Below are 72,089 nucleotides of genomic sequence, written 5' to 3'. Positions count from 1 at the left end.
TCAGTGCTTTGTTTTTGAATCCTATTGTAGAATCCCTACAATGAAGAAGAGACTATTTGGTTCATCGAGTCTGCACCGGCTATCCGAAAGAGCATCCCACCCAGACCCTATCCTCTGCCTTAAAGATGACCATGAGAGTGCAAGTGTTTGTGTGTCTGGCTCACTTCCAGCCTCAGAGTATTCACTCACTCACCCACACCCTCAGCATTTTGTGGGAGTTAAGGTGTGTGAGATCCCTGAGACTGTGAGCGAACCAGATACACACACATTCACTATCCCCCCCGCCACACACACATGCAGACTCTCACTCTTTCACACACACACACACAAACACACACAAACAATACCATTCAATCACACATGCACACAGACAAAAGCACACTCTCTCACTCATACACGCACATTCACTCAAACATATAAACACAAACATTTGCTCACACGTACACACGCAAACATTCACATGCACACAAACATTTACTCACACACATACACAAACATTCACTTACAAACACATGCACAAAAGCACACTCACTCACACTCTCACTCACACAATGCCACTCTGTCTCATACAAATACACACACACACACTCTCGCTCACAAACACACAAACAAATATTCGCTGACACACACACGCACTAGAGCACACTCTCTCTCACGCATACAGACACTCACTCACGCACATAGCCATGCACACACACACATGCACACGCACACACATGCACGCGCGCGCACACACACACACACACACACACACACAGTCTCTTCATCACCACCCTCCCCGTTCCTCACTCCCAGCCCAGCAACCAGACATTCTCTGTCTGCCTCCCCACCTGAAAAAATCTCTCTCCCCTGCACACTTAATGCCACTAATGTACATTGCTTGTGCAATTACAGACTGCTTCTCTCCCACGTTTGTTGCTGGAAGGTTGACTAGCAAACACAGGAGACGAATAGGGTAACTCTGAGCAGAACCTTCAACTAAGATCTTAACGGCATCTTAGTGGCCTCCCCCTCGATTCTCCACCCCCGCTACCATCCCTGCCTGCCAAAAACAGGAGTGCAAAATTCCACCCCCACGCCCTGTGGCTTTCATATCACCAAGCCACCGTCAAGTGCCTTACAGTCAATGAAATATCTTTTGGAATGTAATCATTGTTGTAATGCTGCAAATGCAACAGCCAATTTATGCACATCAAGGCCCCATAAACAGCGATGTGAAAGTAACCAGGCAATCTGTTTTAGTGATGCTGGCTGAGATAAATAATATTGGCCAGAACACCAGGCGCAATTCTCCTACTCTATTCTTAAACAGTACCACGAGATTTATTACACCAACACAAGATGGGGTTTTCAGTTTACATTTTGGACATTGCAACATTCCCTTAGCACTTCAGTGGAATGCCAATCTAGATTTTCCACTCAAAAATATGGAGCAGGGTTTGACCGTACAACCTTCTGACTCTGTGGTGAGAGTGCTCCCTCTGAGATAAGTTTCAAGTTGGTAATTACACCCAAAAAAGAGGCAAAAATTGAAAGATCTGACACTACTTGAAAAGCATGATGTAGGGTGCTATGGGGTGCTTGTTGTTTTTGTATCATTGACTGGCCTGGCAGAACAGTCTAAAAATAACACAAGACAGATATATGTTAGAGTACTGGCTCCTTCAAAACTGATTTTCTTTGCAGGGTATTTTTGCTGACAGTATGTTTCCTCCAGTTCATGTTTATACCCTCATATTATGCGTGAAAGAGGCTTTGAAAGTGTATTCTGATAAAACTACTCTGCTTATAATGTCAAAATAGTATCAAACTATCACAGCCATTTATAGAAGCAATGACAAAAAGCATGTTTCTAAATAATCACACAGGCATTGAAAAAACTCAAAGGAAGAATGAAAATGTTAATCAAACAAAGCTTGCGCTTACCTGAAAACGGTATAAATACTACCTGATGAGTTAAGTCAATTAGTCACTTTTGGAGTTCAGCCAAACATTTATAAGGACGCTATCTGGTAATTGTATTGCAAAAGAAGTCAGTTGCTTTTCCAAATGGCTTCATTATGAATGCTGAGCTGAATTCCAAAATGACTAGAGTAATTTAGAGTCCCTTAGCTCTCAACAAGGATCAGTTGACCTTGCTTGCAATAGGGTAAGAAGTTCTGTTTGATTCACATCTTCATTACCTTGTAGTATATTATTCTGCCTTTGAAGACATTTTTAAATGCTTGTGTGCTTATTTAAGATTAAGAGTTGAGAAATGGAAAAAAGCTTTTTTTCATTGATCCTACAAATTGCTGTGACTGATTGACAGCTTTATGAGAAGGTAGAAGGGTGAATCCTTTTCAGAGGATATGTTGAATGGCTGTTTCTTTCATTCCCGACTCAGCACCAGTGTTTTCCTTGGTTCATGATTCCTCTGGGATGCCGTGAACCATGTCTCCTAACAGAATGAGTCCAACTTTATCAAAATGACCAGAGGGACTGAAATGCACATCCCTTCAATGGAACCAGCAAGGATGGGAATGCTGCATATGGGCTGGCTACCTGTACCCTTATCCTGCACTGGAAAAAATTGCCAGAAATTTGAATGGAGTTGGGAATCCGAGAATCAAGTTCCACCTACCATTTTCAAAGGCATTCCAACTTGGCCCAATTCCACAAACCATCTGAGCCAGAGTTTGGAAGATTTTACTGCTGGAGAATGTTATTGAGATAGGGAGAGATGAAGACATTGACAGATTTAAGACAAGCATAAGAGTATTAAACTGGACACACTGGGGAACCAGGAGCCAATGTCGGTCACCAAGGACAAAATTGCTGGAGGAAGACATTTGTGTGGGACAAAATATAGGAAGCAGAGTTTTAAGTGAGCTGAAGTTCACAGAAGAGGTCAGCTTGAAGGGCATGGAATTAACCCCTGATAAAAGCACAAGTGAGATTTTTAACAACAGATGGAATGAAGTAGGAGCAGAGAAAAGTGATATTACAAATGTTAGGATGAATTAATGTTATAAATAGTAAACTTCAACCATTTGTCAATGGCATAAGTCAGATCACTTAGTCAATAAATATGCATCAATAACAGCTAACATTGTATTTACTGGAGAATATTAAAATTGAAATTAACACATGAACCTAGAAATCTGAGTAACATGATTGTAGAAAATTTAGTGCAAGGCAATGGAAAGACGGCATTGGATGGATCCATTGGCTTTGGAAATTGTTACGACAGAAAAAAAAGACTTCCATGAAACAGGTAGCATGTACCATTTAATTATCTCAAAGTTGGCCTTGTTTTATGTCTCAACTTCATATCCTGCATACTGTGGTAAATGTTGTGGTCATCTACACGCCATGAGCAATATGTGTTTGCTGCAAGCAGAGACCTAAATAATCGTTACTTTTTTTGCATTTGGTCTTGCAAAGTGCTTAGTTTGCAAAGATTATTGTAATTTCAAAAAGCTGTAATCAATGTCAAAAATAATTATTGAGATCTGAGGTGTTTGTGACCATCACATTAGAGTGATTTTATTGTACTGAAAGAAAATGTAATTGAAGTTAACTCTGATTTTACATTCTTTTCCTCATTTATCTCTATGAAATTCCAATGTATGGAGTATAAAAGAAAGATATCTTCTGTGAAAGTATGCACTTGCGCACCCCATATACCTATATACTATGTATAATACGGTGGTTTCCTTGCCCTCATTTTTTATAGGTTGAATCCCTTCACTTTTCAAATAAATATTCAAAATAATATTAGTAAAGCATCTATGATTTCATACTCAAAGTCTTCATAAGCAATCTATTCATTTTTTGCTTACCCATGTATTTAGAATAAACAATTGCACTTACCTGGTAACTCTACTAATAATGCCAGGGCTGTTACCGTGGAATCACAGCTTCAAGTAGCTTGCCTTTATCTCAGTTATTTAGTGGTAACCATGTGGTTACTTCAGGGGGAGAAACACTATCATGATTAATGAAGCTAAAGTTAAACGTTTATTAGGTAGGAATACAATTGTAGCAATTCTTGGGGTAAAAGGCTATACTTATGTATCAAATTACCAAATCCCATTTGCACACATTAGGATGACACTGTGGTACACGACTGAAGATTACTGCATTGTCACAGGTGAGTTTTTAAGCCATGGTTCCATTTGTCTGTTCATATGGAAAAGAAGGATCAGATGACACTATATAGAGAAGAGCAAAATCACCCTGTGCTCTGGTCAATATTGCTCCATCAACCACTGCCAGGGGCGGCACGGTAGCACAGTGGTTAGCACTGCTGCTTCACAGCTCCAGGGACCTGGGTTCAATTCCCGGCTTGGGTCACTGTCTGTGTGGAGTCTGCACATTCTCCTCGTGTCTGCATGGGTTTCCTCCGGGTGCTCCGGTTTCCTCCCACAGTCCAAAGATGTGCGGGTTAGGTTGATTGGCCATGCTAAAAATTGCCCTTAGTGTCCTGAGATGCGTAGGTTAGAGGGATTAGTGGGTAAATATGTAGGGATATGGGGGTAGGGACTGGGTGGGATTGTGGTCGGTACTGACTCGATGGGCCGAATGGCCTCTTTCTGTGCTGTAGGGTTTCTAGGATCTATGATAAAAACATATTATTAATCATAATGCTTTGTTAAATGTTGCTGTACATGTTAATTCTTATTCTTTTTTTTTCTTATTCATTCATAGGGCATGGGCATCGCTGGCTGGCCAGCATTTATTGCCCATCCCTAGTTGCACTTGGGAAGGTGGTGGTGAGCTGCCTTCTTAAATCACTACAGTCCATGTTCTGTGGGTTGAGCCGCAATGCCGTTACAGAGGGAATTCCAGGATTTTGACCCAGCGACTGCAAAGGAACAGCGATATATTTCCAAGTCAGGATGGTGAGTGGCTTGGAGGGGAACTTGCAGGTGGTGGGTGTTCCCATGTATCTGCTCCCCTTGTCCTTCTAGATGGAAGTAGTTGTGGGTTTGGAATGTACTGTCTTAGTATCTTTGGTGAATTGCGGCAGTGCATCTTGTAGATAGTACACACTGCTGCTATTGAGCATCGGTGGTGGAGCGATTGAATGTTTGTAGATGTGGTGACAATCAGGCAGGCTGCTTTGTCCTGGATGGTATCCAGCTTTTTGAGTGTTGTTGGTGCTGTACCTATCCAAGCAACTGGGGAGTATTCCATCACACTCCTGACTTGTGCCTTGTAGATTGTGGATAGGCTTTGGGAAGTCAGGAGGTGAGTTACTTGCCACAGTATTCCTAGCCTCTGGCCTGCTCTTGTAGCCATTGTTTTTATGTGGTGAGTCCAGTTGAGTTTCTGGTCAATGGTAACCACAAGGATGTTGACAGTGGGGGATTCAGTGATGGTTACACCACTGAATGTCAAGGAACAGTGGTTAGAGTGTCTCTTATTAGTGATGATCATTGCCTGGCATTTGTGTGGCGCAAATGTTACTTGCCACTTGTCAGCCCAATGCTGGATATTGTCCAGATCTTGTTGCATTTGAACAGGGACTGCTTCAGTATCTGAGTCGCCATGAATGGTGCTGAACATTGTGCAATCATCAGCGAACATCTCCACTTCTGACCATATGACGGAGGGAAGGTCATTGATGAAGCAGCTGAAGATTGTTGGGCCTAGGACACAACCCTGAGGGACTCCTGCAGAGATGTCCTGGAGCTGAGATGACTGACCCTGCACAACCAAAACCATCTTCCTATGTACCACATATGGCTCCAACCAGCAGAGTGTTTGCCTCCTGATACCCATTGATTCCAGTTTTGCTAGGGCTCCTTGATGCCACACTCAGTCGAATGCGGCCTTGATGTCAAGGGCTGTCACTCTCACCTCACCTCTGGAATTCAGCTCTTTCATCCATGTTTGAACCAAGACTGTAATGAGGTCAGGAGCTGAATGACCCTAGCGAAACCCAAACTGGGTGTCACTGAGCAGGTTATTCCTGAGCAGGTGCTACTTAATAGCAGCACCTGCTCAGGAATAGTTAATGATAACTACATTTGCCTTGCGCTGCACACTCCAAAGTAATTTATTGTACCTAAAGCATTTGGAGATATTTTTGAAATGCACTACATAAATTTCAAACTTTTTTATTCATATCCAATTTCCCTTCAAAATAACCTCCGGCATTATTTCCTTTGACGTAGGCACTTCCAAAAGAATGAGTTGGCAAGAGTCAACACCTGTGAAAATGTCAGGTTTCTTGGCGCAATGAATGCTATTTTCCCTCTTGCCATTTTGGCAGGGCTGATAGTGTTGTAATATGCCTTTAAGGGATCACAGCATGACATCACCAGAATGGAAGCGTGTCATGCAATCCAGTTTTAGTTTCCTTTTTGATTTCAGCAGAGCACAGCTCATATAGATAGTTCTGTTGCTGGTGTTTTCAAGCTTTATACCTCTGTATAACTGTTCCCATGTACCTACTCTTAACATGTTTACCCAATCCCTTATGAGTGACTGATGCCTTTATATCACTATAAAAACACAGCAGATTGAACATGAACAGGAAGTATCCAACAGAAATACACAGAGTTGGCAGGTTATGATGTCCATTAGTGTGTACTGCCATTTGAAGTTCAGTGTTCCAACTGATGATCTTTCTTAAATTCGCACAGCAGGAAGGACATTTACAGTTTACTTGATGATAAAGCTTTACTGGCTATTGCTGTGATTGGAGAAGTATTTGGTGGTTCGCAGAGATGAGTAAAGCTGATGATGTCTACAAGGAGTATTGTGGCAGGAGCTGAAGGACTTTGTCCTAACTTCAAGGATTCTGTACAAACCATTTGTTCCAAGACATGGATACACTTGGCATTACTCTTGGAATACTGCACGACAGGGAGAATGAACTGTGCTGGAAGAGGGAAGGGACAGAGGGGAAAAGGACTCACAGCAGGAGACTATATCCAGCCACGGAGTTCAGGGAGCAAGCCTCCTACCTGAACCTTAGCGAGCAACAACGTGTGGGACATCTGACTTCAGTAAAGATGTCCTCACTGGAATCTTCCATCTGCTGCCTCAGAGTTGGGAGAGGGCAGCATTGTCAGTGACTATGAAGGTGCCCTGGGCCATGAATTTTCATGCTCTTTCCAGGCTGAAATATGTAATATTAGCAATATTTCCAAGTTTGCCATCCACTGTTCCATAAAGAGATTACAAAGTATTGTATTCCAAGCGAGCTTAATATAGTTCATTGTGTCTTGCCAGAGGGAAGCCGGCAGAGTGAGCCCATTGCTTAATGAGGATTGCAGGCTTCCCCATGGTGCAGGGTACCATTCACCACATGAACATTGCTTTGAGGGAGCAGTTTGTCAACTCTGAGGTGTGCTGCAACCGAAAAAGGTTCCAGTTCCTCAACATCCAGCTGGTGTTTGACCATACACAGCAAACTGTGCATTCAATGGCTGGTATCCTGGCAGCAGTCGTGATGCCTTCCTTCTGCAGCAACTGCTAAGCCATCACAGCAAACCAGGGAATGTCTGCTGGGAGATCAGGAGCAGGATTTTCCATGCAGCTTGCCATGTGTTTCATGACAGCGGAGGCAGCTCATTATTCTGGTCCCGCCATTGTCAATTGGGTTTCCTGTTGAATGCATCCCTCACCACTGGGAAACTTGTGGTGGGGTGCAATGTCTACAGGATTGGAAGATCCCACCGGCGTGAATGGCTGAAAAGTTCCGACCCGGACTATCCTTTGACCACATGCTTCATGATTCCGGTGTGAAATCTACACACAAGTGAACAGCATGTGTGCCACAAGAGCTGTGGTGCCACACAAAATATATTGGAGCACATCACTGACACGCTGAAACTAGGATTCCAGTGTTTGGGCCCGTCAGGAAGAGCCGTGCAGTACTTGGTAGAGTGGGTGAGAGATTTGTAGTGGTCTGCGGTACGCTGCACAAACCCACCCTCATGAGGGGCAGCTCTTGCCACCAGCTATATAGTGAGAACCTGAGGAGCAGGAGAAAGGAGGAGGAGGAGATACAGGAAGAGGAGGAAGGGAGGACACAACCAAAACACCCCTTTCTGACCTGGTTGTCTGTGAACTGGCTATGATACTAATGAATGCAAATTCCAATTCCCTATACGACAGCATTCCTACATTTACCTTCCCTCTCTTATTGACCACCATGGCATCCTCTTCACCACAATTCTGAAATGAAAGCCACTACAAAATAAACATTCCAATCAAATCAAGCACATTGCATACAAATGTCAACTGTTCATCCATGTATGTTCCTTTAGCGTCTTTCTGTCTCTTCTGTCTTTCTACTCCAAATCAGTCCAACCCAATGGCTGCTGACTTTCAATGGTGGAGACTGCAGATGGCCTTACTGGATTTACCCGAGCTATTTTGGCCCTAAGAGGCTTGACTTCATACTGCACCATTTTGGCAAATGTCAAATATCAGCATAATTAGCAGGAGTCTGGGCTGGCCAACAGGCAGCAGTAAGAGCACCAGTGGAGTGGCCATGGTAGAAGGAATGAATGCTGTCATCCTGAGAGAAGACAGGAGGTTTGCGCTGTATGGACCCACTATGACTCTCCGAGAGCTGTTCCAGAAGGATCAGTGCTGAGATCACTGTTACGTTAACAATTTACATCGACAATGTCGACTTTGGAATCAAAAACACGATTTTTAAATTTCTGATGATGCCAAATTGGCTCAATACTGAGGGAGGAATTTAAAAATCGTGTTTTTGATTCCAAAGTCGACATTGTCGATGTAAATTGTTAACGTAACATTACAGGACTTCAATAATACAATTGCAGAATGGCCAAATAATTGGCAAGTGACATTCAACACAAATAAATGTGAGGTAGTATATTTTGAAAGGAGGAATAAGGAAGTCACATTAATTGGAAGGCACAAGTCTAGTTGAATAGAGGAACAAAGAGATCTCAAAGTAGAAATCTACCAATCTCTAAAGGTCACACCACGGGACATAAAATAGTAAACATAGCATTATGTGTTTTTTCTAAAGAGACAGAATTGAAAAGTAGGGAAGTTATGCTAAAACTGTATCGAACCTCGGTTAGACCACGTTTAGATGACTATGTGCAGTCTGGTCGTCAAATTATTAAAAGGTTAGAATCACAGAATTCTAGAAGCATTGGACAGCATGATGGGAAGGGTGACAAATATAAATTAGAAATGCATGGACATATCTGGAAAGTTTGAACAGACTGGCTCTATTTGCTCTTAAAAAGTCGGCTGAGGGGTGACCAAACAGGGATCTTTAAAATTGTGAAGGTTTTAATAGAATGGGTACAGAGAGAATGGCCACGATTCTCCCAAAAGGGCTGAATTGGTGGGAAAAGTGTTCTAAATCCCGACTGTTTTGTCAGTTCAGCTTCTCACCTGAATCTCTGCACTCCCTGCACTGCAAAAGTCCTAGTCGTGAATCTCATTAAAAACCCAGGGGGGACGGGGCCTATTCACGCCGGAGGCTGATAGTTCTGGAACTCTGCTCATGCACAGTGGCCCCGATCTATCAGACTCCCCGTTTGCTGACCAGCTTGGGTAGTGCCGGGGGCACAGGCTAGCACTGCCAGAGTGCCCATGCCCAAGGGCCACCAACCCCCCCCCCCCCCCCCCCCGGCGCCGCCCGACCCCCTGGGGGACCCCGATTGCTCCCCCCCCCCTTCATTCTGGCGGGGTTTCCCACTAGTTCCCCGTCGGAATAAAGTACTCCTGGCAGGGTGGGAGATTCAATCGGGACCAAAAAATTCCCAATAATTAGATTGAAAACATATTTAAAATACATTTAAAACAGGTTCAAATGACTTATCTGTCTTCTTCCCATCGGTTTCCAGCAAGGTCTGACCGGTGACTGTTCGCCAGCTCTGGGAGACGCGCATGCTTTCCCGGCACATGCGCAAATCCCGGAACAAGGCCGGGGATGCGCATCTCCCACCACGACCAGCCAGAAAAGTTGCGGGTCGCAATGGGAGAATCACTGCCAATGTTTCCATTTTTGGGGAAGAGCTAAATTACAGTCCATCAATGTAAGATAATCACCAAGAAATCCAATAGGCAATTCAGAAGAAATGTCTTTACCTGAGTAGCAAGAACGTGGAACTCTTTTATATTTGTTGATGGGATGCGGGTATCGCTGGCTGGGCAAGCATTTACTGTCCATCTTTGAGGACATTTAAGAGTCAGCCACATTTCTGTGGATCTGGAATCACATGGAGGCCAGACCAAGTAAGGACAACAGATTTATTTCCCTGACATTAGCGAAGCAGATGGATTTTTATGAAAATCGACAATGGTTTCATGATTATCATTAGACTTCCAGATTTCTACTAATTCCAGATTTCCTTTCTATTGCATTCAAATTTCTGCCACGGTGGGATTTGAACCCAGATCTCCAGAGCAGTACACTGGGTCTCTGGAATACTAGTCCAGTGACAATACCACTATGCCACTGCTTCCTCTTACTATCATGAAGAGTGGTTAAAGTGAATAGCGTAATTGCATTTAAAGAGGCGGGGGGTGCTAACCAAGCATATGGAGAAGTCCAGAAGTCTTGTGGTGCAGTGTGTCTCTGCCTCTGGAGCAGAGGCTGTGGCTCTGACTGCCATCCAGGACTTGAAGATCTAAGAGGTGTGCTCATAACACAGCCAAACAGGTTGAGTATCCTTCCAACACTCGCCAATGGTAGGCAGTAAACGTGAGAGGAATTCTTGGTCAACCATGTGATGGAAAGAATGTTGGAGCCTCTACCGTCACTATCCATAGCTCCAGAGTATAACATACATGTAAACGTGAACATTCCTCAGACTTCTTGAATGAACTGTAACGCACCACCACCAGACAAGTACCTTAGGGAAAAGGGAATAGATGATTATGATTATGATGGTAGACTTAGATGAAGAAAGATGGGACAAAGCTTGCATAAATACCTGGTTGGGCCAAATGGCCTGGTTCTGTCTCATGCATCCTATATAATCTTGTGTAAAACAATTTCCAGCACTTCCAGCAATAAGGGCGGCACGGTAGCACAGTGGTTCGCACTGCTGCTTCACAGCTCCAGGGACCTGGGTTCGATTCCCGGCTTGGGTCACTGTCTGTGTGGAGTTTGCACATTCTCCTCGTGTCTGCGTGGGTTTCCTCCGGGTACTCCGGTTTCCTCCCACAGTCCAAAGATGTGTGGGTTAGGTTGATTGGCCATGATAAAATTGCCCCTTAGTGTCCTGGGATGCGTAGATTAGAGGGATTAGTGGGTAAAATATGTAGGGATATGGGGGTAGGGCCTGGGTGGGATTGTGGTCGGTGCAGACTCGATGGGCCGAATGGCCTCTTTCTGTACTGTAGGGTTTCTATGATTCTATGATTTCTAGCCACAATGCACCTTCCCTTTAAGAAATGCAAAGTGACTTTAAGTAGTGCTTGAAGTTAAGCTTTAACTTGTCTTCTGTCATGGTTTGACACATGTCCAGGTGTGCAGCCATGTGACAACATGCTTAGCGCTGGCTGCACACTGCATCATTTAAATCAACAGAGAGCACAAGGTTAGCAAGCTGCCTGCATCAAAAGCGATGGACATGGGTTCATCCCACATCACAATCTCTGTATCCATTTTTGGGCACTCTAATTTTCTGACCAATGAGTTATTTTCCCTCTAACAAAACATTTTGATTTAAGGAGCTAAAAGTGAGTTACAACGCATTTTTGGGCTTGGAGATTGCTGTTCACAACTTTCCCGTGCCCACTGCCACCAACGTGATCTGCCTCCTCATTGACATGATGGTATTGTTGGCTGGAGTGGAGCCATGCTGCTGGCTGCTTGTGCACTCAGCAGGGGACCGAGCAGTGTGGACTGATTGTATATGGTGCAGATAGCCAGCTCCTCTAAAGACAGTCTATCTCTCTTCAAGAGGGGCGGCACAGTGGCACAGTGGTTAGCACTACTGCCTCACAGCACCAGGGACCTGCGTTCAATTCCCGGCTTGAGTCACTGTCTGTGTGGAGTTTGCATGTTCTCCCTCTGTCTGCGTGGGTTTCCTCCCACAGTCCAAAGATGTGCAGGTTAGGTGAATTGGCCATACTAAATTCTCCCTCAGTGTACCTGAACAGCGTCAGAGTGTGGCGACTAGGGGATTTCCACAGTAACTTCATCGCAGTGTTAATCTAAGCCTACTTGTGAATAATAAATAAACTTTAGTACTCAGCGGAATGTAGCTACTGCTGGCTGTCTGTATTGACATTGGCTGAATGTAAGGGCTGCACAAATGGAGCATCAGAGAAGAGAAAAGGCTACTATAGTTTCACTGATGTGTCACAGAAAGTAGACAGGAGGATGGCGATGATGGTTCTGTGGATGATCAAAGACAGTGAATGTATCTTCAAAGGGCATATCATACCCACCACTCCAACTGCCTCTCATGCTGTTCAATGCATGTCATCTCCCGCGCTGACCCACCAGCACTCGCTGACATTTAGAATTCACACCTAACATCCCAACATTCCACTTAACCCTCATGTACATTATAATAATGCCAGCCTCACACCCAGCTCTTGCCACATCCATACACCTCCAACTTTGCAGCTGTGCTAGGCATATCACCCAAACACCTACAGCATAATCACTCACAATCTTCCTTCCATCTTGCAGAACAAAGTGGCCCAGAACAGGAGAAAACAAAGCAGGGTATGGACAGCATGTTCCCACTCCCGAATGGAAATCTGTGAGCCAGTTGGGTTTTTATGATAATCCAATTGAAATGGAAATGATCGAGAGTTTCAAGCTTCTAGATGTCCAGATCACCAACAACCTGTCCTGGTCCCTCCATGCCAATGCTATTGTTAAGAAAGCCCACTAACGCCTCTACTTTCTCAGGAGGCTCAGGAAATTTGACACGTCTGCTACAACTCTCACCAACATTTACAGATGTCATCATACAAAACATTTTTTCTGGTTGTATCACAGCTTGATATGATTCCTGCTCTGTTCGAGACTGCAAAAAACTACAAAGGCTCATGAACGAAGCCCAGTTCATCACGCAAACCAGTCTCCTATCCATTCCCGGAAAAGCAGCCAGCATAATCAAGGACCCCAGGCATCCCAGATATACTCTTTTCCACCTTCTTCCATTGGGAAAAAGATACAAAAGTCTGAGGATACGTACCAACCAACTCACGAACAGCTTCTTCCCTGCTGCCATCAGACCTTTGAATGGACCTACCTTGTATTAAGTTGATCTTTCTCTATACCCTAGCTATGAATGTAACAGTACATTCTGCACTTTCTCCTTTCCTTCTCTACGAATTTTATGTTTTGTCTGTATACCTTGCAAGAAACAATACATTTCACTGTATACTAATGCATGTGACAATAATAAATCAAATTTTTAAAACATCACCATCACTGAAACTAGCTTTTACAGCTAATGAATTTAATTAATTAAATCTTAATTTCCCTGCTACCATTGTGGTATTGGAACTCAGGTCTCCAGGTTATTGGGCCTCTAAATTATTAGTCATGCCAATGTACCGGTAATCATTGGTTAAGATCTGAGAGATTCAACTGACAGAAGATAAACATGTCCCAAAAGGTCTAAGCAACTTCCTAGATTTTGAGAAACATATTTTACAAATGTCTTTTTCACACATTGTGGATAGGGAGCAAATATTTAAAAAAACCACCTTACTACCTAAAATAATTGGGGAAAACATTATATATGGTATAAAGGTTATTTTCAGCTCTTTTACTACTTTACTACTGATCCAAATTATATCCAGCTTTTGTGTCACGGTGCGAGCCAACATTCCTATTCAGTGCCTAGGTGATTTGCTTAGGTGCCAGCCCCCTTTCGCTTTCATTCTGTAGCCACACACCCATGGTAAGCTAAAGGGTCTGACTAATGCCCAGCCTATGTGGGATCTTTCAGGTTGTAGCTTAGATGGAACATTGGTGTGAATGAATCTCTGGACCAACTCAATGTTGCAGTTCCAATTGTAATATTTTGGATCTCAGAGTGGATTGATTTCACATCCAGCCTCTAAAATATCAGATTTTATGACTAGAAGAGACCAGACATTTGCATCCAGGGGAGGAGTTTTGCCATCAACTTATATTGGATTCTGTGGATAATTAAACATGTTAATCACAATTAATATTAATTCTAATTATCTTTTCAATGCAATTACTCAAAGCAAAGCAGCAATCTTAACAGACAACGTTCCTTCGTGGCAACTCTGTTGTCTTTGTGTGTTGGGCAATAATGCCGATGACCATCTTTTAATCCCTCAAAACTACAGCTCTAGGAAGGCACACAAACACCGTAAAGCAGGAAGACCTGTTTGAGCGATTTGAAGCACGTCCCTCACTTGAGTGTTCAGACCACAGATTTTATTTGTGCTGATTAAGGAGATAGGAAGTGGCAAATGTGGTGATGTCTGCAAGATTGGTGTCTATGCATGGGTCCCAAGAAAACGGGTGCAGTTGTTCGCTTTGCTGCCTAACAAACTGGAGCTTCTGTTGTGAAAGTTCATCATGGATTTGATCCAGTAAATATATTATCGATAACGTGTGACATGTCATTTCATTAGAAAGATCAAATATTGCACCTCTAGCATGTATTAGAAGAGCTGCAATAGCCTCTCATATGGTTTCTGTTTCTGCTAATGGACCCAGGAACTCTTGGCTTCCATGGACAGGCAAATGGAGTCCAATATCAGGATTTCCACTGGCATAGATCCTTCTGATCTTATCACGAATGTTGCTATTGAGCTAACAATTCTGATAATGGACTATGTGGGAGACTCTAGAGTATCTACATCTGTGTCTTTCACTCCTTGGAGGGAACAAAACTGGGATCAATATCTATCTATCAATATCTTTCTTCAATCAACTGATCTTGATCAACAAAGGGAAGGAAGAAATAAAAGCAACATACTTCATCCCAAACTGCACAGTATTTTAATACATCTCTGCAGAGTTGAGGACCAGAAATTTTCTTCAGTAGAATTATTTCACAGAATGTGGGTATCGTTGGCTCGGCCAACATTTTTATTTTCCATCTCTAATTATCCTTGGGGTGGTGGTGGTGAGCTGCCTTCATGGAGGAGGGAAATAGCTGAAGAGAAGCAAGAAGTTAAATATAAGTGATAGAAGAGATAAATAATAAGAAACCTCACTGTTCGGACAGGGATTACACCCTCGTTGAAAAGAGATCTTCAGATCTCTAAATAGGAAATCTGAAAAGCAGGATAAATATTTTTTCTGGATATCATGAAGCTCTTACAAATGTCTAAATACTGACAAATTGGAACTCTTTGCTATTCCAGAGGGTATTTGAGAACGGCATGAGAGACAAATAAGGAAATTATAGGCTTATTATTCTGATGTAAGAATGTTGCTGGGATCTGCTATTAAGGACAGAATAGCTGAAGACTTGGACATATATTGACTGACCAGAGAGATGCCAGCATGGATTTGTAAAGAGTAAGTCAAGTCTAACAAACCTAGTTTGATTTAGTTGAGGAGGTAAATAAAGGAAAGTTCCATTCATTTCTGTGTGTTCTGCTTGAAGGCAAGTTCAATTGCTCATCATCTATTTATGCTTCATTCTGAGCCATTTCCTTGGCTGCTTTTTCCAAAAAACTGTTGAAAATTTCAAAACTCAGATTCAGAGATCTTTGTTGGTCAAGTATGGGTTTCATGGTGCAGGGCTTGTGGGTAATGTTTTGCCCACCCCCACATCAACATTGCAGGAGTCAGGCTGCGGCTGATACACCTAAAGGAAGCCCGCTGCACACCCATAATGCACTGCCAGCAGGCTAGACAAGCAGAGAGTGGAACGCCTAGCCCTCAGAGGGAGTCCCGCTGTGGTAGCATGGCCTCTTTAAGGAGGCATTCCCTGAGGGCCATGTATTAGGGTCGGACCACATGGAATGTCGAGGCAGGAAGCTCAGCCAATCGATTGAACGAGCACGTATCCCGGGTTGGGAAGGACCCTCAGTTGGAGCCAGAGAGATTGTACAGACGCATGGTTTATTCTGTTTGGCCTTTTATTGTAAATACTTATTTATCGTTGGCAATAAAGCCTTTGTTACTTTGAGCCACATTGAGTTGCCCTCAATTTATTACAGCTGCCCTCGAGAATAATCGACCAATCTGAATGATTCACAGCACTGGCAGTCCCAGCAATACCAGAACTCAGTAGTGGACTGTGAGCAGACCCACGAGGAAGAGCAATAACATCTGAAGTGAGATATGCTCCAGGCTTTTTAGGGTGCGAAGGAATCCAGCAACATTTAGGGGTATGGATGGTGAAGGGGTCTTCTTTGGAGGCTAGGTGGAGAGGGTTGTTATCTTGGGGAGGTGGGGCAGGGGGGTGCAACGGACACAGACCACCCACCAAGGGGTTTACCTCCACATTCCTTTCTACCTTTTAAGCAGTCTGCTTAAAAATACAGCCTGCTCACTCCCAAATGCCTGTCCCAGTGAACCACGCTGTAGTATGTTATCTGGATCAGTTAGTTTGGGGTAAAAAGTTCAATCGATAGACAATTATTTACTTTAAAATGGTGGACTGGCTGCTGATTTTGGCACTCACCCATCTACTGGGAGATAGCTTATGGGTAAGTGGGAATGTGGTGGGGCTTGTCACCCCCATTATTTCACATGCCACCTCCACCACACCTGCCCCACTCCCACCAGCCTCCCACTGAAAACTCACCAGGCAGTGGGGTGTAAATCCAGACTAAAGGACATGGAACCAAGAATGATCAGTGAAGTTAATTGAAATACACCTGAGCCAAGACCAAATTAAATGAGGAAACTGGATTCTTACATCCCTACAAAAAACACAGCAGATGAATGTTTAATAAATGAATTAAACATAAACCAGAAAAACAAATGGATTTTATATATTTTTGATTTTATGTTTGTTTAATTATACACTTTCTCTTTGAGGTTCAACTGCCAAAACTAATTGAGGACTTTTGATTCTTTACATGACTGAGGACTGACGAAGATTGGGTCACACTAATTGATTTATATTGATTTTTACTGGCATCAAAAGTAATTTGGACAGTGTACCTGACCTGGCAACTTCACCAACCTATAGTGAGACATTCAAAAGCAAACACTTTTCAGATCCAATCTTAATTTCTGTACTCAGAAAAACTGATATAAACTTCTCCAGTTTCTTTCATCGACTTCATCAAGTCCTCCACATACAAAGGAGAATATCAGTGCTCCTTAACATTTACTGGAAGAAAACATAAGTTCTATTTGGCATTTAGTTCAGACATCAGCAGCAAGCTTATTTTTGGATTTTTCAAAAGAAATCAGCAATTTTATTAAGGTCCCTTTCGAATAAAGAGGTAATAATCCATCTATCTTGATGAGAGATTCAACTGGCACACCAGCTTGATTGACCTTCCTGCTATTAGTTTCCTCTTAAATTATAGATATTTTGGGCAGGCTTGGTGAGCATCGTCAAGGATGGGATGGGAAGATGGCACTCCAAATTTTCCTGTCCTGCCCCGACAATGCCTGTCAGTGCCAGGGTGGGATAATCCCACCCAACATTTCTCAGTTATGATATTAAAGTTTATTTATTAGTGTCACAAGTAGGCTTACATTAACACTGCAATGAAGTTACTGTGAAAATCCCCTCCGGCACCTGTAAATCAAAATGGAGAATGCGGGCATCAATCCCACTACCTCTCACATGCAAAGCGAGTGCTCTACCATTTGAGCTAATTCCCCTTGAAACATCGGCTAGGAACCGAACCGGACCTCCTGCATGGCAGGCAAGAATTCTACCACTGAACCACCGATATGTAACTGCAATTACCCTTTCTAAGATTAATAGTTACTTACGTTGTGTTAAAAATTGTTCATGATGCTCTCTAGAAAGAATCAGCTGTTGTGAGTATTCATTCATGTAATATTCTTACATAAAGATTATCATAATTATTTCAGACATGTATGGACAAAGAGAAAATGTTATTCCTCAACCAAAAATAAAATAAAGACAAAGGAAAGTTTTAACAGGTAAAATTGGTTGTGGTCTTTCTAGTAAAGTCGACTTGAGATCTATGTAGTGATAAATCATGATATTGAGGTTAGGGGTTTTTGTTCTACTTGTGACCTACTTGGATACAAACTTTAAAAAAGTGCATCTTTTTAAATGTAAATTGAAGTTATTTGCGTGTTCATGGTCTGAAAACTTTTTTTTTGATGGTGGGTAGGTCTGATAAAAGGTGATCATGACTGTGTTGTGGGAAGGTGAAAATGAATCGGAAATCCTTTCTGGTTGGATCTTTACGTCACTTCAGTTCTCTTGAAGAAAATTCCTTTTCATAAATTTCCCCAAGATGCTGCGAGAGAATGGTATAAATAGACTGCAATCTCCTCAAATCAGATCAGCTGTACGGTCTCCTGAGTGCTGACACCTGTTGTGATAAATCGCTAAAATGACTCAGACGGTCTACATCTGCAGGAATCTGACCCTGGCCATGTTAATGGGACTGCTCATGCTCAATATGATGGGCACATCCCCATTTGCAGGTGACTATGTGCTACTCTTTTTGTTAATCTTTCACCTGAAATCACAGCACCTGTTTTGTTGACAAATCATTTCTTTTCTAACCAATGTTTCTTACCATTGTCCTTTTTGTTTAAACACAGATGCCCAGTCTCCAGTAGATTGCTGTCTTTCACACTCAAAGAAACCCATACCTCCGAGACTTATTATAGGCTATGTGAGGCAGTTTGCAAATGAACTCTGCACCATCAATGCAGTCATGTAAGTGCAAATTGTTCTTCAACTTGTTAAAGAGAGAAAGGTGCTTTAAAGTTACCCTTCCACTTTGTAAATATATTCAAAAATACACAGCATGTACAGTAATCTAACAATTTAATCATGGCTCTTTTAAAAATAATTCTTTACAGATTTTACACAATAAAAGGCCGAAAAATTTGTGCAAATCCAAATGAGGACTGGGTGCAGAGGATTATCGTTGGTTTTCTGAAGTAAGTAAATAGGTTATTTTTGTCTATGTACAAATGTTTACTTCACTATTGAGTGCACGAATATATTTTTTGAAAATAATAAGCTGAGATGCTTTCATTTTATTTGTCTAAGAAGATCCTGCAAATTTGAATATGCTAAAATGCAAAACTTTACCAATTATTCATTTTTGTCAAATATATTTACCAAATGAAAAGCACAAATGAAACTTGGACTAATGTAGAAGTGTTGGCAGGACACTCTATAGAACTTCCTCTCTTCTATAACAGTACTGTTTTTAAAGAGCATGGGGAATATTTTACCATATATCAGTGTTGTAAGGCATGGGATCAACACATCTTACCTTATTATTTACATTATTTTGAAGCATGTTCACTAAGAACATGCCGTGACACCTGTAGGAAAAAACTGAAGTAATCAATTTACTGAACTTGAATGTTGAAACTGTCTTTACTTTGATTTTAAAAACTATTGTAGCTCATTCCCTTTTCATGTTTGTTTTCAAGGAAAGAAATGAAACAGAACTGAAAGACTCAACTCTCTTAATCCCATGGTTAAAGGACAATATTGCTTCTTTATAATGTGGAAAAATACATTTTTGTTAATTTGTTGCTCACTTAAATGTTATGGTCGATGCACGTCTTATCAATTGCTCGAAAAGCATTCAGCTGTTAAGCTATTACATTCTCCAAAATTAAATTTATATTTCTACATATATTGACAGGTGAATTGTAACTCGTTGTGAATGTTTTTGTAAATTATGAATATTTAGAAACAAATGTATTAGACAGATCAATAAACAATGCTTTTGAAACAACATTTTTGATCTCGGTTCAATATTTATCTGTTCATATACATGCTAAAGCTGTTTCTTAATTGAGGTTGAACTGTCATGATCTTTGCACCAAATGGCTAAAGATCCATGCATAGGCACACAAAACTTATTTGGAACAGACTTTCTGGTAGGACAATGATGTTAGTATAGGATCCATCAATGAACCAACTGCCTCACCAACAAAAAATTTGATTTTCTCTCCCTCCCTATTTGTTGGTTAACATTTCTTCATTAATAATCTTTTTCTCCTCTTAACCAAATAATACGATTATAGGGACATGAATAGGCCATATCACTCTTTGAGTCTGTTCCACATGAGATCATGGCAGCCTAATTCAATATACTTGTCTTTGCTACATATCCCTAACTACCATTGGTAAACAGGAATTGATCGATCGCAGTCATAAATTTAACAACTGGTCTGACTTCAATTACTGTTTATGGAAGATAGTTCCAAATTTCTACCACACTGTGCATGTGTTTCCTACTTTTACTTCTGTAAAGTCTCTCTAAATTTTTTACTATGTCCCTTAGTCCTACCCTTCCCAACAGGTAGAAATAGTTTCTCTCTATCTGCCCTTTCTGTTCTCATGAATAGCTTGAAAACTTTGATTAAATGATTGGACCTTCTAAGATGCAAGGAATGCCACATTAGTTTGTGTAATCTTCCATCATAATTTAACACTTATGGTAAATCGACACGATGCTCTCTCCAAGTATCTTAATTATATTCTTCCTAAGGTGTGATGCCTGGAACTGCTGATGCTACTCCGCATGTGGTTTGACTAGACCAATTGTTTAAACACTAGACCTTTTTGTTTAAACACAGATGCCCAGTCTCCAGTAGATTGCTGTCTTTCACACTCAAAGAAACCCATACCTCCGAGACTTATTATAGGCTATGTGAGGCAGTTTGCAAATGAACTCTGCACCATCAATGCAGTCATGTAAGTGCAAATTGTTCTTCAACTTGTTAAAGAGAGAAAGGTGCTTTAAAGTTACCCTTCCACTTTGTAAATATATTCAAAAATACACAGCATGTACAGTAATCTAACAATTTAATCATGGCTCTTTTAAAAATAATTCTTTACAGATTTTACACAATAAAAGGCCGAAAAATTTGTGCAAATCCAAATGAGGACTGGGTGCAGAGGATTATCGTTGGTTTTCTGAAGTAAGTAAATAGGTTATTTTTGTCTATGTACAAATGTTTACTTCACTATTGAGTGCACGAATATATTTTTTGAAAATAATAAGCTGAGATGCTTTCATTTTATTTGTCTAAGAAGATCCTGCAAATTTGAATATGCTAAAATGCAAAACTTTACCAATTATTCATTTTTGTCAAATATATTTACCAAATGAAAAGCACAAATGAAACTTGGACTAATGTAGAAGTGTTGGCAGGACACTCTATAGAACTTCCTCTCTTCTATAACAGTACTGTTTTTAAAGAGCATGGGGAATATTTTACCATATATCAGTGTTGTAAGGCATGGGATCAACACATCTTACCTTATTATTTACATTATTTTGAAGCATGTTCACTAAGAACATGCCGTGACACCTGTAGGAAAAAACTGAAGTAATCAATTTACTGAACTTGAATGTTGAAACTGTCTTTACTTTGATTTTAAAAACTATTGTAGCTCATTCCCTTTTCATGTTTGTTTTCAAGGAAAGAAATGAAACAGAACTGAAAGACTCAACTCTCTTAATCCCATGGTTAAAGGACAATATTGCTTCTTTATAATGTGGAAAAATACATTTTTGTTAATTTGTTGCTCACTTAAATGTTATGGTCGATGCACGTCTTATCAATTGCTCGAAAAGCATTCAGCTGTTAAGCTATTACATTCTCCAAAATTAAATTTATATTTCTACATATATTGACAGGTGAATTGTAACTCGTTGTGAATGTTTTTGTAAATTATGAATATTTAGAAACAAATGTATTAGACAGATCAATAAACAATGCTTTTGAAACAACATTTTTGATCTCGGTTCAATATTTATCTGTTCATATACATGCTAAAGCTGTTTCTTAATTGAGGTTGAACTGTCATGATCTTTGCACCAAATGGCTAAAGATCCATGCATAGGCACACAAAACTTATTTGGAACAGACTTTCTGGTAGGACAATGATGTTAGTATAGGATCCATCAATGAACCAACTGCCTCACCAACAAAAAATTTGATTTTCTCTCCCTCCCTATTTGTTGGTTAACATTTCTTCATTAATAATCTTTTTCTCCTCTTAACCAAATAATACGATTATAGGGACATGAATAGGCCATATCACTCTTTGAGTCTGTTCCACATGAGATCATGGCAGCCTAATTCAATATACTTGTCTTTGCTACATATCCCTAACTACCATTGGTAAACAGGAATTGATCGATCGCAGTCATAAATTTAACAACTGGTCTGACTTCAATTACTGTTTATGGAAGATAGTTCCAAATTTCTACCACACTGTGCATGTGTTTCCTACTTTTACTTCTGTAAAGTCTCTCTAAATTTTTTACTATGTCCCTTAGTCCTACCCTTCCCAACAGGTAGAAATAGTTTCTCTCTATCTGCCCTTTCTGTTCTCATGAATAGCTTGAAAACTTTGATTAAATGATTGGACCTTCTAAGATGCAAGGAATGCCACATTAGTTTGTGTAATCTTCCATCATAATTTAACACTTATGGTAAATCGACACGATGCTCTCTCCAAGTATCTTAATTATATTCTTCCTAAGGTGTGATGCCTGGAACTGCTGATGCTACTCCGCATGTGGTTTGACTAGACCAATTGTGTAAACCCTTATATTCTAGTCCTCTGGACATAAAGGCCAGCATTCCATTAATCTTTTTGATTATTTTCTGTACCTATTCATGACATTTTAATAATCTATGTAGCTGGACTCCCAAGTGTCTTTCAACCCCCACTATTTCTAGCTTTTCACTGTGAGAAATAACCCAATTCTAACCTTTGAAGTTCCAAAGGCTTCAATTAGCTAGTACTGAAATATATTTGCCCCAGTTTTGCCTAGTCATTTAATCCATCAGTAGTTCCTTATAATTGTATGCCTTCATCTGCACTGCTTACAAGGCTTAGCTTTCAGCAAGATTGGATATGTGGCATTCTATCAAGCCTCTAAGTTGTAAATAAGTAAGATTAAACCTGGTGGGGGAGGTCTGACGTTTGCGCGTTTGTTTTGATAGTTTGGAGAGATAAGGTATCCCTTCGGAATGGTCCCAGGACATCTTTGGGAAAGGTAAGGTGCCCTTTGGGACAGGTTTGGCGCCACTTGTGATTGCTAAAAGTAGTGGGATGAAACAAAAAGGAGAAAAGATAAACTTACCTTAAGTTTAAATCAGAGTTGTACTTTGGGAACTACAGTTACAATTGGTCCTTAGGACTTCTGTGCATACGTTGGCTGGGAAAGGGCCACACACATAGAGATTGTCCACTTTCACATCTTTGGGCCAGAAACTGTTCACATGTGCAGAAGAAAAGGAAGTAACAAAGTGAAACGGTGTGAAACAGGTAAGGTGACATGAACTGGAGGGCCATTCAAGAGGTGTCCCAGAGGGAAGGACATGAGGAGGAGGATAGGGAGAAGGTCCCAAATCAAGAAGAAGGACCCAAACCAGGCAGGGACAAAGACAGGGATCTGAGATAGATCCCACTGAATCGAAATAAATGACAGTAGCAGAGAAAAAGGCTCCTAATTAAAAAGAAGAGCTGTGGGGAGCCGACTTCAAGCAAAGCAGGCTTGAGAGAAGCCTTCAAGATCTAAGAGGGCAGCTGAAGGTTGGTCTCTCTGTGATGCGCGTTATCACACACGAGGCTTGAGATGCTCAGGAAATAAAGGCTTTTATTTGCTGTAACAACGAAGCTACTAATTATATACACGATCCCAGACTGAGGGGTCCCAGACAGAGCAGAGACCTTTATACCTCTCCCAGGAGGCGGAGCCCGACTGGGATGTACCACAATAACTATAATACAAGGTGTAACAGCCCAACCCTAACCCCAACAGCAACAAGTAGAACAACCCATCCCTAACCCCAACAGCAACATATATACATACTTGTAGTACTGGCCAGACCCTGGCTCAGTACTATCTAATGGGAACCAACGATGGTTCACCACATTCACCCCTCCTTTGAAGACAAAGGCTGGCGGGGTACAAAAAAACAGAATAAGTTGTCATCAGTCTATAAGTTCAGACGGTCAGGGGGACCGCACCGTCGTTGTGACCTCCTCAATACCGGCGATGACACCGGAGTAGGCACTCGCGGTGGCGTTCTCCCCAAGGCGATGTCCAACTGTTCCTCCACAGTCTCACGGGCCGGTTGACCCTGAGGTGATGGTAATCCATGGAGTTCCGACACGCCCTGAAGTGGCGACCATCCTCTGGACTCAGGCAAGCTGTACACGGGAGTAAAAGGGTTAAGTAATGGTCCCGATGCTGCCCGCGCCGTGTCCGGAGGGGAAACAAGAGTTATGGGGTTTGTAACAGGGGGTATGGGAGCGACAGGGGTTCCTACGTCCCCTGCTGGCGCCAGGTCTCGGATCGAGACCGTGTCCTCTCGCCCGTCAGGGTATGCCACATAGGCATACTGAGGGTTGGCGTGGAGGAGATGGACCTGTTCGACCAACGGGTCGGACTTGCGGGCCCTTACATGTCGCCGCAGGAGGACAGGTCCTGAGTACGTCAACCAAGACGGTAATGAGGTCCCAGAGGAAGACTTCCGAGGGAATGAAAACAGCCTCTCATGGGGAGTAGCGTTTGTTGCCGTACACAGGAGTGAGCGTATGGAATGGAGCACATCAGGGAGCACCTCTTGCCAACGGGAGACTGGAAGGCTTTTTGACTTCAACGCCAGTAAGACAGCCTTCCAGACTGTAGCATTCTCACGTTCCACCTGTCCGTTACCCCTAGGGTTGTAGCTCGTGGTTCTACTAGAGGCAATCCCGTATGAGAGCAGGAATTGCCTCAAGTCATCGCTCATGAACGACGAGCCCCTGTCGCTGTGAATGTAGCTGGGGTACCCGAACAGGGTAAAAAGATCACGGAATGCCTTGATAACCGTGGCAGCGGATGTATCAGAGCAGGGAATAACAAAAGGGAATCTCGAGTACTCATCAATGATGTTGAGGAAGTACACATTCCGATCTATTGAGGGAAGGGGGCCCTTAAAATCGACACTCAGTCTTTCGAAGGGACGCGTGGCCTTGACTAGTTGTGCCCGGTCAGGTCGGTAAAAGTGCGGTTTGCATTCCGCGCATACCCGACAGCTTCTTGTTATGGACCTGACATCCTCCACCGAGTAGGGCAGATTGCGGGCTTTTATAAAGTGGTAGAGCCGAGTGACCCCAGGATGGCAGAGGTCATTATGGAGAGCCTGCAAACGGTCCTCCTGTATACTGGCGCATGTTCCACGCGAGAGGGCATCCGAGGGCTCATTGAGTTTCCCTGGACAATACATGATGTCGTAGTTACAGGTGGAGAGTTCAATTCTCCACCTCAAGATCTTGTCGTTCTTGATCTTGCCCCTCAGCGTGTTATTAAACATGAACGCCACGGACCGCTGGTCCGTGATCAGGGTGGACCGTTTTCCCGCCAAGTAATGGCGCCAGTGCCTGACGGCCTCCACAATGGCCTTGGCCTCCTTTTCCACCGCTGAATGCCGAATTTCGGGGCCTTGGAGGGTGCGGGAAAAAAAGGCGACGGGCCTGCCCGCCTGGTTAAGTGTGGCGGCCAGGGCGAAATCAGATGCATCGCTCTCCACCTGAAAGCGGATGGACTCATCAACAGCGTGCATCGTAGCTTTCGCAATGTCGGCTTTTAGTTTATCAAAGGCCAATCGGGCCTCTGGTGTTAGGGGTAAAGAAGTGGACTTGATGAGCGGACGGGCTTTGTCCGCGTAACTGGGAACCCACTGTGCATAATAAGAGAAGAAGCCTAAGCATCTTCTCAGTGCTTTTGCACTAGTGGGAAGGGGAAGTTCAAAGAGGGGATGCATACGGTCTGGATCAGGGCCAATGACCCCGTTTTCCACCACGTATCCGAGGATGGCTAAACGGCGCGTACGAAACACACACTTCTCCCTGTTGTAGGTCAGGTTCAGGCGAGATGCAGTGCGTAGGAAATTCAGGAGATTCGTGTCGTTGTTCTGCTGGTCATGGCCGCAGATGGTGACATTATCCAGGTACGGGAAGGTAGCCCGCAGCCCGTTCTGGTCCACCATTCGGTCCATAGCACGCTGGAAGACCGAGACCCCATTGGTGACACCAAAGGGAACCCTGAGAAAATGATACAAGCGACCATCCGCCTCAAAAGCCGTGTATTGTCGGTCCTCTAGGCGAGTGGGAAGTTGGTGGTAGGCAGACTTGAGGTCTATGGTGGAGAACACCCGGTACTGCGCAATCTGATTGACCATGTCAGATATGCGCGGGAGGGGATACGCATCCAGCTGCGTGTATCTATTAATGGTCTGACTATAGTTAATGACCATCCGGGGTTTGTTCCCACTCTTGACCAGCACGATCTGCGTTCTCCACGGACTAGCGCTAGGTTGTATGATCCTTTCCTTGAGGAGCCGCTGAACTTCAGATCGAATGAAGATCCGATCCTCAGCGCTGTAACGCCTACTCTTAGTCGCAATGGGCTTGCAGCCTGGCACAAGATTCTGGAACAGGGAGGGTGTGGTAATCTTCAGCGTCGAGAGGCTACAGGCGGGGCGCGTTGGGAAATTTGGAGGCTGCTGTTCTCCCACTGAAAGCGAAGGGAGTGGCCCACCGTACTGTAGGGTTACACTCCTCAGGTGGACCATGAAGTTTAGTCCGAGAAGTATTGGCGCGCAAAGGTGCGGCAACACTAGGAGCTTGAAACGCTCATAAACTGTGCCTTGCACCGTTAAAGTTGCCACGCAACTCCCTAGCACGGTGACAGACCGGGACCTTGATGCCATAGAAATTGTCTGTTTGACAGGTTGAATCCGGAGTCCACACCGCTTCACAGCGTCTGGGTGGATAAAACTCTCAGTGCTCCCGCTGTCAAACAGACAATAAATCAAGTGGTCATTTACCTGAATGTCCATCATAGACTTGTCAAGTCTATGAGGCTTGGCCTGGTCCAGGATGATCGACGCCACCGTTGGTTCATGAGCGCCACTGCAGGCGGCTGAGATTGACAAGGATGACCGCTGCTGGTCGTTCGCGGTCGGTGCCGACCAACATGGCCGCTTCCATAGGTCGCACGTGGGTGATGGCGCCAAACTCAGCGACCCCTGGTGGTCACACCTCTCCGACTCCATCGATCGTAATGGCCTCGCACGTGGACGAAACCCTCGACGATGCCGACGACGAAGAACCGGGCTCCGATGAATTGCAGGCCGCACTGCTGTTCCGAGAAGCAGATTTAGATCGGCACACTTTCGAATAGTGCCCCTTCTTACCGCAGGCGGAGCACAACACAGCTTTAGCGGAACACCGTTGCCGAGTATGCTTCACTCCCCCACAGAAGTAACACCGCGGGCCGTCCGGAGCTGCTGCCGTCGTCTGGCCCGAGTGTGAGCACGCCATCACGCAGCATTTCGAACCCGAGGGACGAGGTGGGATCAGCGACTGCTCCTGCCACGTTGTCTCCACGTGGTCTTCAGGATACAATACTAGGCTTTTGGAGGCCGTCTCCAACATCTCCGCTAGTTCTATTGCCTGGGTGAGGTCAAGATTACCTTTCTCCAGTAGTTTGAGTCGGATGTAAGATGATCCGACTCCCGCCACAAATGCATCTCGAGCGAGGTCGTTCATATTCTGGTCTGCCGACACTGCTTTGCAGTTACAGCCCCTGGCTAGCTGTAGGAGCTCATTCGCGTATTCCTCCGTCGTTTCGCTGGACTGCCGTCGTCGAGTGGCTAAGAGGTAACGAGCGTGTATTTCGTTGGGCGGTTTAATATAACGCTTCTTAAGAAGCTCAAGGGCCTTTGTGTAGTCGGTGGCCGCACGGATCGCGAGGTAGACAGTGTCGCTTACCCTCGCATGGAGGACCCGGAGTCTGTCATCATCTGTGGTGACCGCTGCGGAGGCTGCCAGGTAGTCCTCAAAACATTTCAACCAGTGGTCGAAGGTGTTCGAGGTGCCCGCCGCACGTGGATCCAGTGTAAGGCGTTCAGGCTTCAGTATCTGCTCCATACTCTCTATGTCATTTTTTTTCCCCGACGAGAGTTTATTTACAGCAAATAAAATTGATGCGCGTTATCACACACGAGGCTTGAGATGCTCAGGAAATAAAGGCTTTTATTTGCTGTAACAACAAAGCTACTAAGTATATCCACAATCCCAGACTGAGGGGTCCCAGACAGAGCAGAGACCTTTATACCTCTCCCAGGAGGCGGAGCCCGACTGGGATGTACCACAATAACTATAATACAAGATGTAACAGCCCATCCCTAACCCCAACAGCAACATATATACATAGTTGTAGTACTGGCCAGACCCTGGCTCAGTACTATCTAGTGGGAACCAACGATGGTTCACCACACTCTGTGCTGTGGGCCATTAGGGCAAAGGTATCCTTTTGATGTTCTTCTTGGCACGACTTAACATCTGAAAATGTGTTTGGAAGGTGGAACTTGACAGTAAGCGGAGATCCAGAGAAAAGGAATCTCAGAAATCAAGACCAAAATCCTGGAGGGTGATCCTTATTGAAACCGTCTGGGTAGGGGCAATGTTTTGGAGAGAATTCCAAGGTCTGATCTTCAAATACAGAGATCGGAAACCCTCATAAGAAAGATAAGGGGTCGATCTTATCAGCTCGTCATGCCGATCGATGGGCAGGGTGAGCCGGTAAGATCACACGACAGGCAAAAGATCAGGTTCGTGCCCAGTTTCTCACCTCTCGCAATCTTACTGGCCCCAGATTTCTGGTGTGATCAGCCTCATGCAAATTTAAATAGAATTAGTGATCGCGAGCTCACTTGCCTTAAAGGTCCTCACCGGTGAGCATCATACATGGTCCCCATCAACAGGGAATTGGCGTGATGGTCTTACCAGTAGGATAGGAGGCCATTGAGGTCTCCTGGGTGATCGAGAGAAGGGATGCAGTGCCTCTTGGGCAATGCCAGCCTGGGACCCTGGCACTGTCAGTCTGGCACTGCCCACCGGGCACTGGGCAGTGCCAAGGGGTGGGGCCATGATGGGAGCTGGGCCTAAGGGGAGAGGCAGAACCATGATCCGGTGGGGTTGGAGGGGAGGAGGGTGGGGTAAGTTATGCACCCTGCAACCAGGGATTGGCTTGGAGGGGGGGGGGGGGTCGGGGGGGGGGGGGGGGGCAGCTGCGCACTCTGCAATTGCTGATTGGCCACGGTGGTGATCGACTGGGTGGGGGGGAGGGGCGGTGTTGATATCCAGGGGTGTGGGGGCTCGATTGGCTGGGGAGGCTAGCGATCAGAGGGGGTTGGGCGATATCCGGGGGGGTGGGAAGGGTGCGAGCAGTAACTGACACATCACTCTGTTTTGTTGCGCAGAATAAAAAGATCTGTGCATGCGTGACAGCACCCTTTAGTGTGAGCAACCTGCTTTCCGGCAAGCTTAGGCCCCTCCCCCTGCTGGCAGGGATCAGATTGTGCATCATTTTTTGCATTAACTGGTGTAAGATTTCATTTGTGGCCTCACCAGAAAAACAGATCTAAAATTCTCCCATTTTCATATTTGTTTGATACTTAGAATTTGTTTGGTAAGATCGCCCCCAGAGTTTCAGGGACACCGGTTGGCTCACAGTATAACATGCAACTGGATGGGTTCTTGAGAAATCCATAGAATCTGCTTTGGCTGTATCTGTTATTTATTGTGGTGTGCCTGACCACAATTCACTAATTTGTTCATATGTACTGTATACTTACATTCGAGTGTAAGACAAATATGGTAAATTGTTTTATTTTTCTGAATTTCTATGTGTCTGTAAATATGTAGCTGGGATGAAGAAATCTTGAATATCTGAATCATTTTCTTGTGTTTATATTAATATCTTTTCAATCTTTTTGCTGAAGTAATATAGTTCAATTTTCATATTTAATGAATTTTTTTTGTTAAACGTTAATCAGCAAATTCCTGTGAATTTATTCAGTAACTTACCTCCATGGTTTCTTTAAAAAAACTAAAGCTAGAATCTATCAAGCAAGGTTTCACTCTGGGATCTGACTTATCCAGTAGTAACATCCACTGATATGGTAATAGTAGGCATGAATCTGCATAATAAGAACCTAATGGAAGATAATAAGACCTAATGGAACTGTGAAGCTCATTGGTAGTGTCAAGATGAACTGTCAAGAGGAGCTGTCAAACTATTTTAAATTCCTGTCTTTTAACTCTTTGAAAAAACTGTCTGGAGTGTTAAAGTAAAATATTGCTTGCTATTTCACTCTGTCAGCCTTCAAGTCAGCATTACTGGATTAGTGCTGCCTGACTGATTTCCCTATGCTCAATTATCACAGCAGGGTGCCTGCCAGTTCACAGTTTGGCTGATTGCTGCCAGTGGTAATAGATTCTTTGAAGGAAAGCTATGAATTGCAATGTTTGTTTTATGAGGGATTATGCAACTAAATGAAATGTTTGTTTTAGGAGACAATGTAGTTGAAGGAATGTAAACACATTAAATGGGTTTTTATGAAGAAGAGTGCTTTTTGAAAATAAAATCTGCAATAGACACTTGGAACTTTATTTAATCTCAGCATAAATTCTGAAGTCTGTCCCAGGTGGATACTGAGTGAGTTGACATGGTAGCTGACCAGCCGGCATTGGTTTAAGGTAAGCGGCAGGAGATTTAGAGGGAATGTGAGGAAAGATATTTTCACCCAGAGAGTGCTGGGAGTCTGGAACTCACCACCTGAAAGGGTGGTGGAGGCATAGACTCTATTGACCTTTAAGAAGAGTTTAGATGTGCACTTGAGATGCCAAGGCATACAAGGATATGAACCAAGTGCTGAAAAATGGGATGGTTTGTCTTTGACCAGCACAGACATGATGGGCAGAAGGGCCTTTTTCATAGAATCCCTACAGTACAGAACAAGGCCGTTTAGCCCGTAGAGTCTGTACTGACCACAATCCGACCCAGGCCGTATTCCCATAACCCTCATTTACCCTGCTAATCCCCCGGACACTCTGGTCAATTTATCATGGCCAATAAACCTAACCCACACATCTTTGACTGTGGGAGCAAACCAGAGCACCCAGAGAAAATTCACACAGACATGGGAGAAAGTGCAAACTCCACACAGACAGTGATCCGAGGCTGGAATTGAATCTGGGTCCCTGGCACTGTGAGGCAGCAATGCTAACCACTGTGCCACCGTGCCGTCCCACTGTTGTAAACCTCTACGGGCAGGATTTTATAGCTTCGCTTGTCCCGAAGCCTAAAATCCCACCCGAGGTCAACGGATCTTTCCATGGTCCGATTCCCGTGATGGGCGGGATGGTAAAATTAAGACCATAAGACCATAAGACATAGGAGCGGAAGTAAGGCCATTCGGCCCATCGAGTCCACTCCACCATTCAATCATGGTTGATTTCAACTCCATTTACCCGCTCTCTCCCCATAGCCCTTAATTCCTCGAGAAATCAAGAATTTATCAATTTCTGTCTTGAAGACGCTCAACGTCTCGGCCTCCACAGCCCTCTGTGGCAATGAATTCCACAGACCCACCACTCTCTGGCTGAAGAAATTTCTCCTCATCTCTGTTCTAAAGTGACTCCCTTTTATTCTAAGGCTGTGCCCCCGCGTCCTAGTCTCCCCTGTTAATGGAAACAACTTCCCTACGTCCATCCTATCTAAGCCGTTCATTATCTTGTAAGTTTCTATCAGATCTCCCCTCAACCTCCTAAACTCCAATGAATATAATCCCACGATCCTCAGACGTTCATCGTATGTCAGGCCTACCATTCCTGGGATCATCCGTGTGAATCTCCGCTGGACCCGCTCCAGTGCCAGTATGTCCTTCCTGAGGTGTGGGGCCCAAAATTGCTCACAGTACTCCAAATGGGGCCTAACCAGTGCTTTATAAAGCCTCAGAAGTACATCCCTGCTTTTGTATTCCAAGCCTCTTGAGATAAATGACAACATTACATTTGCTTTCCTAATTACGGACTCAACCTGCAAGTTTACCTTTAGAGAATCCTGGACTAGGACTCCCAAGTCCCTTTGCACTTTAGCATTATGGTCTATGACTCTATGACTTGTATTGCCGACACTCAGGGTAACGCTCCTTGGACCTGAGTTTGAATCACACCATGACAGATGTTGGAATTAAAAAGTCTAACGATGACCATGAAACCATTGTTGATTAACGTAAAAATCCATCTGATTCACTAATGTCCTTTACGGAAGGAAAACTGTCATCCTTCCCTGGTCTGGCCTACTTGTGACTCTAGACTCACAGCAACATGGTTGACTCTTAACTGCCCTCTGAAATGGCCTAGCAAGCCATTCATTTCAAGGGCAATTAGGGATGGGTAACAAATGCTGACCTTGCTTGTGACGCCCACATCCCATGAAAGAATAAAACACCTCAGATGGGATTTTCGTGGAGGCAGAGGGCAACTCATCAGTGGCCACTGGCAGGATCTTCTAGCCCCGGCGTTGTCAAGGAGGTTCCCATTGAATTCATCCCTCACTGTTGCGAAACCCATGGCGGTGGTGCGCTATTAGTGGGACCATAAGATCCAGCTGGCGTGAATGGCCATAAAATGCCACTGCTCAATTTTAAAGTTTCATCGCCGTTTTCAAAACCATGGTCTTGCACCTCCTCCCAATCTCTGTAACCTCCTTCAGTTCTACAACTCTCCACGATGTCTGTTCGCCTCCATTTCTGACCTCTTGCACATTCCCAATTTTAATTACTTCATCACTGGCAGCTATGCCATCAGCTTCTAAGGCCTGGAATTCCTATTTTTCTTTCCTAGACTAACCCTCCTGTAAAATACTGAGGAAGTGTTGCACTGCTGAAGGTGTCACCTTTCAGATGAGAGATAAAACCAAGAAGATATCTGCCCTCTCAAGTGGACGTTTAATATTCTAAGGTACTACTTGAAGAAGAGCAGGGAAGTTCAGGAGAGGCCAATATTTATCCCTCGGTCAACACAAAAAATAGATTTATGTTTCCTTTCCTAATGCAAACTGATCTAGTTGCATTTCCCTGCAAAACATGTCGGAGAAATCGTTTGCTAATAGTCAGAGAGTGAGTAAGGAGGAGTGAGTCAAGCTCGCAGTGGAAATGCATGCTGGGACAGCTTGAGCACTCCTCAGATGCAACACAGCCCTGGTCAGAATTGTGTCAATGCTGTATGAAATAACAATTGGAAAACCGGCAACAAGGCGGATCCCAGAAAATGGGAAAACTGATCAAAATGGGAGCAAGAATTAAAAAAAACAGGATTGTCATGAAAACATTTAGAATCACAGAATAGAAGGCAGCCATTCGGCCCATCTAGTCTGCACCAACCACAATCCCACCCAGGTGGGATAACCCCATAACCCTACGCATTTACGCTAGCTAGTCCCCAACACTAAGGGACAATTTAGCATAGCCAATCCACCTAACCTGCACATCTTTGGACAGTGGGAGAAAACCAGAGCACCAGAAAACCAGAGGAAACTTCTGCAGACGCAGGGAGAATGTGCAAACTCCACACAGAGAGTAATCCAAGCCTGGGTCCCTGGCGCAGCAGTGCTAACCACTGCGCTACCGTGCTGAGAGTCTGCAAAGTCATGATGTGGAGATGCCGGCGTTGGAGGCGAATGGGTAAACACAGTAAGAAGTCTAACAACACCAGGTTAAAGTCCAACAGGTTTATTTGGTAGCAAAAGCTAGTGGCTTTTGCTACCAAATAAACCTGTTGGACTTTAACCTGGTGTTGTTAGACGTCTTACTAGTCTGCAAAGTAACAGCCATTGAAAGCCAACAGAACTTGACAGAATGGAGAGAAACCTATTAGTTTGGCAGTTTTGCTAATGAGCATGCAATGGACATACATTCATTCTCTGTTCCCCTGATGCTGGTTCCATTTTGTTATGTTCTATTCTGCATTTTAGGTGAGGCCTGTAAAAGTGCACTACGTTTCTCTAGTCACAAGTTCTGCTGGGATACATTGTGGAATTGGTTCCAGTATTCGGTTGTTTGTTTCTATTAAGAAACCATTTTTGAGGTGAAGAAACTCTTGTTGCTGAGATGTTGCATTCATTCTTGTAGTGTTAATAGAGCCTATATCCTCTGAATGTTCAGAGGGCATTAATTAACATGACAAAGTAGGTTTATTCTTCTTTGGAGACAGACAGAAATAAGCAAAATCACACACAGTTTATGTTATTTTATCATGTCAGAAATATATTGTAATTCAAAGGTACAAAACCAACTAACCTCCTCACACTTACTGTAACCCTTTTTGACAATACACAGTAATACATAGTTATAATTCATTGTATAGGAACATAAAAAAGCATCAAAATGAAATGGCTTAGCAAGCCACACGGGTGTATCAAACTACTACAGAAAAGTTGAATCAACATAAAACCAGACGCACCACTGGCATCAAACTAAGCACTGAAAATGACAAAGACACATTTGCCCAGTCAATTCTACAAACTCCTCCTTACTAGCATCTGGGGACTTATGCCAAAGTTGGGAGAGCTGCCCCAGAGATCAGTCAAGCAACAGCCTGACATAGTCATTCTCACCGACGTAGACTGTCGTCTCAGACACCATCACTATCCCTGTGTATGTGCTGTTCCACCAGCAGGAGAGACCCAGGAAAAGTGGTGGTATAATCTGGAGGGAGTGGCCCAGGAGTCCTCAACAATGGGAAGAATTTAATGCCCTTCCCCATGGCAGGTTTAATGCCGGAGGAAGCAGCCCAGTGCGTTGCCACCTCCATTGTAATTAAGTCCAGGGTGGGAAGGATCAGGACTGCCTTTGCTCCCTGCTGCCAACTGAGACCTGCAATTAAGTGGGCAATTAATACCCAATTAAAGGCCTCATCCTGCCACCTAGCAGTGGACAGGGAGTTTGCCATGCACTGAGAGCCACCCTCTCATTCCCGCATTTGCTGCTGACCCCTCCCTCCTGACATCACTCACCTGTGGCTTCGAACCAGCAATGTACTACCAGCAGCAGCCATCAACTCACTGTGGTGCTACCATTCAATAGAGCAGCTGGTCTCTGATCGGCTGGCTGTTCTCAATGGGCCTTGATCCCAGGAAAGGCTCGCTGCTATCCACTAAAGTGCCTGAGTGGCATTTTATTCGGAAAGCCATTCCTAAAAAAGGCAATGCAGGGCTCTCTCTGTGCGGGTGAGATTCATGTTGCCTCCATTAAATACTGCTCAATGACTCCAGAACCCATGAAGTCTCATGGAATCAGGTCAAACACAGGCAAGAAAACATTTCATTTATTATTACTCACCGGCCTCCCTAGATCAGATGTTGGGATGCTTGTACATTGTTCAGCATCATTGTAGCTCCTGAGATACTGAAGCAGTTCACGCCTACATGCAGCAAGAGCTGGTCAACATTCAGGCTTGTGATGATAGGCAAGTAAAATCTCCAACAAAAAAGACTATTACCATCTTCCCTGTCATTCAGTGGCGTTACCATCACTGAAACCCCAACCTCAACTCCTGGGGTTAATGCAGAACTATATTCTTTGAAGGTAACATTTCCAAAGTTAATTCCAAATATAACCACACATCTTCAGAAACATGCTATTAATTAGATTAATATAGATGCAGTTTGAACAGCAGCTAAGACTACAGAATGGCTTTAATTAATTCTAAGTGCTTAAGATTTTGCGCTAAAGAGAAGCTATACAATATCTTCATAGAATGACAATAAAGACATCAGTTAATTCTTGCTGGTGTAGTTTGAACAGGTTTGTTTTTCTGGGACATTTTTTCCAGCTTCCCACTGCAAATCAAAAAATATTTCATCTTAATAATATTACCTTCAAAATATTATTGCACCACCTTTTCCCACCTTGACCCCTATCTATGGATAAGACGTTATATTCCTCACTGATTGGAATTTTTGGCAACATATTCATTCTGCGTAGCAAATGATTGATTAAAAGCTGAAGTCAGCAGATTTAACATAAATTACATCCAAAGGGTATACTGACCTAAATAGTACTGACATTTGGGGTACGTCACTGAAATACCTAGATAATCAAAGATTCGCATTGATTGGTCTTTGGGAGGATGAAATCAAAGTTTGTGCTTTTACCTTATATAGCGAAGTGCACGTTTCACCCATAGATTTTGTGGATCTGCACAAACCCACCGACCTTTCACAGTGTACAGTCTGTTAATACAAAAGAAGGAAAATATTAACTTCTGATTTGCTTTAAATGAAATGGCAGCATTCGGGGATGATTTGTCTTGTGGGTCGTTAATTCTACTCACACAATTGCATCTATCTGGCAAACTTCATTGGACTTCTGTTCCACATAGCCAGCAATGCGCAGAAATGGTAGAATTCCTTTTGAATATTTGAGGCAGCAGTCTTTCATTGATAGGCTTACTGCAAAAAAGGAATCCACAGAAGTGTTACAACCCTGCATATAAAAAGTAACACATTACTATTAACAGTTTACACCATGGATTGGAGATGACCCATGCCTCATCTTTCCCTTCAATCTCCGCCAGCTCTACTTGGTTGAACTTCTTTATTCCTCGATCGCCATCTTTCGATCCCCTTTCCCTATTCAAGCAGCAAGGACACCAACCAAAATGTTTTTAATGCATGCATGTGACATTCCCAAATGTAACATTAACACATGGCTTGAGTGGAAAACTTGCATTGAGTTTCCTGCCAAGCCAACTAAATGGAGAAACAGATCAGGGCAGGGGTACATAAGTATATGCTTTAATCATAGAATCCCTACAGTGTGGAAGAGGTCATTCAGCCCATTGAGTCTGCACCGACACTCTGACAGCGTATCTACCCAGGCCCTCTCCCCCACCCAATCCCTGTAACCCCACATATTTACCAAGGCTGATCCCTTAACCTACACACCTTTGGACACTAAGGAGCAATTTTAGCTTGGCCAATCCACCTAACTTGCAAATTTTTGGACTGTGGGAGGAAATCAGAGCACCCAGAGGAAACCCACACAGAAACAGGGAGAATGTGCAAACTCCACATTGACAGTCAGCCAAGGCCGGAATTGAACCCGGGTCCCTGGAGCTGTGAGGCAGCAGTGTTAACCGCTGTGCCACTGTGCTGTACGGTTCTATAAACATTTTTTCTTACTTCCCTTGTGGGGTCAATAGCAGCAAGAGTGAATAGGGACTCAGGCTTCTACTGCTGCAGACTCTCTGACTCCTAATTGTGAAACCCTCAATGGAGCTGGCAGCCAGTCCCGTTACCTAAGTATTCTAAATGGGCAACATCTGGAATTTAAGAGGTAACTGGCCAATAGAATTTAAAGAGGTCCGGGAGTTAAAATTCCCCAGATCCGATTTCTGGATTTTCTAACCCACAACATGCTGAAAACTGACCACACAAATCTTTGGAGTGTATTACTGACATTCTTCAATAAATGAGATGAGCATCACTGCTCCCGTAACTCTAAAGGAAGATGATTATATGTGTGAAATTAAAGTTTAGTTTCTTCAGTGCTCTGCCTTAATCAGTTGATCCCAGTTGGTGGAGGGGCCTTTTCCCAAGTGATCCTTGGCCTTGGGAGACAGAAATAATCAGCTGGGATTTCCACTTGCTGATCAGAGATCCATCTTAAGTTTATTTATTAATGTCACAAGTAGGCTTACATTAACACTGCAATGAAGTTACTGTGAGAATCCCCAAGTCGCCACACTCTGGAAATCAGTTGTAGTAGTTCAACGCTCAATTGACCCAGATGAAGTGCGCAGCAGAAAATGGAGAAAAGTGGATGGAACACCTTGAATGGAGTCAGCCCAAATGCCGACACATTAATCTAAATGGAAAGAAAATGGGGTGGATGTGTCAGGGGCATTGGATTCTCTCCAACCAAATTTTGGCTGCCCAGCTGAGAAAGTAAATTTAACTGCAAAAGGCTATCTTCAGGATAGGAAAGGAGAGAGCAACAAAAAAAAAATAAAGATTTGCACCTTTCATGACCTGTAGATTTCCCAAAATACTTTTGAAGTGCAGTCACGGTTTTAATGAGGGAAACACGGCAGCCAATATTTGCATAGCAAGCTCTCACAAACAGCAACGTGATAATGACCTGATGTGTTTGTTATGATACTGATTGAGAGATAAACATTTGGCCAGGACACTAGAGATCAGCCCTTCTTCAAAATACGGCCAAGGCATCTAATATGGCCACCTCAGCAAACGGGTGGGACCTCATTTTAGCACCTCCTCTGAATGTTGGCACCTCCAACAATGCAGCACTCCCTCAGTACTTCACAGGAGTATTAGCCTGGAATTTGGTGCTCAAAGCTCTGAATTGGGCTTTAAATCCACAACCTTGTGCCACAGAGGTAAGAGTGCTACTTCTTGAACTATGACTGAAAATTCAGACTTCTGTCACTTTTTTTCATTGCAATCATCAAAACCTCATTATCCAGCAAGTATTCTTTGGGTGATTGCATTTTAAGTTCAAAACATAGTCTCTTCTCAATTGTTAAATGATAATTCACTGAGGCAATAATTATAACTTTCTACCTTATTATTATGTGACTAGATGATGAAATAAAAACCTACACAGAATGAAATGAGGGGTATTATGGGACTTACTTGCAGATGATCCATAAATCCAGAGCATGCTTAGGATCACCAGAGATTTCAAATGAACCAAAACTGGTGTGTTGTGACCCATTATTTTCTCTCACTCCTTGGCTCTTGATTGATCACTTCAGGAGAATGAAGTTGAGGTCTATTGTTAGCTTCTGACATAGTATTTGTTTTCCAACGGGTCTTTTATAGATGCTTGTTCAATGCAACATTCACCACAACAAAACACGTCAGTGACGAAATGTTGCCTCTGTTATAACGAAAAATATGCACTGATTTCCTGTTCAATTTTCCTCTCTTTGCACTTTACAGTTCAATATAGGTCACAAAGTCAAAGTGCGAAAAGAAAATTACAAATTTATTATTTCACACCTAATCAAACTTCCTCTGAGTTTTCTGCTGTTTGCAGAACATGGAAACTTTCTGCAATTTACCAGCCCAAAGTAGCACAAGCTGAAAGACACAGGGGTGACACGATGGGCCAAATGGCCTTCTTCTGCGCCGTAACAATTCTGCAATTCTGTGCTGAAATAAAAATGTGCAAACTGCATTGAAAGATTCTACACTGGCAAGGTGAGGACTCTTCTGATACATTGTGAATGTATCTCCAGCAAAATCAGAATCTTAAGGGCTAAATTTTCTTGGGGCCTCAATGCCAAAGTAATTTCAGTGGGGCAGTAGGCTAAAGGATATCAATGCACAGCCCAATGAGTTTCAACAGGAGATTTTCCTCTGTAACCTTGCGCTCCTTGGAATTCTTTTTCGTTATTTGCTCAATTTACATAAGAAATTAAGATTGTCAGGCTGATGCTGCTGACAGTGCTGGGTGAGGGCTGAGTCAGCTTGTTTGTGAAGCGCCATATCGTTAAAGAACTGAAAGAGGTTTAAATGGAAGCCACCTTCTTTCATTTTAAAACTTAGCAGTTGTTTCATAAAATTAGACTGCAATCCATATGGTGCGTCCAAATTAATATGGCTATTGCATACTGTCTCTGTGCCCTTCATAGGCCAAAGAGGACTATTGTAGTTCCCCAGCACTTTACCTCTGAAATCAGGTAAATCTGCACAAGTCAAGGATCAAAAGCCTATTATGGCTCAGTTACATGTTGGGGTCTTGAAATATTTTTAAATATTTTGACGTGTTCTTGAAATATTTTAAAATCTGTCTGAAGGGTTAAATAAAATGCATGTACAATTGATGTAAGTGCAGGCAACATGCACTCACACAGACAGTTTTGGCCCTGACTGCAGTGTATCTATTTTGTACTATATCAGTTTATTATTCACATTGAAATTACATGTGCAAGTCCAACACATCACATGCACAGAGAAAATAATTTACTTGTTGCAGCTGGAGTAAGTCAAGTTGTCCTCTGAGTATATGAAGTATAACAGGATGTGCAAGAATCAACAATGGGCTGGATTTTATGATCCTCCACAGGCATGTTTGAAAGATAGGGTAGCTCATAAAATACAGCGCAAGGTCTGCCCACCATCTTCTTGCTCAGCCTCAGGCTATTACAGACGATTAATTGCCAGTTAAGTGCCTCATCCCATCCCAACCCGAAGGTATTTTTCCTGCAATTGGGTGATGCTCAGGCCAATCAGATAGCCCGGAAAGTATTACTGGGCGAGTTCAGGGGGACCTCCTTTGGGGCAGTCCTGTGCCACCATTAAAGTCATTAGCCCCCTCACACTTCACTTCAACCCTCTCTTCCTTATCCTCTCAAATCTGGCCACCCAACCCCTCACCCCTCACAGGTGTCTGCCAGCCAGGCCCTGCTGATACCCCAAACTTACCCTCCTCTTCTTTGGGGACTGCCTTTAATCAAAAAGTGGCCACCACTTGAACCTGATGCTGCTGGGAAAACAGAACTGTAGGCCCATCAGATTAGCTGGTAATTCACTATGGCAGGAATTCCTCTCCAAATGGGTGCAGAAGCCTTGCCTTTTGCCAATTAACAGCCCACCAAGGGTAATATAGTTACCGGACAACTGCCATTTTTGTGGGCACACTCCTGACTGACTTTTTAGTCAGGGAGGGAACAAGGAACATGGTACTCTATAAAATCCAGACCAATGTGATTGAACCGGCCTATAGTTATCTACCTTTTGTCTACCTCCTTTTTTAAACAATGGTGTCACATTTGCTGTTTACCAATCTGCTAGAACCACACCAGAGACCAGTGAATTTTGGTAAATTACCACAAGCACATTAGCTATTTCTCCCGCCATTTATTTAAGTACTTTGGGATGCATTCCATCAGGGCCAGGAGACTTGTATACCTTTAGCCCCATTAGCTTGCCCAACACTACCTCTTTAGTGAGGATGATCATTTCTAGGTCCTCACCTGCCATAGCCTCCTTGTTATCAATTTTTGGCATGTTATTTGTGTCTTCCACTGTGAGGACTGACACAAAATACCTGTTCAATGCCTCGGCCATTTCCTCATTTCCCATTGTAATGGTTCAGGCCGGAAACTCCACAATGTTTTATTAAGCCTGCCTGGATCATAAGTTCTGCACCTTGAATTTGGCTAAACATGATATGGTTCACCTCAGGTATGATTCAAATAACCCACCAAGGAGCTTTTATCAAATGAAGTTCATTTAAGAATATAGTTAACATGTTTGGGAAGAAAATTAGCAGTAACTTTTATCAAGTACAAACAAAAACAAAACAACCACAATAATGTATAACCCTTAACGAATATATCTAAGATGTTCCAATCAAAACGAAAACTTCCTTTAGACAAAACTCTTTTCACAGGTTTAACACAGCAAAGACTAATGCTCACGTGATACTAGAATTGAGTCCTTTGGATGAATTCTGCAGGTCTCTTGATAGACTCAGAACAGTTTGAAGTCAGAACAGCTTCCCACAACAGCAGGGAGAGACTCAAGGCAAACCACCAATAGCAGATTTTCTACTCCAGGAAGGCTTTCAGCTAACCAGCAGAATTTCCAAATCAAACAGGGAGAGAGAGAAACACTTCTTTTCAGCTTGCTGTCCCTTCTAAAAATTCAAACCTGCAGCTCCAAACTGAAAATGAAAGCATTCCTGTCACCGGACCTACAATTATTCTTCCTCTTGACAATGCAGTCATAAACATCCCAGTAAAAATGAACAAACCCCCGTTTAAGCAGTAATTGAAGGACATCTCCAGACTAGCCGGCAACCATGACATCATATGAGGCTGTGAGCATGATTTTCTGTAAATCTCTTAAAGGTACACGAACGTCACACCATTATTAAATCCCCATTCTCATCCTCTAAAGGACCAATATTTACTTTAGCCACTCTTTTTTATTTTATATATTTGTAGAAACTTTTGCTACATGTTTTTATATTCTGAGCTAGTTTACTTTCATAATTTATCTTACTTTTCTTTATAGCTTTTTTCGTGGCTTTCTGTTGACCTCTAAAAGATTTCTCAAACCTCTAGTTTCCCACTAATCTGCCACTTTGTATGCATTTTCTTTCAATTTGATACCCTTCTTTATTTCCTTAAATATCCATGGCTGATTATCCCTTTTCTTACATACCTTCCTTTTCACTGGTATATACTTTTACTGAGCACTGTGAAAAATCGCTTTGAAAGTCTTCCACTGTTCCTCAATTGTCCCACCATTAAGTCTTTGCTCCCAGTCTACCTTAGCCAACTCCTCCATCATCTCATTGTAGTCTCCTTTGTTTAAACACAAGACACTGGTATTGGATTTTACCTTCTCACTCCATCTGTATTTTAAATTCAACTATACTCTGATTGCTCCTTCCGAGAGGATCCCTAACTGTGAGATCATTAATTATTCCTGTCTCATTGCACACGACCAGATCTAGAATAGATCTGCTCCCTCCTAGGTTCCATTATATACTATTTGAGGAAACCAACGTGGATACATTCTATGAACTCCTCCTCAAGGCTGCCTTGATCACCTGGTTTAACCAATCGACATGTAGGTTAAAAATCCCCCATGATAATTTCCATATCATTTTTACATGCATCAGTTCTTTCTTTGTTTATTGCCCGCCCCACCATGATGTTATTATTTGGTGGCCTATAGACTATGCCTATCAGCGACTTTTTCTCTTTACTATTTCTAATTTCCACTCAAACGGATTCAACCTTTTTCTCCATAGAACCTATATCATCTCTCGCTACCGACCTGATGTCATCCTTCAATATCAGAGCTACACCACTTCCCTGACCTTCCTATCTGTCCTTCTGAATAGTCTGATACCCCTGGATATTTAACTCCCAGTCGTGACCACCCTGTAACCATGTCTCTGTAATGGCCACTAAATCATACTCATTCACGATGATTTGTGCCATCAACTCATTTACCTTGTTTCGAACGCTATGAGCATTTAGGTAAAGTGCCCTTATGCTAGTTTTTACACGTTTTTTTTGAATCCTAACACCTCCATTAATAACATCTACTGAGTTTTCCTTCCTTTTAACTTATTTCATAATTTTCCATGTAGATGAATCCTTCTCCCCATAACCTACTGCTTTGCTTCCTATTAACCATTATACTTCCTGTAGTTTTACCCTTCCCTTCCCCCTCTTGCTAGTTTAATGTCCTTGTGACCACCCTATTTATCCTTTCCGCCAGAACACTGGTCCGAGATCGGTTCAGGTGAAGACCATCCCAATGGTATAGATCCCTCCTGTTCCAATACTGATGCCAATGCCCCATGAAATGGAACCCCTCTTTTTCGCACCATTGCTTTAGCCACGTGTTTACTTCCCTAATATTCTCATCCCTATGACAATCTGCACGTGGCTCGGGTAGTAATCTAGAAATTATAACCTTTGAGGACCTGTTCTTTAATTTAGTTCCAAGTGCCTGATAATCCCCAAAGAGATCCTCTTTCCTAGTCTTGCTTATGTTGTTGTAAGAGGGCCACAACTGGATGCTTCCTCTCACATGCCAATATCCTTTCAAGCTAGTCAGATGTCCCTCACCATGATACCGGGCAGGCAACATATCATGCGGGACTCTCAATCCTGCTTACAAATGATGCTATCAACCCCCCAAATTATAGAATCCCCGACAAGTACACTTGTCTTTTTGCTCCCCCCTCTTGAATTGCCTCCTGTACCATGGTGCAGTGGTCAGCTAGCTCATCCTCCCTACAGCCCTTTTTCTCATCCACACAAATACCTCATACCTGTTGGACAAGATCAACAACTGAGGCTCCTCCGTTCCTGAATTCAAGATCCCTCCACCTACCTCAAATGCAGTCACACCCGGCCATCTCTGACCACTGACCAAATCAGAAGTTCTTAATCTACCGGGTGTGACTGCCTCCTGAAACAAAGCATCCCCCTCTCGGATGTGGTCGCTGCAGTTCACAAAGCTCCCACATCATACAATGACAACATATCACCTGCCCAGCCATCTCGACTTAGTTATTAATTTATTAATTAGTTTAGCAATGTTTTTTGGAATTTAGCATAGACTTTCTATCAGCCAATCAGGTCACCACGTATACTCACAGTGCTCTGCACTGCCCTTCGACTGCTCCCTGGAGACTAGGCCGCAGATTCCCGAGATACGTTAGTTTATCTATTCACAGTGCGCTGCACCACCCTCCAACTGCTCACTGGAGACTAGGCTGCAGATCCCCGACGTAAGTTAGTTCATAAACTCACAGTGCTCTTGGATCCCCAAGATAAGTTAGTTTATATACTCATAGTGCTCTGCTCTGGCCTCTCACTTCTCCCTGGAGTCTAGGCCGCAGATCCCCGAGGTAAGCTAGTTTATATACTCACGGTGCTCTGCACCACCCTCCGACCACTCCACGGAGACTAGGCCACAACTCCCCGAGGTAAGTTCATTTATATACCCACAGTGCTCTGCACCACCCTTTGACGTCTCCCTGGTGATGATGCGCTGGATCCCCGAGGTAAGTTAGTTTATATGCTCACAGTGCCCAGCACTGCCCTCCAACTGCTCCCTGGAGACTAGGACGTGGATCCCTGAGGTAAGTTAGTTCATATACTCACAGTGCCCTGCACCGACCTCCGACTGCTCTCTGGAGACTAGGCCGTGTATCTCTGAGGTAAGTTAGTTTATATACTCACAGTGCTCTGCACCACCCTCTGACGGCTCCCTGGAGACTAGGCCGCAGATCCCCGAGGTAAGTTAGTTCATATACTCACAGTGCCCTGCACCGACCTCCGACTGCTCTCTGGAGACTAGTCTGTGGATCTCTGAGGTAAGTTAGTTTAGATACTCACAGTGCCCTGCACCGCCCTGCGATGCTCCCTGGAGACTACGCCGAAGATCCCCGAGGTAAGTTAGTTCATATACTTAGTGCTCTGCACTGCCCTCCGACTGCTCCCTGGAGACTGGGCTGCGGATCCCCGAGATAAGTTAGTTTATATGCTCACAGTGCTCTGCAATGCCCTCCGACTGCTCCCTAGAAACTAGGCTGCAGATCCCTGACGTAAGTTAGTTTATATACTCATAGTGCCCTGCAATGCCCTGCGACTGTTCCCTGGAGACTATGCCGTGTAACCCCGAGGTAAGTTAGTTCATATACTCACAGTGCCCTGTACCGCCCTCCAACTGCTCTCTGGAGACTAGGCATTGGATCCCTGTGGTAAGTTAGTTTATATACTCACAGTGCTCTGCACCACCCGCCAACTGCTCGCTGGAGACAAGGCCGCAGATCCCCAAGGTAAGTTAGTTTATATACTCACAGTCCTCTGCACCTCCCTCCAACTGCTCCCTGGAGACTAGGCCACAGATCCCCGAGGAAAATTAGTTTATATACTCAGTGCCCTGCACCACCCTCCAACAGCTCTCTGGAGACTAGGCTGCAGATCCCTGAGGTAAGTTAGTTTATATACTCACAGTGCTCTGCACTGCACTCCAACTGCTCCCAGGAGACTAGGCCGCAGATCCCCAAGGTAAGTTAGTTTATATGCTCACAGTACTCTGCACTGCCCTCCAACTACTCCCGGGAGACTCGGCCTCAGATCCCCGAGGTAAGTTAGTTTACACATTCTCAGTGCTCTGCACCATTCCCTGGAAACTAGGCTGCGGATCCCCAAGGTAAGATAGTCTATATACTCACAGTGCTGTGCACCGCCCTCCAACCACTCTCAGGAGACTAGGCCACAGATCCCCAAGGTAAGTTAGTTTATATATTCACAGTGTTCTGCACCGCCCTCCGACCACTCCCTGGAGACATGGCCGTGGATCCCCGAGGTACGTTAGTTTATATATTCACAGTGTTCTGCACCGCCCTCCGACCACTCCCTGGAGACATGGCCGTGGATCCCCGAGGTACGTTAGTTTATATATTCACAGTGCTCTGCACCGCCCTCCGACTGCTCTCTGGAAACTAGGCCGCAGATCCCCGAGGAAAGTTTGTTCATGTACTCACAGTTCTCTGCACCGCCCTCCAACAGCATGCTGGAGACTCGACTGCAGATCCCCGAGGTAAGTTATTTTATCTACTCACAATGCTCTGCACTGCGCTCCGACTGCTCCCAGGAGACGAGGGCACAGATCCCCAAGGTAAGTTAGTTTATACACTCACAGTGCTCTGCACCGCCGTCCGACCGCTCCCTGGAGGCTCGGCCGCTGATCCCCAAGGTAAGTTAGTTTATATACTCACAGTGCTCTGCACCGCCCACCAACTGCTCTCTAGAAACTAGGCCGCAGATCCCCAAGGTAAGTTAGTTTATGTACTCACAGTGCTCTGTACTGCCCTCCGACTGCTCCCTGGAGACTAGGCCGCTGATCCCTGAGTTAAATTAGTTTATGCACTCACAGTGCTCTGCACCGCCCTTCGACCGCTCCCTGGAGACTAGTCCGCAGATCCGCGAGGTAAGTTAGTTTATCTACTTAGTGCTCTGCACTGCCCTTCGACTGCTTCCTGGAGACTAGGCTGCGGATCCCGGAGGTATGATAGTCTATATACTCACAGTGCTCTGCACCGCCCTCCAACTGCTCCCTAGGAACTAGGCCGCAGATCCCTGAGGTAAGTTACTTTTTATACTCGTAGTGCCATGCACTGCCCTCCGTCTGCTCCCTGGAGACTATGCCGTGTATCCTCGAGGTAAGTTAGTTCATATACTCACAGTGCCCTGCACCACCCTCCAACTGCTCTCTGGAAACTAGGCTGCGGATCCCCGAGGTAAGATAGTCTATATACTCACAGTGGTGTGCACCGCCCTCCAACCACTCTCAGGAGACTAGGCTGCAGATCCCCAAGGTAAGTTAGTTTATATACTCACAGTACTCTGCACTGCCCTCCAACTACTCCCGGGAGACTCGGCCTCAGATCCCCGAGGTAAGTTAGTTTATACATTCTCAGTGCTCTGCACCATTCCCTGGAGACTAGGCTGCGGATCCCCGACGTATGATAGACTATATACTCACAGTGCTCTGCACCGCCCACCGATTGCCCCCTAGAAACTAGGCCGCAGATCCCTGAGGTAAGTTAGTTTATACATTCACAGTGCTCTGCACTGCCGTCCAACTACTGCCCAGAGACTAGGCTGCAGATCCCCAAGGTAAGTTAGTTTATATACTCACAGTCCTTTGCACCGCCCTCCGACTGCTCCCTGGAAACTGGGCCGCAGATTCCCGAGGAAGGTTAGTTTATATACTCACAGTGCTCTGTACCGCCCTCGGACTGCTCCCTGGAGACAAGGCCGCAAATCTACAAGGAAAGTTAGTTTATATACTCAGAGCTCTGCGCCGCCCTCTGACTGCTCTCTGGAGACTAGGCTGCAGATCCCCAAGGTAAGATAGTCTATATACTCACAGTGCTGTGCACCGCCCTCCAACCACTCTCAGGAGACTAGGCCACAGATCCCCAAGGTAAGTTAGTTTATATATTCACAGTGTTCTGCACCGCCCTCCGACTGCTCCCTGGAGACATGGCCATGGATCCCCGAGGTAAGTTAGTTTATATATTCACAGTGCTCTGCACCGCCCTCCGACTGCTCCCTAGGAACTAGGCCGCAGATCCCTGAGGTAAGTTACTTTTTATACTTGTAGTGCCATGCACTGCCCTCCGACTTCTCCCTGGAGACTCGGCTGCGGATCTCCGAGGTAAGATAGTCTATATACTCACAGTGCTCTGCACCGCCCACTGACTGCTCCCTAGAAACTAGGCCTCAGATCCCTGACGTAAGTGAATTTATAGATTTACAGTGCTCTGCACCGCCCTCCCACTGCTCCCTGGACACTAGGGTGCAGTTCCCCAAGATAAGTTAGTTTTTATACTCACAGTGCTCTGCTCTGGCCTCTGACTGCTACCTGGAGACTAGGCCGCAGCTCCCCGAAGTAAGTTAGTTTATATGCTCACAGTGCTCTGCACCACCCTCCGACTGCTCCCTGGTGACTATGTGGTGGATCCCCAAGGTATGTTAATTTATATACTCACAGTGCCCTGCACTGCCCTCCGACTGCTCCCTGGAGACTATGCCATGAATTGCCGAGGTAAGTTAGTTTATATACTCACAGTGCCCTGCACCGCCCTCCGACTGCTCTCTGGAGACTATGCCATGAATCGCCGAGGTAAGTTAGTTTATATACTCACAGTGCCCTGCACCGCCCTCCGACTGCTCTCTGGAGACTATGCCGTGCATCCCCGAGGTAAATTAGTTTATACACTCACAGTGCTCTGCACTGTCCTTCAACTGCTCCATGGAGACTAGGCTGTGGATTCCTGAGGTAAGTTAGTTTATATACTCACAGTGCCCTGCACTGCCCTAGAACTGCTCCCTGGAGACTCGGCCGCAGATCTCCAAGGTTAGATAGTTTATATACTCACAATGCTTTGCACTGCCCTCCAACTGCTCCCTAGAGACTAGGCCGTGGATCCCTGAGGTAAGTTAGTTTATATACTCACAGTGCTCTGCACTGCCCTCCGACTGCTCTCTGGAGACTAGGCCGCAGATCCCTGAGGTACGTTAGTTTATACACTCACAGTGCTCTCTAATGCCCTCCAACTGCTCCCTGGAAACTCAGCCGTGGATCTCTGAGGTAAGTTAGTTTATATACTCAGTGCTCTGCACCACCTTCCAACTGTTCCCTGCAGACTATGCCGCAGATCCCCAAGGTAAGTTAGTTTAGATACTCACAGTTCTCTGCACTACCCTCTGACTTCTCCCTGGAGACTAGGCCGCAGATCCCCGAGGTAAGTTAGTCTATATACTCACAGTGCTCTGCACCGCCCTCCAACTGCTCCCTGGAGACTAGGCCGCAGATCCCTGAGATAAGTGAGTTTATGTACTCCCATTGCTCTGCACCTCCCTCCCACTGCTCCCTGGAGATTAGGCCACAGATCCCCATGGTAAGTTAGTTTATATACTCACAGTGCTCTGCACCACCCTCCGACCGCTCCATGGAGACTAGGACGCAGATCCCCGGGGTAAGTTAGTTTATATACTTAGTGCTCTGCACTGCCCTCCGACTGCTCCCTGGAGATTAGCCCACAGATCCCTGAGGTAAGTTAGTTTATATACTCAGAGTGCTCTGCTCCGGCTTCTGACTGCTCCCTGGAGATTAGGCCGCAGACCCTCAAGGTAAGTTAGTTTATATACTCACAGTGCTCTGCACCTCCCTCCGACTGCTCCCTGGTGTCTAGCCCGCAGATCCCCAAGGTAAGTTAGTTTATATACTCACAGTGCCCTGCACCGCCCCCTGACTGCTCCCTGGAGACTGGGCTGCAGATCCTCGAAGTCAGTTAGTTTATATACTCACAGTGCTCTGCACCGTCCTCCGACTGCTTCATGCAGACTAGCCAAATCTTCTCGCCCTGACCTCATCAATTATGCACCCATGGATTTTGTACAGTTTTCTCTGATGGGGCAGGCCTGATGCATGTAGTCCACCATCCTATCCAGGCACCATATTGAAAAGGCACCCAACATCTCTGTTTAAATAGACAACATTTGATTAATGCATTTCTCCCTTAAAACTGCTCATAAGTATAAGCCTAGAACATTACATAGATTAGGAGTGCACGTTGGCACAGTGGTTGGCACTGATACCTCACAGCTCCAAAGACCTTGGTTCAATTCCCGGCTTGGATCACTGTCTGTGTGGAGTTCGCATGTTCTTCCTGTGTCTGCGTGGGTTTCTTCTGGGTGCTCCAGTTCCCTACCAGAATCCAAAGATGTGCAGGTTAGGTGCATATGCCATGCTAAATTGCCCCTTAGTGTCCCGGGATGTGTAGATTAGAGGGATTAGTGGGGTAAATATGTGGGGTTATGGGTATAGGGCCGAGGTGGGATTGTTGTCGGTGCAGACCCCATGGGCCGAATGGCCTCCTTCTGCACTGTAGGGACTCCATGATCCTGGAGCTGGGTTTAAATCTATATTCCTTTGCCTCACGTGCAAGAATGCTATCACTGAGACAATGCTGCCTCTTGAATTACATTTTGTTTTCAGTTATTCAATGTTAATCATCAACTTGCTTAATATTATGGAGTTATGGATTGAGAGACAGGCAAACTGCAGTATTTACTCTCTCCAACTGTCCAGAAGCGGAAGGTGTTTTGAATTCTTCTTGAAGTATGCTGTGACATATTTTCCCACTCAGTTTGTCAGGTTCAATTTATTAAAATCATACAGCAAAGTTACGTTATGATTAACTCAGAACGTTTATTTCACATTCAAAACCCAAGAGAGGAGTTTTTGCAACTCCCTGCTCCACTGCACACATACACAGTAAAGGGGTTAGGAAGGTGGGGGTTGCGGGGGAGGGGGGTTGTAAAAGGAGTTTTACAACTATGGATAGTAACTGTAAAAAACAAACCACTGAAGGGAATGTTAGTCCACTTGATTTCCAGAGTCCAATAAGTCAAAGTGCAGAGGGTGTCTACTTGTTGGCTGAGTGCAATCTGATGACTTTCTGACTGAAGACAATCAGAGTATCTTTGAAACAAATCGCACTGCAACATGACAGGCTTTCAGCTTCGACCACTTGGCAAGTGTCGATTGGAGACTTTTAAAAATCAAGTCGTCTTCATGAAGTTGAGAGATGGTAACCAATTGCTTGCTCAGCTGCACTCCTTGAGTCCTTTCCAGTTGATCTTGAAACGGCTGTCTGCCTGTGCGACCAAAGAAGTCATGCTGAAACTGTCAAAAAGGCCCGAGGTTTTGGTCACGCTACATGGCCCATTAATGGCTCATTGCAGCTTAGCAATCTGTTTCTGTGCTTCTGGCCAGAATTCCATTGCTGCTCCCTGGGGACGAGACAAAGTGGCTATTAGCATCTCGACCGATATAATAAGTTTCCATCTCTCTCTTTTATGATAGTTTCGGTTGGGGAGTCAGTTCGTCTGCATTTCCTCTGCTTTCATTGATTACAAGATGTGAAATTCCATAGGCTGAGGGAGGATTCATTTTACTTGTAACTCCTGTTGGTAGTCTCCAGAGCAAAGGGCCAATCCTGTGGTCATGTGACTTACAGTAGCCATCTTTTATGTTTCAGCAGCAAGTCAATTTTGTTAAACATGACAGAGGAATAAAGTTTTGGATTTCTTATCTTGTCATCTAGTCCCAACAGAGGATATGTGATTATTTTTGCCATCTGTATTTGCTGGGATGAATTAATTCCATATTAAGGCACTTTGAGCTTTTCACCATAATGAAATATGGTCACCCCTACACTTCAGCTCCATGTTAATACCTTTAAGATCATCAGCATGAATGTGTTTAAAGTGCCTTAATTCTCACAAGCTTGGATGTTGCCTCTTTATGATACTGTATATCATCTACTTCATTATTTTGTTTTTTTGCTTTTTTTTTAAAAGGGTCTTTAGGTTTTTATCTGAGGCTAAAGCATCATATTCTTGCAAATATAGTGAGTTAATATATTCTATATTGTATTCAGGTTTTCTGCTCATATTTCAAAATAATATACCTTCCACAATTGTTTTTTCTGCCTCAGCAATTGAGGACGTGCTCTATTATTTTGTATCTACGTGCTTGTTTCATTGTTTCTTTGGTTTCTGCAGCAAAATAATTCACCAGAGGCTGACCTGTGGTCATGCGGTGTGGCCTTCAGTTCAAGAATATGGAAAGTAGCCATTATTTATTTACCTGATATCTCCATCAACTGCAACCGCTGCACAAATCTCTTCCTGTTATGTCAAGTAGGATGCAGTCTGGTACTATTCCCTGAAGTCCCAAAGCCGCAGCAATACTGCAGAGACCTCCCTCAGCCAGTGTGTGTCAGCTGTGGTTCACTGGCAGCATGCTCTCACCTTTCAATCAGACACTTGTAGGTTTAAGTCCCACTTCAGAAACTTGAGCAAACAATTCTGATTCTGCCTGACACTTCTGTATCGAGGTGGGATTGCACCTAACCACATACCCACGCCCACCACCGCACCATCCCTAGCAAGCAACCAGTCAACTCCAAATGAGATTCAGACCCCCCAACCATTGAGTTCCAATGGTACATGAATTTAGCGCCTGCCCTAGCATTTAACTGAGACCTGATACCCAGGAATGTGGCTCCACCAACTTTGCACCTCTTTTGGCTGCAAGGAGACAGAGTCTTTTTCAGTCAGAAATGTTACCAAGTCAAGAAAACGTAAGTTAAAATAACGAGGAGAAAAGATGCTCATTCGTAACAACACAGATCTCCATTTACGACGAGCGGCTATGCCTGTGCATGTTGAAAAAGTGACGTCCTACACCTTGCACATCAGTGTTCCAGGCAGTTCAGTGTTTAAGGATTGTCCTGTATTCCAGTCAGCAGAAGGTACATTATTAGACTATTATATTTAGACTCACCAATATTGCAGGAAAGAAATTGGTGAATATTTGACAAAATGTAGACAGTGCATTATACAACATTGGGTGTGATGCTGTGTGCAGCCCATGGCTGCTTCTTATTACAGCACTCAACCTTAATAAAATGTTAATTGATGTACCTGTGTTTGTTTTTTCAAGCATATTTATCAAAAGTATAACAGCTATATAAAATTGGAGATGTAAAGCTCTAAACTAGCAGTTCATTATCCAAATTCTTTTAGCTCCAGTGCAGATATGTTTTATTTGGGTCACATCACATGTTAGCACTGAGTCATTAGAATCCACCTACAAGTTTAACTGTTTCACTTTACAATTACCATGTTTGAATAGTGAGGAGTGTTGAATGTGACTGAAAAAAGTACTTAAGAAATGAGCAATGCTGTTTTCAAACCTAAACGCAGTTGGCTGATTCAATAAATCTTTTCTCATGAGAGTTTCCATTACATGTTGGAAAAACTAACAAGTCTCCCCCAAGCTATAAATGTCTCCATCGTTCTCTGGGGGAGAAGAAATTTAGGTTTTCGAATGCTATTGATAAAACATTTGTGAATGGATGACAGTGTAATTGCACCATGAGTGAATTGGATTCTCAATTAGAAAATCCAGTTTTGAACAGGACATTTACATGTGGGTATCCCTAAAGGATTCAATTTGCATATCTTTGTCAGGAATACTGGGAAGAGTAAAATAAACTCTTCCACGGAGAGATCCCTAGCATTGCTGAGAAGCCTAAATGAAGACTATTGTACACAGTGAGGATGCCTTCAAGGTTGAAGAGAATAATGGAGAGAAGGAAATGAATCAAGAAACAGCATTCGAGGGAAGTGGTCAGTTTTGCAGGTACTGGAGGTTCAAGGAAGAAATGATTCATGTGTCATAATTATAACAAATTGAGGAAGCAGGGAGGAGGATGGTATAGTTGAACAATGGAGGAACAAAAGATTAAAGTTCCAAGCACCAGCGTAGTATTTATAAAAACAGAGACAAACAAGAGGTTGGGAGAGAACAAGGGAGATTAGATCAAGGGATGAGAGATGGAATATCAGAATAAAAGCTGTAACAGCTCTTAATTGCACAAATTACATTTGATTAGTAAGTTTGCGGATGACACAAAGGTTGGTGGATTTGTGGATAGCGATGAAGACCATCAGAGGATACAGCAGGATATAGATCGGTTGGAGGCTTGGGCGGAGAGATGGCAGATGGAGTTTAATCTGGACAAATGTGAAGTAATGCATTTTGAAAGGTCTAATACAGATAGAAAATGTACAGTAAATGACAGAACCCTTAAGAGTATTGATAGGCAAAGGGATCTGGGTGTACAGGTACACAGGTCACTGAAAGTGACAATGCAAGTGGAGAAGATAGTCAAGAAGGCATACAGCATGCTTGCCTTCATCGGCCGGGGCATTGAGTTTAAAAATTGGCAAGTCATGTTGCAGCTTTATAGAACTTTAGTTCGGCTGTACTTGGAATATAGCGTTCAATTCTGGTCGCCACACTACCAGAAGGATGTGGAGGCTTTGGAGAGGGTACAGAAAAGATTTACCAGGATGTTGCCTGGTATGGAGGGCATTAGCTATGAGGGGAGGTTGGAGAAACTTGGTTTGTTCTCACTGGAATGACGGAGGTTGAGGGGCGATCTGATAGAAGTCTACAAGATTATGAGAGGCATGGACAGAGTGGATAGTCAGAAGCTTTTTCCCAGGGTGGAAGAGTCAATTACTAGGGGGCACAGGTTTAAGGTGCGAGGGGCAAGGTTTAAAGCAGATGTATGAGGCAGATTTTTTACACAGAGGGTTGTGGGTGCCTGGAACACGTTGTCAGGGGAGATAGTAGAAGCGGATACGATAGTGACTTTTAAGGAGCATTTAAACAAATGCATGAATAGGATGGGAATGGAGGGATATGGTACCCGTAAGGGTAGGGGGTTTTAGTTAAGTTGGGCAGCATGGTGGGTACAGGCTTGGAGGGCTGAAGGGCCTGTTCCTGTGCTGTAAAATTCCTTCCCTATCAAATATTGCATCCATATTTGTAGATCTAATCTCATTATCAAAGTCATATATGACTCTAAATAACATAAGTCCTAGGGTGATTGGATCTAACTCATCTCCAGGACACAATTAGTACAATAATATAAAGGCAAAATATTGTGGATGCTAAAATCTGAAATAGAAACAGAAAATGCTGGGAAACTCAACAAGTCTAACAGCTTCTGTGGAGAGAGAATAGAGCCAAGGTTTTGAGTCTAGATGACCTTTTGTCTGGGCTAATTAGTACAATGCTCAGTTTGAACACTCTCACTCTCTGACATTAAACTAATTGTGAAGTTCGCTCACTCTGCCCTTCATCTCCTGGACTACACCATGAACAAAATCTCTCTCCTAGTGGTGGAATTCTCCCATTTTGAGACTAGGTGCTGATGAAGGGGTAGAAATGTGGAGTGTTTCCCCTTTCGGAGGCCAATAGGAAACACATCAAATCTTTCAGCTCCAACCTAATTAATTATGCACTCAGGTGTTTCACGCTGTATTCAGTGGCAGGGCAGGCCTTGATGGCATGAAGCCCGCCATGGTGCCCAGGTGCCCAGGTGAAAAAGCACCCAATGTCACTGACCCACTATTGAAGAACGAAGGTGGACCACCTGAACATGAAGATAGATCTCCGGGAGCACTCTGACACCAGAAGATGGACTCCAGAGAGAGAATATGGATCAGCAGTAACATTCTGAGGCTGGAAGATGGACCCCTTCCAGGTTACTGAACCTGGAATATCCACCAGCAAAAACACCACTGACCCACTGGTGTAATGTTCCAGGCTCCAGGGCTGCGGGTGGCCTCTATCTTGGACTCTGGAGGCAGCCGCAGGCACTGTTCAGATGAGCCCTGACATCTGCATGCCACCTTGTTCCAAATGTGTTTGACACCGGCATGCCCTCCTGCCGGCATCACGGTGAATCTGGCATGGAGAGTTGGGCCTTCAATGGTGACTGAGGTTCACGCCAGTCTTTGGTAGATTTTCCAAACCGCAGTACCAGTGGAAGATGCCGCTGTAAATTCACGCCGGCATAGAATCATAGAATCATAGAAACCCCACAGTGCAGAAGGAGGCCATTCGGCCCATCGAGTCTGCACCGACCACAATCCCACCCAGGCCCTACCCCCACATATTTTACCCGCTAATCCCTCTAACCTACGCATCCCAGGACTCTAAGGGGCAATTGTTAACCTGGCCAATCAACCTAACCCGCACATCTTTGGACTGTGGGAGGAAACCGGAGCACCCGGAGGAAATCCACGCAGACACGAGGAGAATGTGCAAACTCCACACAGACAGTGACCCAAGCCGGGAATCGAACCCGGGACCCTGGAGCTGTGAAGTAGCAGTGCTAACCACTGTGCTACCGTGCCGCCCGGCATGAAATTGATTTCTTGGCCTCCTGCCATATTTTCGCCCAATGTCCACCATCGAACATGGCAGCAAGGGAATGGGAGGATACTGTCCTATGGGGCGGAATTTTTCATCCTGCCCTCCCCACCTCCCCCAAGACATGTTTTGCAGCGGTGGAGGCAGCCCGCTAATGGCTAGCAGTCCGATTTTCTGGAATCGCTGCTGTCAATGCAGTTTCCCTTCGTTCGGAATCTCTGCCGCTGGAGAACCCATGAAGATACTGCCAGCAGGAATGGCTGGAAAATCCCGCCGTCCACACCCCCACAGCATGTTTCGCAGTCACAGAGAAAGCCTGCCATTGGCCGACAGGAGGATCTTCCAGTCCTATAATTGTCATTGAGATTTTACCATTGTTTGACCCTCCACTGCCGTGGAATCTGCGGCAGGGGGGTTGCCATCGACAGAACCGGAATATCCCCCCAACGGGAACAATCAGAAAATTCCACCCTATGCATTTGTAAACACAATTTAGTGTCTCCTAATGCCACAAATGTTATAATTTTCAGCTGTTAGTTTCACAAGTTGGAGCTGGTTAACCTCTAAATATAGGTATGTAGGATGTGTTAACCTCCAAATCTACACCGTGAAGCACACTTAAATGCTCTTCAAATGAGTCAGTGAAATAAAACTTCTCCTTCAATAACAACAACTTTGTGAATTACTGTATTGGAGAAAAAATTACAGAAATACAGGTCAATGTCAGCACATTATTTTTGCTGTTGAAAATAAAGGAACAAAGTGGCTTGATAAAACTGAAAGGCAGAATTAAAAAGGGGAAAATCAAACAATGACGTCCGAACATATAGAAATGAAGGTTAGAAAAGGATTAGTTGGTTCATCAAACCTCTTTTGCGCAGGTTGAAACTCACTGAGCTGAAATAGCTAAGTTTTATTTCAACTCATAGTGAGTTTCAACCTTTTGCCTTTCCTTCCATCCCCCCCCACCCCACCCCTCCCACACCAAACTCCACAACAAACAACTGCACAATCTCTTGAGAGAGGGAGGTATTTAGACACCTTCGACACATTTAGAGAAGGGATAAATTGAAAATGTCTCTGTGTCCCTCAAAGCTAATCAAGGGACCAATACCCCATCTACCTTCAATGCACAGTGGTGTCAGCGGTGAGGAACTTGGCCAGTTCCCTTTTGAGAGTTTACAGCAAATCTGCACTCACTGAACAAAGTGAGATGTTTTTGAAATGAAGTTTGGTAAGTCCAAATCTGAGTTAGAATTAAACAATCCCAATCCACTTCCATTTATTACAATATAAAGTATACCTTCTAACTTAACTCTGGACAGGTCCTGTTTACATTTTAACCAAGGATAACTTTAGATTCAATTTCTTTCCAATCGGCCAATGTTACAATTATATGCAAGTTAAATCATTAAAAGTTGCTTTGCAGCAGCAATTAGTGGCTTTGACACTTCTCAATTGCTCCAAAGTCAAACCATAGGAGCTATTTCTTGCTGAACATGGTGTGGAAGTGTGAAAGTGTTTACTGCTGAGTTCCAGAACCTTATCCATTCTTTGTGTTACTAAACATTAGTGTTAGTACCGAATTGTAATTTTTTAACATATTAATTTTAATCCTTTTCACCCTTTATTGTTCCAAGAACTGTTCAATGTCTAATATGGAAGTATTTTAATATTTCAATCTTTCTTTGATATAAATATGTTGAAGTTTGTGTTGGAACATTGCCTCCCTATCATCACTAAATGATTTGTGATATATTTTGGGGGTGATTTTCTGACTCAAGATAATTTTAAATTAGCACATGATACATTCTACTTAGTTTGGATAAGGTTGTAATCCGTGCAATCGAGCTAAATTTATTAATAAATAACGTTTTCATTTACATAGTGCTTTATCATGTTGAAACATCACAAAGCACATCACACATTGAACTATGTCTTGAAGTGTTCTGTGTTAGACAAACAGAGCAGCCATTCTAATCCACTACAATAGTTAGAGCAAATTAAATAATGCCTTAATGTATTTGATACAAAAGGTGTGTATTCAATGCTAATATTTGTCATTGGATCATGCACTATATCCAGCTATAGACTTCAATATGTGCGCAAGCTCTCTTAATATTGCATTCCATTCTGAATGCATGCAGTGAAAATTAATGCGAAGGCAACATTGACATGGAGGAAGTAATTACTCACTTCTAGCTTTTAGAAGCAGAGACAGCCTCCATCCCAATAGGAAACAACAATTCGGAGCTGTATTCTCATTTCCCAGTTTTTACTGTTTTTTTCTCCTTCACGGATGTAATTAACAATGTCAGGACTCACAGGACTGGTCATTCCGTAAACTGCACTGAGGGAGTTGACATGTTGAAAGGAACATTCCATGTTTGAGTTGTTTGGGAAGACTAATGAGAGGTGAAAGGACAAAATCTGGAGACACAGCTAAGAATGAATGCTGAGGAAAATACCATAAATAATTGAAACCTTAACCCACAGCACAAATGTTGATAGATCTTCTGTGCTATTCATCCTTTGTATATACCTGCTAATTATTATTGAGTAGAATTACATTTGTATAACTAACATTGCATACATAAATGTAAACCATAATAGAAAACAACCTAATTACATCCATTACAATTTGAGGTAATGAATATAAAGGGAAGGATGTTATGTATTTATACAATATTCATAATGCTGCATTAACTCTGACCAATAATTTAAAAATACATGCAAAGGTTAATAGCAAATAAAATCAGTTGTATTTTTATATATCATTGCTTGTTCTAAAATTATGCCTCTCATTTTTATTCTCAGATTTGGAGAGCTTTGAGTCATTATCAGTGGAAAGATCTGCCAGAGGGATTAGAAGTAACCTCAGTCAATGAAAAGTGAATACAGGCTCCAGGACTACCTCCAGAAAAACCTTTTTGGGGGTTAAGTGAAGAAGGTTGATTGCCTAGAACAATGTGGATATGAGTTGCTGACCATTTTTTTCCCAATCTATAAATGCTTTTGGAACATCACATTATCCTTTCACAGTAACTTCATTGCAGTGTGAATGTAAGTCTACTTGTGACAGTAATAAGTAAACTTAACTGGTTCAGTAATTATGCCATTTTAATACTGCTTCCGAAAGCCCACATACAATAGTATGGCCCACTATCAGGGCCAGGAATGTAATATATTAATTGTTTATAGCCTGGTCTAGAGGAATTTCCAGCAGATATCCAACATGAAAGCACAGGCAAATGTATTCAGGAAGTTCATATTTATTTATCTGCACTATTGGAATGCAGATTAATTTCTAGGTCACTGACTTCTGTAACTTCAGACTTCACCCGTCGTTAAAGTACTCGAGTTGAACTATTTGTTTGAACTGTCTGTGCGGAGTCTGCACGTTCTCCCTGTGTCTGCTTGAGTTTCCTCCCACAGTCTGAGAGATGTGCTGGTTAGATCCACTGGCCATGCTAAATTCTCCCTCTATGTACCTGATCAGGTGCTGGAGTGTGGCGACTAGGGGATTTTCACAGTAACTTCATTGCAGTGTTAATGTAAGCCTACTTGTGACAATAATAAATAAACTTAAAATCTTAAATAAACTTAAAAACTATTGCATCTCTTACTATTCCTTACCATTGTAAATGCCATTATGGCAGACGAATTAAGATTGCCTTTGCTTCAAATTTCCCCTAATGTATGCTCATGATTTTATCGGAAACAGTTTATTGGTGCATTAAATTTGTCTTCCGTTTCTGTCTTGTTTCTTCTGTACATATTTATCCTTTTTATGTTAAACATTATTGATACAGTGTTCCTCTTCCACATTGTAATGCAACCTCTGATCAAATTTAGGATTAATACACAAATTGTATTAGCTGCTAGAATGAGTGTGAACATATTCTGTGTGGGACTGAATGGTTTAATGTGTTGATTGAAGAATATTGCAATTTTGAACACACATCGCATATTGGCATGGAACATCTTGGAAATTTGCGTACCAGTTTAAAGTGTTGACCATCAGTCATAAACTGAATCAAATTCAAAACCCAAGTACTGAAATTACATTCTGAGCTAAGTCATAAATTACTAAATTTTGTCCAAGTCAGACTTTATTAATCATGACAGCCCCAGTTTAAATTAACCAAACATAAAACTTCCCATGATTACTGTTTATGTGCTGTTTAATTAGAACTGAATCCTTCTATTAAATGAATATATTAAATGAACAAATAGGTTCTAAGCTCTGGTTTGCAATTTTTATTTAGAGTATTGTGATTTGTGTAATCAACCCATAAACACACATGAAAAATCATTAAATGCAAAGAGATGGATTTAAGTTTTTTTAGTGAAATGCATAAAAGCCATAACATTCAGTATCTAAGTTCACTGTCTAATGTGTATTAATTTGTATACAAATCACATGGTATCAAATCAATAGTTCAGTTCATTCCAGTAATATATCTTCTCAAGACTAATTAGGAATAGGCAATAAATGCTGTCCTTTCCAATAACTCACATGTCCCAAGAATGAATACAACCATTATATAGACCATAACTTACTGTGCTTCTTCAAATAATCAATAGATATTCAACCTGATGTTAAATGTTTTTTTTGCTGCTTCTTATGGAACAGGTCATAATATTGGTGTACTCATTTTCTTCTTTTCCTTTGCTGTTGATTAGGCACATGAAGCAAGGGCCGATATATGGAGTTACATCGCCAGATCAGCCATAATCTCATTGAATGGTGAAACAGACTCGAGGGTTGAATTGCTTACTCCTGTTCCTGAAAGATACATTTTAACACAGATCTTTATAGAGTAAAAACCTTAAATCATTAGCTTTTCACTCCAAGGTTCCGTGCCATTTCATTACCTTTTATATAGGCCAAAATCTTAATGGCACCATTGACAATACAGAAATCATGAAATCTCACCCAAGAACAATGTCTTATCTTCTGCACACAAAGTTGAACTCAAATCAATTGCACAGTATTGTGCACAGTTTTGATGTTTTGTTTCCTCCAATTTTCCCTGAATTTCAATCCTGAATTTGATGTCCAAATAGTGGAATATTGATCTATTGGTGATACAAATATATGAACATATATACGAATTAGGAGCATGAGTAGGCCATCCAGTCCCTCGAGCCTGCTCTGACATTTGGTAAGATCATGGCTGACCTGAGTGTGGCCTCAACTTGACATTCTGCCTGCCCCCAATAATGTTTGACTCCCTTTTTAGTCATGAATCCATCTACCTCTGTCATAAAAATATTCATTCACCTTGCCCCCACCGCTCTCAGGGGAGAGTTCTAAAGACACACATCCCTCTGAAAGAAAAACATTGTTTCTCATCTCCATCTTAAATGAGAGACCTCTTGAGGGCGATATTCACAAAAAAATAGTGAAACGTTACAAAAGTCTGCTGGTTTTTTCAGCAAGCTGCCCTGCGCAATTTTCCCACTGTCAATTTTTTTTGGCAGTCGGAAGTTTCAGCTAGGCATGTGCCCTGATCTCCCATATACTGTGTACAAGTGAACACAGTATATGGAAGATCTGTGAACCCTCCCTCGCCCCATGGACATGGGGCACTGATCGGCCCTGCCACCGACCCGGGGGGGGGGGGGGGGGCTTCAATAGCCTCTGGTCCCATTGGCGAGGCCATCACATCTGGTCCCTGTTGGTGGGGACCATCTGTGATCCTCACTGGTGAGGATCTCCACCGGCGAGGACGGAAAGCTCAGTGAGCCTGGACCATTACGTCCCAGGCTCAGTAATGATATTAAGATAAGCTAATACATATTAAAATCAGCCTCACATGAAGCTGATTACACTGGCAAGCCAGGACCGACAATATAGCGAGAAGCAAGAAATTGGGCACGAACCCAATTGCCTCTCGTTCATATTTCCTGCTATTTAACTAGTACAGTGGGGCAGAAAGGTCATGCCCCTTACTTCTAAACTGTGCTAAATTGTAAACCTCCTGACTTGTTGCCTGCTCTGAGGCAGAGGTTAATGAATTATGCTCCGGAATAAGAACCTCCCCTACTTTTACCTTTTTCCAGTCCAGAGACACAAAAAAGCCAACAGCCTATGGAGCAATCTCATCCAATTTAAACAGCCACAGTGTAGGCCAAAGATTGTGGTGGGGGTCTAACTCGTTTTTATCCCTGCGTGTTGTGTTTAACTGGAACTCATTAAACGATTGGGTCCTTTCCACATTAATGATTTTTCTCACGTGAAAATCCTTTCAAAATATGAACTGGGGGTGAGGGTGCGGTGAGAGGGGTGGGTGTTCAGGCTCAGGGGTAATACTCGTGCAAAGAAATCCGAGCACTAAAATGTTATGCCATAAAATGGTAGGAATTTTCCTCTGAAGTGAATTTCCATACGGTAAGTGAGGTTGAACGGAATTTAGGGCATGTTCCCCACATAGAGAACAAAGACCAAATGTAACATCCGTAGCACCAAATAAGGCATCAGATTAACCAGCTTCCTGCAGCCTGTGCCAGTCATTAGTATTTCTTTTCTTAGAAGATTGCGAACATGGCTGTACTGGTTAAGCGGGTAACAAATTGGAGCTGTCATGAAAATGAATGCTTTTTATAGATTCCTGGTGGAATTTTCTTGAAACCCACGTTTACTTCTCTTTCCGTAAGCTGCAATCATTCTTTTCAAAATACTAATGAAACTTCCACCCATTGTGACCTATTTTTCTACCCCTCTTTCGCTGCAAAATTAAATAGGCCTTTGCTCCAGAATTTTTATCTTAACTTTGCTCTTAGTAAGATGTGCTCATGTCTTGTGGAAGGAGCAAGTATTTTTTATTGTCAAATGTTTATTTGAAAAAGTGTTACACAAGATAGAAAATGGCTTTTTAAGGGGCTAAGAATGGCACGGAAGCCAAAGAAAAACTAAGAACCTATTTTTATACATCTTCTTAAGATGGGGCGGCATGGTGGCACAGTGGTTAGCACTGTTGCCTCACAGCGCCAGGGACTCGGGTTCAATTCCTGGTCTTGGGTCACTGCCTGTGTGGAGTTTGCACATTCTCTCTGTGTCTGCGTGGGTTTCCTCCAGGCGCTCCGGTTTCCTCCCACAGTCCAAAAAATGTGCGGGTTAGGTTGATTGGCCATGCTAAATTGACCTCAGTGTCAGAGGGTTAGCAGGGTAAATGACGGTGATGGGAATAGGGCCTGGGTGGGATTGTAGTCGGTACAGACTCGATGGGCCGAATGGCCTCCTTCTGTACTGTAGGGATTCTATGATTCTATGAAAAACCCGACTAATTATAAGCACAGAGAAAACAAAAGTGTTTTAAAGAGTGTGGTTAAAAAACAGAATGATAAAATGCAGGCAGGTAAATTTCACACAATATTTAGGTGAAACATACCTAAGCAAACATAGAATCATAGAATCCCTACAGTGCAGAAAGAGGCCATCTGGCCCATCGAGTCTGCACTGACCACAATCCCACCAGGCCCTACCCCCATATCCCTTCACATTTACCCGCTAATCCCTCTAACCTACCTATGCATCACAGGACACTAACGGGCAATTTTTTAGCATGGCCAATCAACCTAACCCGCATATCTTTGGACTGTGGGAGGAAACCGGAGCACCCGGAGGAAACCCACGTAGACACGAGGAGAATGTGCAAACTCCACACAGACAGTGACCCAAGCCGGGAATCGAACCCAGGTCCTTGGAGCTGTGAAGCAGCAGTGCTAATCACTGTGCTACCGTGCTGCCCTCCAAAAAATATCAGAACAGTACGTCATGTTTGTCAAACTCAAGATTGACAACATTTCTAGTTTCTTCTTTATCTCTGTAATCATTGCAGATTGTTGTATGAAGTTCTCAGAGCTGACCTATTACATAACTTAGAGTCGACTCATCCAATCCAAAATCAAGTTGATTTAGTGGAAAGGAACAAAATGATTTGCATAGATATATTTTTTAAGGTATTTGATCCTGGGATGTAGACATTGCTGAAAATGCTGCTTTTATTACCTATTCCTAGTAACCCTCAGAAGGCTGTGGTGAATTTTTATCTTGAACCACTAGACCTATAGTAATGGTGTTCATACAATAGTTGTTAATTAGGAAATCACACAACCTTGACCCAGTACCAATGGGAGAATGGCAAAATTTTCCCATCCCACCCGCCACAGGAATCGTAGCGGGCAGGACAGAAAATTCAGCGGACCATGCAAAGTTTCGTTGACCTTGGGCGGGAATTTCCGGTCGTGGGGTGAGCAAGGCCAGAAAATCCAGCCCAATGAGTATTGCTGTTTCTAAGTAATTTCCATCTTTGATATTAGGTAGCCTAATGGAGGCTTTGAATTTCCTCTTTGTACCAACTAATGTTTGAGCAGTAATGAGATATCAGGACCTGTAATCCAAAAAAAAGGCTGGATATATTTAAAATGAGGTAGTATTGTTGTATGATAGCCTATATTCGCTTTCCATCATTACACTGCAGATAAATGACTCCCACATAAAACAGGTGTTCAGTGTCACTAGGCACTAACTGAATGGCAGATGTGCATTTAAAGATCTCAGTTGCTGTAATAAATGATGCATGAAACTTTACAACTTAGTCAATTGCATAGTATTTTTATTTGCTGATAACAGCTACTTCACCATCTAGTTTTGTGTCATCAGTTCTGGATCACCCAAGTGTGCTCCTTCCTCTAACTGGAGCCAAAGAAATATCAATAGTTTGGTCAGAGGAGCAAAGAACTGTCAGTCGCAAGAGATATTTATGTCTATCCAATATGGAAGACTTTCCTTGACTACTACCATCATGAGATGCAGATACAAGGTTAAAAGATGTCCAGAAGGAAAAAACAGTAAAAACTGGAAAATAAGAACACTGGTCCAAACTCTTTTTTTCTATTGGGCGGCAGAAGAAAGTTCATTTCAAGAGAGTTGTGAGGCTGTGGAATTGCCTTCCATAGCACACAAGTTCACAAGAATTGGGAGCTGGAGTTGGATTCATTGGATACAGGAACTTAAGACTTAGGATCAGGAAGAGGCCATTTGACCCTTTGGGCGTGCTCCTCCAGTCAATAGGATCCTGGCTGATCCGTTGTGGCCTCAACTCCACTTTTCTGTCTGTCCTCCATAGCCATTGATCCCCCTGGTCTATCAAAAATCTATCCAACTCTGCTTTGAATAAATTCAATGACCCAAGCTCTATTGCACTCACGGGAAGAGAATTCCACATACTAATGACTGTCTGAGAGAAAAAGTCTTCTCATCATCATTTTAAAATGGAGAGCTCTTATAAACATTTGTCCCAGAGTTCTATTCTCCCCACAAGAGACAACATCCTCCTGGTAGCCACTCAATTAAGTCTCCTCAGGATCTTACAAGCTTCAGTAAGATCACCTCTCGTTCTTCTAAACTCCAACTGGTATAGGCCCAACCTGCTCAACCTTTCTTTATAAGACAAGCCTTTCATTTCAGGAATAAGTCAAGTGAACCCTTTCCGAACTGCTTTCAATGCAATTATATACTTTTTTCAAATAAGAAGACCAAAATTCTTTATAGTACCCAAATTTGGTCTTACAACTGCAGTAAAACTTACCTACTGTTATATTCAATTCCCCTTACAATAAATGCCAATGTCCCATCTTCCTTCCTGGTCATTTGCTGTACCTGCATGCTGACATTTTGTGATTCACATATCAGGATACCCAGGTCCTTCTGTATCACTGAGTTTGCAATATCTTTCTGCTTAAACAATACACTGTTTTTCCATTCTTCCTGCCAAAGTGAACAAGTTCACATTTTCCCACATTACACTCCTATGTTCCAAATTTTTGCCCACTCACTTAACCTGTCTAGATCCTTTTTCAGACTCTCTGGCTACAATTCTCCCGAAAAAGTTCTAAGTGTCGAATTCGGGGAAAAACTGGTGTAAATCACGCAGTTTTTTTCAATGCGACTTCAGACAAGAATCTCCCACACTCCGTGCAATGCAGAGGTCACAATCGGGAATGTCATTAAAAGCTCGGGGGGCCAGAGGCTGACAATTCCGGAGCTCTGCGTATGTGCAGCGACCCCGATCTGTCAGCCTGTAGTTTGCTGGCCAGCTTAATCACTAGCCAGCCCAGGATCCTCACAGTGCTGCCCCTCCAACCCCCTTCCCTCCCCCATGGCACGACCGCAGCCCCCAACAATTCCCAGTCCAGCCCCAACACACTTCCCATCCCAGAGTGTCCCGATCTCCAGCACCTCCCCGCCCCAATAGCAGTGACAATCCCCCCCACCCCCCTCTCAGGCAGACCCCCCCCCCGTAGACACCTCAGGTTGACCACCACCCCCCCTCAGGCCGCCCCGATCGCTGGCCTCCCTCAAGCTCCAACCGATCCCCATGCAGAGTGGCAGCGGAACCCCCCACCCCCATGGATTGCCCCTAGGCCCCAGCCCCAGCTGACCTTGACTCCTTGGCCTTGTCCCCAGATACCCCGCTCCCAATGTGCCCCGTCCCCACCCACTGTGGAGGAGGTAAAGGAGGTGGGGCATACTGGAGGCGGTGCCTATTGGGGGGATGGTCAGTGGTGGGCGGGGGCCCGCTGTCACTCTGCATTTGGGATTGGTGGGGGAGGGAGTGAGAGGGCAATCAGAGCTGATCATTGGGGAACAGCGTCGGGGCTGGCCATCGGTGGGGGGGTAGATCGGGGCTGCTCAGGGAGGGGGTGGGGGGGGGCAGATCAGAGCTGGCCTGGGCAGGTCCAGTAGACCAGCAATAAGGGGGGTTAGGAAGCCGGCAATCGGGGAGGGGGATGGGAGGCCAGTGATCAGGGTGGGTCTTCGGGGATAAACAGGGGGCCAGCGATCGGGAGGCCAGTGATGGAAGTTCCATGCACATGCACCGATCTCCTCACTGACAGATCGATGCATGCACAGTGGCTCGCTCAGTTCTATGCTGCCGGCCTCACAGGCTGGATGAGGCCCCCCCCAACCCCCATTTTCCAGTGTGAATCTCTCTAAGGCACCCTGCATTGCACAGAGTTTCAAAGATTTGTTCCGCTAAGTATGCCCTAAAATGGGCAGGAAATTCTCCTGTTTTCCCACCCATTGGGCACTTAGTTTTGTTTTGGGAGAATCCAGGCTGATATCCTGTCTTAAGTAAAGCAATTAAAACTATGCACATTATTCCAGCTCTAGTCTCACCAATGCCCTGTACAACTGTAGCAAAACTTCCCATTAGCCTTGACCAACTTTTCCAACAGTTTTTAGCACAATATTTGTTCAAATCAGCACAAAGATTTATGGCAAAACAATTTGTGCTAACTATAACTCATGCTTGAAATTCCACTATCTTTAGGGTTGGTTCAGACAATTTCAGGCAGGACGCACTAAAAAGAAAACAGTGAAATGAACATGGCTCAATATGAGGTTTGTTAACGTGTAAAGCAGGTTACAATAGGCTTTAAAGGAAGTGATGTTTCATAGTTAACTTGTAACTGATAGATGTCCTCCATTTTCCCATTTCAGGACTGCAACTTGTTGACTGTTTCCTCATCGTAAGAGTGAGAGGGCAGAGGTTATTATGTTCAGCACCTGTGGCAAGTCACTCAAGAAAAATGCAAAACACAAGAATGCCCCTCCAATTACCGCACGATACAGTGAAAACCAACTGTTAACACAGAGGAAATAAGAATGATAACAGATGCATGCAGGCAATGTCATATCAAGAGAAGTTTTCTGTGACTGTATGCATTCATGTGAATGAAGGAAGTGAAGACTGGGGGTGCAAAACAGCCTACAATATTTTCAAATGACTAATGGTAAGCTTTTGAAACATTTTCACACATTGAGTAGGAGTGGATTGCAAGTGACATATTACATAACTCTGTGGCTACCTAGGGTGAACTTGACCTCCTTTGCTCTTGACCTCATTAGGCCAGTGAAATTCTGGTAGCTATGAGTTGTCAGGTGTAGGATCAAGACACAATAGGAAATACCTGATGATTTTCTACTTTCAAAGGAAATTTGATATGTCAGCTACGACTTCACCACCTTTTACAGATGCACCATAGAAAGCATTCTTTCTGGTTGTATCACAGCTTGGTGTGGCTCCTGTTCTGCCCAAGACCACAAGGAACTACAAAAGATCGTGAATGTAGCCCAATCCATTACGTAAACCAGCCTCCCATCCATTGACTCTGTCTACACTTCCCGCTGTCTCAACAAAGCAGCCAGTATAATTAAGGACCCCATGCACCCCGGACATTCTCTCTTCCACCTTCTTCCTTCGGGAAAAAGATACAAAAGTCTGAGGTCACGTACCAACCAACTCAAGAACAGCTTCTTCCCTGCTGCTGTAAGACTTTTGAATGGACTTACCTTACATTAAGTTGATCTTTCTCTACACCCCAGCTGTGACTGTAACACTACATTCTGCACTCTCTCGTTTCCTTCTCTGTGAACAGTATGTTTTGTCTGTATAGCGCGCCAGAAACAATACTTTTCACTGTATGTTAATACATGTGACAATAATAAATCAAATCAAATCACTGTTGTGAACTTGACATTTCCTTAGCGCTATGAACACCCCTTAGAAGGACATGTACCGAAACACAGAGAGGAGAGACTAATGGCAAATGCCTGATGCAGCAGCAATGGCCCCTGCTTTCCAGCTGTTTTCCTGCTGGTAGCAGGTCTGTAGGACATTTTCTTTGCTGGGCTTGCAGAACAAATAACTAACCAGCCAGTGTATTACTAGCAGCTCAGAGGAAGTTGTGGCCAGCCACCTTTTGGAATTTCCAGTCTGAGGGGGCTGGGTGTAACCTTTAAGGGCCATTTGCTGCATTTGGTCTTCCACCATGTGGAGACAAAGGCAGATAAGGGAACTAGTGTGCTCGCCTGTCATCAAAGCATTTGAATGATCAAAGCATGGTGCCAGGCAAAGAGTTGAAGCTGGGTCCGGGCCTTGTGGTTTTAATATACTCATTAATTATAGCAAACAGACTCAATTTACTCAGCAAACAGTTTGCAAAATATGATAGGCTATGAAAATCAGTGTGGGTATCGTCATCCAGATTAACCTGCATGAGATCCTTCTGAAGTAGAGAGTACAACGTTTTCTGACTATTTGACCATTTAAATGATAGTAATGTGCAACCCTGTGCTGATTGTGCAGTTGAGTGGCTGCATGCCTCAGCAGGAGCAAGGCCCAGGTTTGTGCAAGGCTAATACTGCTAGGCCGCATCTCTTAAAGGGGAGGTGCATTCTGGCTGCAGCAGCTCGTACAAGTGACTGGGGAAGAGTTTCTGACCTACAACAAGAGTGACAAGGCACCACAGGGCAGAACATATGCTCCAAGGTTCTTTGGTCAGTGCTGAAGGCCTTGATACATGTGATGGACAAGCAGAGAGTGGTACTTTACCCATTAAGAGGCCAGGAGGTTCTCCACACAAACTTTGCCAAGGTTGGACCAGAAAGCCACCATTGTTAATGCAAGCATTGTAACTGCACACCTGGATACAATACAGAAAGAGGGTTTAATGACTTCTCACAAATGGTCAATGAAATCACCCTTAAATGCAATGTCCTCACAACTAAATCACGAGCCTCGCACAGTGCTCAATTCATCATCCCCTCTGCACTCACACAGAATCACAGAATTGTTAAGGCGCAGGCCCATCATGTCTGCACTGGCTCTCCAAATGAGCATCTTGACATAGTGCCATTCCCCTGCTTTCTCCTCATACTCCTGCACATTGTTTCTATTCAAATAATCATCTAATGCCCTCTTGAATGCCTTGATTGAACCTGCCCCCACCACACTTCCAACAATCTCTGCCTTAAGAATCTCATCTGAATGCTTTGAAGGAACTCTTTGAAAACCATGAGGCTTAGTAACGCTGACGCAAGATTAGGTTGAACTGTGAATACTGAAGAATACCCTCCTGTCAAAATACCATCAACATGTCTTCCACATCACCTCAAATACGGAACATTGTTCACTTCACTGCTACCTTATTCTGCAACAGAAGTAAACTTTTCAAAGACAAAATAAACAAATGTGCTTCCTTATTTGTGTGTTTTGTTTGTGAGTGTGATGTTCATTGTCTGGTGTGTTTCCTGTGTGGTGTCTACTTTTCAAACCCAATTTACTCCTTCGCCATGCCAAGGAGTGAGTTTGTTGGCTTGTAACTGGGTCTCATCAGAAGCTGTTCAAAGCACATTGCTTTATATTTGACAACAGAATCTGAATCCAGCTCCCACTGAGAAATCACTGCAATTGCTTCTACTATATGAATGGAAGTGTTGGCTAGCAAGTGTTGCTTGCTTCTGGCACATCACTGACATTTGGGTAAGGGGCTGGATGGACTAGATGTTGTCTTGAGAGAGAGCTGCCCCATGTATACCTCTGTGTATACGCTTGTGGAGTGCATTGCAGTTAGGGCATTAACTTGCATTAGAGTACATACTTGGATTGCAATGAAGGTGCCATAACTATCCCTTTGGACCTGATAGTATATCAGAGCTGTTCAGAAATGTCACTATAGATTGTTAGGCCAAGATCTCTCACACAGACTCAACATTTATGCAAGTGTGACTGTGCTTAGGATCTCTGCCACTAGGGGATGCTATTGGAGTTGTCAATGTCCGAGGCTGACTGCTGTGTTAGGGCTGGAATTTTATCAAGAGCCAGGAAGTCCTGCTGCCAGGACAGAAAGTGAGCCCTGGAGCCCACATGGGCAGATGGTGGGACTCCAAATAGTATTTTACCAGTGTGAGCAATGAAGAGGCTGCTGCCAGGATCACTATCCAACTGGGAAAAGTAGCCCACTGCTCATAACTGCTGGTCCAATTAGACTGCTGGCAGCTTGGTGGCCTTGGCAGTGCCACCGATGGTAGTGGCCTCTGCTGAGGCTGCAGGGAGGCTCCATGTTGAGATACTCTTGAAGCTCAGGTGTTCATTTTTACTATGCTGGGGCAATCATTGGCAATTGGGTAGGAAGAGGGGGTGGTGGGGGAGGAGGGGTTGGAGGTGGGGAGTGGGGACTGCACGGATGCTGGGGTTCCATGCAAGCATGCAGAAAGAAAGGCCTCACCCATGAATCCCAGAAGCCTCTTGGAGGCCGCAGTTTTTTACCTGGCAATGTCCCCAAGTAGCGGGGACTCATCCCAAAGCCATTAAAATGCCAACAGGGGAGGATTTTACTAATTGGTCAATGAGTTGGTTTCATTCAATGCCTACCTCTGTCGCCAGGTTGCCAGGCCACTGATGTTCCCATCATTGAGAATACCCTGTGAGCAGCCGGGCTCCTTGAAAGCTTCGGTCACCATTTTATAAAATCTCCTGGTGCCTTGTGAATCTCCAGAGGGCTGCTAGAATTCAATCCAAGATGGCTCCTTGCAGGACTGAAGGCATCCTGCAACTAGTCTATTTCTCTACATTGTTACCATACTATTACCCAGACCTTGTGAGATACTTTGTGAAATAACTCCTCAGAGGCCGATGTCCCTTCCCCAGATTCCCTTTATTTACAAACTCAATTCCACTCCTAAGAGTGCTTCAGGTACAAAGTCAGAATCCGGAGTGTCAATAGCCCTGATACTCCTCAATATATGTAAAGACTCCCTGTTGGGCAGGCAATCATTACCTTAATCAGGGAGCTCATACTCCAAGAGGTCAACTTCATGGGCCTTCGTGAGGTCATCACACTTTGAAAAACCTCAAATGATTCCAATAGATGACTGTGTCCTAATTTTTCTATAAGTGAATTCCCATGAGGGAAGAATATTGAGGATTTGTATCTGAGGAATAATGCAAACTAGCTCCCCAGCCAGCAGGTTGCCATTCTTCTATGTCCAAATCTTGCTCTTCCCCACTCGTACTCCGTGAGTCCCTCTATTTTCAAACTCTGCCTGTAACCCAAATTAGGTATACCTGAGAATAAGACATCAAGTGGAAGACCTTTGGCTTCACCCTTGACTGCTGCCTCACAGCATCAGGGACCCTGGTTCGATTCCTGGTTTGGATCACTGCCTGTGTGGCGTCTGCATGTTCTCTCCGTGTCTGTGTGGGTTTCCTCTGAGTGCTCTGATTTCTTCCCACAATGCGAAAGATGTGCAGATTAGGTGGATTGGCCACGCTAAATTCTCCCTCAGTGTACCCAAACAGGCACCGGAGTGTGGCAACTAGGGGATTTTCACTGTAACTTCATTGCAGTGTTAATATAAGCCTACTTGTGACACTAACAAATAA

General features: G+C 43.7%; 2 protein-coding genes across 5 annotated transcripts; one reads left to right on the top strand and one right to left on the bottom strand.

Moving 5' to 3' along the window:
• The first annotated feature begins 18,411 nt into the window (after window positions 1-18,411).
• Window positions 18,412-19,827, top strand: LOC144484273 (C-C motif chemokine 20-like). The gene is made up of 4 exons (XM_078202802.1): window positions 18,412-18,553; window positions 18,674-18,791; window positions 18,938-19,018; window positions 19,523-19,827. The coding sequence occupies exons 1-4, from the start codon at window positions 18,460-18,462 to the stop codon at window positions 19,542-19,544; spliced, it is 315 nt and encodes a 104-aa protein (XP_078058928.1). The 5' UTR covers window positions 18,412-18,459; the 3' UTR covers window positions 19,545-19,827.
• Window positions 19,828-34,217: 14,390 nt separating this feature from the next.
• On the bottom strand, window positions 34,218-48,522 carry LOC144484242 (C-C motif chemokine 20-like). 4 transcript variants are annotated; one of them, XM_078202785.1, is made up of 5 exons: window positions 48,503-48,522; window positions 38,623-38,869; window positions 36,300-36,417; window positions 36,121-36,198; window positions 34,218-35,805 (listed from the first exon to the last, which is right to left on the bottom strand). In XM_078202785.1, exons 2-5 carry the CDS (start codon window positions 38,702-38,704, stop codon window positions 35,739-35,741), a joined length of 345 nt encoding a protein of 114 aa, XP_078058911.1. In that variant the 5' UTR covers window positions 38,705-38,869; window positions 48,503-48,522; the 3' UTR covers window positions 34,218-35,738. The 4 variants fall into 4 exon arrangements, with proteins under 4 accessions (XP_078058911.1, XP_078058917.1, XP_078058904.1 ...); XM_078202791.1 differs by lacking the exon at window positions 48,503-48,522 and adding an exon at window positions 45,944-45,958; XM_078202778.1 differs by lacking the exon at window positions 48,503-48,522 and adding an exon at window positions 45,565-45,607.
• Window positions 48,523-72,089: the final 23,567 nt, after the last annotated feature.

Source organism: Mustelus asterias, chromosome 3 (assembly GCF_964213995.1).
Source record: "Mustelus asterias chromosome 3, sMusAst1.hap1.1, whole genome shotgun sequence".
Lineage (NCBI taxonomy): Eukaryota > Metazoa > Chordata > Chondrichthyes > Carcharhiniformes > Triakidae > Mustelus > Mustelus asterias.
Note: the sequence above shows the minus strand (reverse complement) of the source record. Positions and strands in the feature narration are given on the sequence as shown.

Bases quoted from the DNA above. Each gene is read 5' to 3' on its own strand.
- LOC144484273 (XM_078202802.1), top strand. From the start codon at position 18,460: ATGACTCAGACGGTCTACATCTGCAGGAATCTGACCCTGGCCATGTTA. The intron at 18,554-18,673 runs GTGACTATGTGC...GTTTAAACACAG, and splicing joins GGGCACATCCCCATTTGCAG to ATGCCCAGTCTCCAGTAGAT. The intron at 18,792-18,937 runs GTAAGTGCAAAT...AATTCTTTACAG, and splicing joins TGCACCATCAATGCAGTCAT to ATTTTACACAATAAAAGGCC.
- LOC144484242 (XM_078202785.1), bottom strand. From the start codon at position 38,704: ATGGGTCACAACACACCAGTTTTGGTTCATTTGAAATCTCTGGTGATC. The intron at 36,418-38,622 runs GTAAGTCCCATA...CCTTTTTTGCAG, and splicing joins GATTTATGGATCATCTGCAA to TAAGCCTATCAATGAAAGAC. The intron at 36,199-36,299 runs GTGAGTAGAATT...TTGTATTAACAG, and splicing joins TGCCAGATAGATGCAATTGT to ACTGTACACTGTGAAAGGTC.